Consider the following 72,089-nt stretch of genomic DNA (forward strand, 5'->3'; position numbering starts at 1 on the left):
ACTACTCACTGCAGCAGCTGTCCACGCGGTTTGCGATGACAATGTATGACACAAGAACCAACTTCCTCAGGTTCACTTGCCACCAGTGGACCTTCTCGTAGTTTCCGTCCATGGTGTGGCTGCACGACAACCCCGCCCTAGTTCCGTTCCTGTTGCCATCCACTGCCTTGCCTGCTGACCAGTCGTTGTGCCATGTCGAGCTCTGGTTGCACGGCGCGTTCAGCGCAAAATTAACTGATGCTAAGTGAAAATAGTCACATTAGAGTCGGCTGGAACATTCCCCCAATCTCTATTCAAAGCGTTCACGAACACATGCACACACTTAGGTTAAAGTTATTAATATTAAAGGGATCCTAAAGGCAAAATAAAACTGCTTAGAATCACGTAAAGAGTAAGATACATGTGAATCTCGTCTATTTATATGTGTGTTCATGTGGAAAACGTTGAAGGTTTTTAGTAGAATGTTGTGTTTAATAAGAGAAATGACACGGGACTCTTTTTTTGCTTCCACGAAGTCTCGTTCTCCGTCACGTGACCCTATGACGTGTGGTTTCCATAGTGACAACCATGCCTCGAGAATGTGCTGCACCCGATTGCCACGAAAAGATGGAAAAGATTCAAAATTGTCTTTTCATCAGTTTCCGACAGACAGAGCCTTACAAGCCTTACACACAGAGTGCGTCACACGAATAAAATGACGTCAAATCTTCGCAATGACCTCAGACACTTCCTGTCAGAGACTGACGTCACAAGAAGACTCTGACGTCACAAGAAGATATCTTTCTTTCATAATTTCCACCTGTTGTGTGAATGTGTGACTATTGTTAAAGGCGCATGTGTACGTGTCTGCATGTGTGTGTGTATGAAATAAGCTGAAGAAATGTTTTTTTTTTTATTATTATTCAAAGTCATGTCCATGTCTAAATTCCAATTAACTGGACACTCATTAAATATCTATCATGTTTCAAATCAGAAACAAAATTCAACTTAACAAAGTCACGCTCATTACACTAACATACATTGAGAAAAAAAATTAATACAAACTCTTATTACGGTCCGTCCAGCCCATGATATTTACGTCACACAGCACCAGACCAGTGGCGTTGTTCTGACGTAGTCGCACGTACCGCCCCATCACGTTGTCGAGGTCGCACGTGACGTTCATGGTCACCAAGCAGTCACTCGTTTGTTCAACGTGACGGTGGGAGCATGTGACATAACAGGCTTCGTCGTCGAAGGAGCCGCAGGACGTAGTCCCGACGTCTACGTCAATGGAATCTGTGACAAACATTTTACTTTGTGCTCGCTTCTACGTTTCGAACACTCGCTGTATTTTCTGAGAGAACCCATGTAGTTGTCACACTTTACTGTACTTGTAATGCGTGACTGTGTGTGTGTATTCGCGGTTAGCGCCTGTCATAAATACAGTGAAGGTTGGCTGTCCTAGGTTCAGTTCTCGTCTCGGGCATGCTTTTTTTGTTTGGTTTTTTTTTTTTGTGTTTTTGTTTTTGTTTTTTTGTTTTTTTTTGCATGTAATATCTATTTGCAGATGTTTCTGTCTTGTCTTTGTAGCTCTTGATGTGTCTCCGTGTAATGATTCGCGATTCAGGCGAATCTAGTTAGATTCCTATTTTTGTTAATTCTCTTTGTTGTCAGGGAAGAACAGTCGCGCGAGCGCTGACGCGGCTCCGCGCGACTCATTCTTTTACGTCATGTATGAAGTTGACGTAAGTGAGCTTGGCACAGCGTAACTAGGACGACGGTAGTCAATGGAGGCAGAAGCCATGTCGACCCTGCAACTTATGATTGGTCGGCACAGTCTCCAAGAAAGACTATTAGGAGGTCGTCCTAGTTACCTGGTCGCAAAGGGCCTGATTGGTCAGGAGTAGGAAAAGAGGAGTTAAGTTAGTGGATCTAACGTTTCTCGAGACAGACGAGAACGAGTAAGCAGTGAGACAAGAGCTCTGAAGAGGGTTATCATTGTGTTAACGGCCTTCAACGTTATCTACAACGTTCATCTGTGAGAGGTCACCGCTTGTATTCTGAGGTGTATGGGTTCGATAGGGGTGTCTCGACCTCACCCATACAAGTGATGGGGCATTGGCCACCGTGGATTACATCTGAAGGATTATAAATTCGTTAACGATCATCGGCGTTGATCTACAACGTTTAACCGTATAAAGTGTATCCCAGACATCACCTTGTATTCTATGGAGTAGGTATTGATTCCATAGGAATATATCAGCTTCACAAGTGACGTGGCATTAACCACCTTAGATTCACGAACTTTGTGATGTAACTTGTTTGGATTTAATCTGCTGGTCCAGTCGGTCATCTCGCCAGCCCGTCAGACAACCATAGGAGAGGGTAGAGAGGTGAGGGAGTAGTGATATTTTTCTTGTTTCATTCACATTTCGTCACTATTTAATTTCCTAAACATTAAATGTGTTAATTGTTGGCCGGATTTTTTGCTGAAAAAGGTGGAAGAGTGCGGCGAGCGTGGTTTACATGTAGATGTTTACACACGCTCGCATACACATTTAACACACTCTTCATAAAAACGTTACACGTTTGTTGGTTGACATGTTTTAATCCGTGTCAGTGTATTTATACTGTTCTCTATATGTTCGTTTGTTTTTGTACATATTCTGCTTTTATAAAGCGTGCCAAGTTTACCGTTAGGTAGAAAAATGCACTAAAATTATTATTGTAGTTGTGACCATTATGTGTGCTTGTTATGATTGAGTATGTGTCTGCTTGTTAGTAGTCTTCTTACCATAGCTTTTTCTCGCTGTCGTTATCGTAATGTTGTTGATGAAGAACGTTCCATTCAGATCCATCTTCTTGGATGTCGGCAGATTATCGGTTGATAGTAGGTCACATAAAGTATTGGATATACTCTCGGTGTCCGTAGGTTTTAACCGACCTTCAAAGAGAAGATAGCTTGAATCTTTCGAACGTTCAGAATAAATATTCATTCTGTCTCTAATAATTAGCATTGCTAGCGGTCGGCTTCTAAGGCAGTTTGTCAAGCTCTGTTAGTCAGACATTTTACTTACATTTAGCTTTTTTAATGGGTGTATTCCCATAATAAAATGTTTATAATTGTTTTAGCCAATAAAGTTTATCGATGTAAGTGTTTGGAAAGAATTCCTAGAAAATTCAGTCATCTTTCGGTATTAGATATAAATGTTCACCGGAAACGAGCAACCGGTTACGAATGGAGTTCAGAGTTTGCAGATGATGGATGTTTACATTCTGTAAGCAGTTTCCGAGACATTTGTTTACTTAGGGACCTAGCCTTATTAGGAGGAGCCTATTTATTGCCATAACCTTTCATCCTTCGGGGTTTGATCACGACCTCAGCAGCCATCTTTATTTTACAGAAACTAACATTTTTAATTAAATACAAATAAAGTCAACACGGAATCGGTCAGTTCAACTGTGATAAGATAATAATAAACATTTAAAACAATTTAACTAAAAATACGAACAGTCGTTCTGAGAATTTATGTCGGAAGACAGGACAAATTGTTTACCTTACCAAGACATATGGAAATATATCACTGTTGTCATAACAACCAATAGTCATAACAATCAAAACACAACAAAATAGTTTCACAGTTTTGTAACTTTAGCATGAACTATTTTTTCCATCTAACAAGGGTTAATTTTCTTTCTGCAAGCTGGACAAACATACGCTGGTTCAAAGCCCGATGGACTTACCGTACAAGACAAGGACAGAGAACCACAGAACCCTCGCCATTGCTTCTCGCTGGGTTATCACCTGAAACTGAGCGTTGAGTCGGCGTCACCCGGATATTTCAGGTAGTCCTCAACTACAGAATACTGTCGGTGTACCTGTAGTCCAAACCTCAGTCATCCGTGTGAAAAATAGCTTCCTAAGACACAAATTTCAACATCTGATTTAAAAAACACTGATGTCCGCCCAACAACGAATGCAAAGACTGCGTGGAGGTATCACTGCATCTCAGCGTTCAACAAACCTTACATCCGTAATTAGAAAAGGTCACACACACACACACTTAAATATTTAAACAACACTCACCTGCTATTGTCTTCTTATTCAACTGCTCAACAATATTTCTCTTGAGTCGTTTCTCGTGATGAGAGGAGCTGCATTGTCTTCCTTCAGCGGCGCAGCTATTTTCCAGTAGGGAACACTCAACCAACATCACCGATCAAGAGAGTACCCGGATCCATGCATGAGAAAACTTTAAAAGTCAAATAATACTCTTTTGTGGATCTCATAATGTGCCTTATAGCCCGCGGTTGAGCATAATGAAAACATTTCATTTATTTATGAGTAAATGCCGAGACTGGTTTTGCTGTTCGGAAATAATGCTTTCTCTGTAATTCAAAGGAATGGTAAGCATTTGAGCGCCATATTGATCAAAACATCGATTACATATACTGGTCTTTCTTTTTTTATAGAGCAAATAGAAAAACATTCTTCATCTGCTGTCAGTGAAGGCTTATATGGCAACCAGACATCTATTGTCAGGTGTAACTAGGCGAAACTAACTGGCGATAGGAAGCCACAACATCGAGGAGCCTGACTTGTCCTATGATCTTCCAGGCGTGACAAGTTTTGTTTTCTCTCTTTTCTTGACTGTATTCTTTCTCTGCGCTGGTTGTTCTCTTTCTGGAAGAAATAGTGAGACACAGCAGACCTTACACGGGACGATCACAAGACCCCGGGCTGCTGGAACAATTTGTTTTCTTTTAGATGAGTTTCTTGTAGAGAAATAAATTCTATAACTCTGGTCTCTAAGAAAGTCAAAAACATCTCTTCTTTTATAAATGTAACTTATATATATATATATAAACATTCATTGTAGATATATTCAATCCGTTTGCTCTTATAATCATTTTCATCAGCTGAAAGAATTACTCAGACTGAGAGCAATGACTCATTCCCCACCCCAGCCTACCTGCTCTCCACCTGTCATTCATGTACAATGTCCTTAATATCATCAATTCTATAAAAGTAACGGTAAACAAATTGAAAAAAACAAACAAATAAAACTTCCTTGCATTGTAATTTTCAGGAACAAACAAGTGGCGGTTCATCTCCCTGAGTGGCATAGGTGTGTCCTATCTTTAATCTTGCAAGAACTACCTCCTCCCGTCTCGTAGGATGGCACGAAGGTAGGCGATCGGAAAGAAAGGGAAGAGTGGTGAATAATTTGTTGTGGCCCACGTGGCAACAAATGTGATTTTAGAGTGTTTAACGGTTGTGATGGTGAGTAGATGGCGGATATTGGAAAGGAGGACTGAGCTCGCGTGAAAGCATGAGAGAGCGTGAATGACGAAAGTTTTCAGATTGCGTGTATGAATGACGTAAAAAAAGAGGTATGACGAAGAAAAGAAGAGCGGGAGAAAGGACGGGGAAAGAAGGGAGGTAAGACTGGTACTTCTGGGAAGAATCCGTGAGTGAAAGCACATTTCACTGCGGCGTAAGTGGAAAGTGAGAACGAACCCCTACTACATAAAGACTAAAGTGCAACAAATGTGATTTTAGTGCGTGTTTAAAGGTTACGATGGTGGGTAGATGGCGGATATGGAAGGGAAGAGATTTTTGACTGTTTTGTAGCACGGTAACTAAACAAATTAATAAAATTGTTTCATAAATCAAAGTACTATAGTTATTACAATTAAAAAAAATTAGTACTTTTCCCCACAAACTTCCATTTGTAAGTTATTTCTGGCTGTCGGTCATGTCTCCACAGCGATGTACACAGCCCGGCAATTCTAGAAGTTTTTACTTCTCCCATGTTACGTCAAAATCTAGATTACGTACTTCAGTCGACGTCATAACAACTTCGTTACATCATTTTCACGAAATTGCTGTCAACGATTTCTTTCTCTTCTACAACCGACTTCAGCGTCTGCTGCCATTCAAGCGAACACAGGTACCTCGTAGTCTCCTATGATCCAGGTAAAGTTTGTTTGTTTTTAAAAAAAAAACCAACAGAACATCAAGAAATATCCGTGAAAAAAAAAAATCTGGCTTATGTGCATGTATGCTGCAGTTTGTTTTCAGAACCGGTATGAGGCGCAAATCACTCTGATGATCATCGACTAATGGTTGAGGAGCTTGAAATAATCTTTCGTCATGCGTTGGATAAACTTCTTGGGCATGTTCAACTTGATGGCCCTTGTAAGATTGTTTTGCATCTTGTCCTCTTCTTTGTCTACCTGTAGAATGAACAGGTCCATATTCTCCTGGTTGTGTGCAGACGACATTGTAAAGATCTAAATCATGAATCAATTAAAAAGTAAATAAAACGAACACGTTAAAGAGAAGAGTAATCCAAGGGAATTAAATCTATAATGTAAATATTTCGCAAAAAAAGTCTATTTTCATATCGAGAAACGACTAGGGACAGGATTAATTTCAAAGTTAAAATACTTTTATTTTTGCATTTAACATTTTACTGAGCATGGGATGCTTGGCATTATAATCATGTTATTAGCAATAATACGGACATCTTTGTAGGCGTATACAGCTATGAAGAGGTAGTTGATATGTTCTAATAAAGGAAAACCAATTCTAAATGTGGACCGTTTGATTGATTGATTGATTGATTGATTGATGATGATGATGATGATTGATGATTGATGATTGATGATTGATTGATGATGATGATGATTGATGATTGATTGATGATTGATTGATGATTGATTGATGATTGATTGATTGATTGATTGATGATGATTGATGATTGATTATTGATGATTGATTGATTGATTGATGATGATGATGATGATGATGATGATGATTGTCTTTCAGCTTTTTGTAGGCGTCCCGGTCTTACTCATCGGTGCCATGTTTGGCCCGGTTATACATTCTGCACTTCTGGGCACAGCTTTCGATGTTTCGCAGGACTACAACGACAAGGCTGGCACCAAAGTCGAAGTCACAGAAGCTGACTTCGGCCCCGTTGGAGAATCACTGAAAATCCCCATTATGGGCGTGGGCGGCGCCATAATCCTTCATTTGTCTTTTAGGATTCATCGCAGTCCTCACCGAATTGAAACCTATCTTCATACTGGTTTGTTCTATTTCTCTCTGAACCCGCTATGTAAATGTAGTCGTCGTGACTTTAGCTTGTTTTGCATGCTACGTTGAAAGGCAAGCAACAAACTAATATGAAGCCCAGATTAAGGTCTCAAGATACAGATTTAAATATTCGAATACACCTTATAAGCAAGGCTCACAATATTTTTAACCCTTTTTTTGCTCCCAGCCTCTTACCTCCCTTTAAATTTGTTGATGTCGATAGTTCTTTTAACTTCATTCAGAGACTCGGTATAATATTTTCAGAAAATACTTTCATAGGTCTGACAATGTCTCTAGGATGTAGGTCTTCTATGATGACTTTTGTATGTAGAGACAAAGCTAGCTATGAGAACTTTAAAGTGGGTGTACATCCACTGGGTAGTTGTCGAACACAATGACAGGGAATCCAAGGAGATTGAATGGGGCGGTCTCATCTCTTTTGAATGCTGTAAAACATTTATATGGGGACTCTCCTTTTCTGACTGTCGTTGCAGTACTTGCTGGTTTTGCTATATTATATCTTCTTTCAACTGCTACTCATCGGAAAGTTCGCGGAGGACACGAACGCGGTAAGTCACATGCGACCAAGGTAGGTCCCACAATTTGCTCAAGATTCATCAAGAAACATGCTTATATTTGTTCGCATGGGCAACTTGCATTAGCATGAACTGCAAGCACATGCTCACATTTAAGTTTTATATTAATCTAATAAATGTCATGCATTCTCAGTTCCTGACCGAGCACAACGGAAATAATCAGCTCAAAAGCGGTGCGTGTTCTTGCTACCTTTCTGAATCTGTATAAAATAGTTGTAATATGTTATAATACGCTCTGATTTTTCCTAATAAGTGCTAATGAGGCAACAGACAGCCCAATTTTGAATATTATCACATGTGTATAGATATATTAAAACCTGGACCACTATATTTACTAATTTCTATAAGAAAAATCGCAACACGTATGAAAATGTTTCATATTTGTTATAAAATGCTGACCCACGCTATTTGTTTGTTTGTTTGTCAGTTCTTTGGCTGCATAAAGGCACACATACTTTCCACCATCACAGACCACTACGAGGGTCTGAACAGCAGTGAGCCCTTCACCGTCACCTGGAACGTCCATATGATTCAAGTTAGTCAGGGGCACTTCATTTGTCTGTACACATTCAATACAAGGGAGCGGTAAACAATGCAGCACACACTCGCAATCAAGGAATATGGTTTTAAAAATTAAAAAAAAAAAACAAAACTCATTCACAACAACCATTTGCAGCGGCGGTCATCTGAAGCCGCTTTTCAAAGAAATCAGTGAATCAATTAGAAACCATATCACATCAGCTTTAAGAGTTACTCTAATAATCCTTATGCTTGAATTCCTCTGTTCCTCCGTTAATGGGAACGATTGACGAACGTTTGTTTTTTTTAATTTTTGATTACAGAATCAGTGCTGTGGTGTCGACAACTACTTGGACTTTGAAAATGCTACAAAATGGACTCGAGAACTGAATCGTACTAAGCTAGTGATTCCTATGGCATGCTGCCGTATACCATCAACTGACTTGGAATGTTCTCGTATGCCGAGGGACTACAACAGCCACTTCTTGACGGTTTGGATTCATCTATCACAGATCCATTTTAATTTTTTCTTAGCGCTACTGAATGTCAGTGTTTTGATTGTAGTTTGAAATATGGTCTTGCTCGATTGTTTGCTTCGGCGATTTCCTTAAACGACATCTAAGAATAAATCTGTTGTATTACTTGCGTCATGTTTCTTACAAAACTATTTTTCCCAGGGCTGTTTCCCCAAATTTAAGGATAAAATCGAACGGTGGAAGGACACTATACTAGCCATAGGAGGGACTATTGTTGGAGTTCAGGTAAGTTTTATAGTTTTGGTGTATTTCTTTTCAAAATAAAAGAGTTACAGCAATGACCTAACTATGACATTCATTTCACACTATAAGCAGAGTATAGTTTATTGTCTTTTCGTCGTCGTCGTCGTCGTCCTCCTCCTCCTCCTGCTCCTCATCATCATCATCATCATCATCATCATTTTGCAGATCAGTATGGTGTTCCTGGTCCTTTACGTCATGAATCAGCTAGGCATAGACGTATGGTTTCGTGAGTTAATCTTGAAACCTCTGGGTCTGAGCGAGCTCCCACCGGTGAGTGTGTGCAACGTGTACTGTCAACGTAGCAGCTTCCATACGAGAGTAGATATGACTGCGGAAACATGGCATACTGGCCACTTTAATGTTGAAATCTGGTGGTCGTGAATGTGCGACAAAAATACGATCTTTCATTTCAACTGACGTTTTGAAATCAGAATCCTCTACAGGGCTTCTGCTTACGCAAAAAATTGCGTACAGTACGCATTAAAAGTTCGGAGGACCCTTTCAATTTCGTCAATGGGGTCCCCTTCAAATTTGGGCGAAGAACAGGGACCCCTTAAAAATCTGAAGAAGGGTTCCCTGGGACCCCAAAGAATTTAGCCTTAGCAGAAGCCCTGCTCTATATTCCGTTTGTTGTACACATACTAGGATATGAATCGTAAAAGGCCGTATTCAGGCCATATTAGACTTTCATTAATTTAATAAATGTTTCTCAGACCTCCTACTTAAAGTAGAAAATGACAGGTATGTTACCTCTACAAGTGCTGATTTTGTGTTAACGACGAATACCAGCGGAAGTTTTGAGACATTTTTATCTTTGTACTACTTTCTTTATTTTTTATTATAATCTTTCTGTCTTTCCATATTTTGAGAGGGAATCTGGTTTTTATCGGTATTAAAAGACATTTAACTTATGACCTCATTCTTTCGTAAATATTTTTTTCTTTTCAACCCTAGGAGCCGACGCCAGAGCCGATAACTCCCGCCTGAAAAACACAAGAATTTCTGACAGTCCAGCTGTCTTTTTCGTTTCTTCTCGTTTCCCGGGTTTTGATCAGTTTTGGCTTACCGGAGTTTTGCGGTTATTTGGCTGTTGGATTTGTTTTGCCTTTAAAACATTTTGCTGTACAGGACATTATACTGTTACTACTGTGACTGAAGTCTTACTCACAGGCAGTGTTGAGGGTTGTGTACAGAGGTGGTAAGGATCCTCTAGTCGTGGAATCTCCAATGATGTGCAGAAATGTGTGGCAAGTGCATGCGTGACTGCATGTTACGCTTGAGCGCATCGACACGTACAACTGTTTATGCATGCAGGAGAAAGATGGATAAAAGGGGAATTTGGATTTTTTTTTGTGCGAAAAAATATATGTAAAAAATAGTTATTCCTTTAAATTTGAAATATCGGTTTGCAATTGCTTAAGTAAAATTTTTTTGAACATTTGATTTTGTTTATAAGTGCAAAAACTCTATCATCCAATTGTTAATGCATGCAGTTTATGGTCACCTATCTGTGTTACTTATTCGCCAAATTAATTTATATCAATTGTCTTTGAGTGTTTTGGGTGTTTTAGTTAAACCTCAAATTTATAAGCAGGTAATAATCAGTAAAGCTATTAAGCAGAATGTCTATATTGCCAACATTTTTCTCCAGCAATAAAGTATATAAAAATGTTGCTATAAAACACTAAAATAAGAAAACAGTTAAAAATACACTACAAACACTATATGTCTTGCAGTGTTTCATAGCCGTAAAGTAAATTTATTTTTCGAAGCAATAACATGCTTTGTACATTTTTAAGTCTTGGTTGCTACAAGAACATGTTAAGTTCAAGCTCCCAAACCTTGGTCACTCCAACGTCTATTATAACTGCAAAAAATGACTGTACATCAATTGTTTTACTTCTGACTAACAATAAACCAGTAGGAAGTTGAACAGACGCTCTGTCGGATTGTGAAGATGCGAAGAAAGAAAGTGTGACGTGTCACGGTGCAGATGATGGGAAGTCACGTAACGTTTTGATACAAAGCCGACAATTTCCCTCTCTTGAAAACGAGCATGCATCCATCCTGTCAAAATATTTAGTTTCGAAAAGTGATTACGTGTCCTTTGATGTCTCTCTTTCATTCAGTCTTTTGAGTACGATCTCTGTGTATATGTGTGTGTGCGTGAGGGAGAGAGAGAGAGAGACAGAACACAATATTCTTTCTTTATTGATGTCACTCTTTTTCTGACGCTACTCAGAAAAAGTAAATAGATACAACTTTACCAGTCCAGGTAGACTGCTCCAGAAGGTTCTGTTGGGGATCACCTGCAGACCTGATGCTTTGTGAATAAAGATTTGATACATTGTTCCAGCCGCAACATAAACCAGAAGAAGACAGCCTAGACTGGGATTGACACACGATGACAATAAGTCTCTCAAACTAATCAAACTGTGTCTTCTAAGACAGAAAGAGAAATGTAGCAATCAATCAAGCTCCTTACGATGGCAAAATAAAATAAATGTAAGCAAGTCTTCATTAGCTGAAACTTTGCTAAAAGCAAGGAAATAAATAAACGATTGTTGTGGAATTAAAATAAAAAATATTTGCTCTTGACCGAACATGTAAAACAAATAAAAAATAAACATTTTTTTCTTCAAAAGTAACATCCCTTTGAAACGGATAGTTGACGAATTGTCTGTCAAATATTTTAAGTACTGTCAAAGACACCTTCAAAAACCTTGCACTGTAAAAGTTTATCTGAGCACATCTTAGGTTCGTCTCATAAGCAGACAGTAAATGAAAGTAATAAAAAGCTTCTTGTAGGCTTTTCGGTACTCGATATTTTTCCAGGTGTACACGACAAAGTTCAGCAAAGAATTCATGAAAACAGGCATAAGTGCAGCTATAGCCCCTTCATCGTTATCCAATCCTTTGTCAAAGAAATTCGAATAAACAACAAACGGAATCCAGCTGATAGAAAACAGGATGTTTAAAGCAACAAACATACCAACACTTTCGGCTTTTCTTCAAGTCTTTCTGATGGACCCAAGGCTTACAGACGGATTGGACCTGAAAACCATGATGTACAGGGCCAGTCTTTGGACTGTGGAGGTGTAAACATCTCATAGTGTCCGAGGGAGATCCTGTTCCTTTTTCTGTCTTACACGTAGCCAACGAAGCTACAGTTGACTGGCCAACACCGTTATGGTCAACATGCCATTGACCTGTGTCACTACTGGTCAGGCAGCTTGGACCTGTGTCACTACTGGTCTGACAGCTTGGACCTGTGTCACTACTACTCTGGCAGCTTGGACCTGTGTAACTACTGGTCTGACATTTTGGACCTGTGTCACTACTACTCTGGCAGCTTGGACCTGCTTGAAGTGTGATGCCATAGCTGCCTTCGGTCTTGAACACTTAGGACGGTTTGAGGCTCAAGGTGACCATTCTCCTGAACTTCCTTCACAGACACGTGGTCACCTCCACTTGCCTTTGGTGTCACACCTTTTTGTTTAGAAGTAGTATGGTTATCTCGGTACAATAAATCATTCTCCTTTGAACTAATATTCGCCGTTACCTGTAAGATGGTGCGTATTCGGCGCTGCTCATTTCGGACAACACAGGCGATCCTCAGGTAGCACGCACCCGACAAGAGAAACTCTAACAAAAGAAACACATTCGCAAAAGTAGTTTCGTATTCACTTCGGCCTGAAAAAGGCTTACAGTTCCCTGTCACATTTTGTTTGAAGAAACTCTGATGGTAGAAATAATAGCTGTGGATAGACACCAGATTGCGAATATCAATGCCTTGGTCAACCTGTTACTTACGAAGCGCCCGTAGAAAAATGGATACACGATGTAACACAGGCGGTCCAGTGCGATGACCAGTAGGGTGGCGTGGGATACAGAGACAAATACACTGCAAACAATCACTCCTGATGTGCACAAAGCATAGCTACTGTCGATGAACGCTCTGGTCTCTGGAATAAACAAACAGGCCATCCACACCAACGCCGCTCCAACTAGAGTGTCGGCCACTGCCAGACTAAGAACATACATGTTGGCCTGCCACTGGTCACTGTGACGTAGTTGCGGCGTCCGCAGGACAACCATGATGGTCAACAGGTTGACTGCAGTGACCAGAAGACCTATCAAGAACAACGCCCCGGATAGCAACGTCTTGTCCAGTCTGGTTTCCATGGAGATGGTAAAAGAATCGACTCTTGGTTAGTAACGATGCTTAGTCAACACAGGGATGGGAATAAAGTGCGAAACAATCTCAGTAACCTTCACAGAACACGTCCTAAGTGGTCTTCAATGTCTGCACGTGACCTGACAGTGCAACGGCGATGAAAGTCAGCCAGAAACTGTTTTCAGTCATCCAGAAGATGGTCCTGGTGAAGAACCTTAAAATGACTTTCCCCGTGTGAAGCAGCAGCTTAAATAGACATTACATCAGATCGATTTCTGACAACAGGTCTACAAACATCGAACCTTTCCGCTCATTAGCATGCGCGAGGGTTTTCTGAAACCAGTTGGATGAGACAGGCGTGCAGCTAATGAGAGGTTAAAGGAGAAAATTAAAATAGAATAATTGGCATATTTGACAGAAATACTTTTAGATACATTAACATCATCATTTCTCCCTCATAGGATATGAGAAACCCCTGATGGATTGAAAAAGAAATTAAAAACTTTTTAAACAGATGGATTGAAAGAGCGAACTCAAAAGTTATTTAGTAATGAAGCTGAAATCATTTTTTTCACCTGTCTGGAACGCAATGCCTCCTGATCTTAGACAGTCTAATCTTTTGAAGTAAGTTAGAACTTAAAACTTATATTTACCTGCTCTGACACATCTGATTACGAAATTATTAGTCTCACATTTAACATTTAATCCAGAAATTTGCATTTTTCTACAGAGAATCGCTTATTGCTCCTAACACCCGATGAATTAAGCCGATCAGGGTTAGGTGAGTCAAGGTGTTTTTATTATTGTTATCAGAAACTATTTTTCTTTTATCAGTTGTGAACTCGAGGCGTTATCTGTGGCTGCGACTGGAGTCTTGATGACACGTGATGTCTGTGCGGTTATTGCCATCACAGTAGGAGGACCAAGAGTGGTGGGTCATCAGACAATGACTGATGAGAGAGTGTGTAAATGACAGTAATGCCACAGTATTTGCCAGCTTGTTGTGTCCACTAATCTATAGACGAAATTAGCAAATATTATTCACTAAGCATGGCTTGATAAAGCTTTTACTCCGAATATTTGTTGTCAGGCCGAGTGTCCAGCCCCAGATGTTTAGCTGTTACATGTGACACTAGGCGCTTACTTTATAGACAGGACACAAAGTGAACACATCACCTGACCTGTGTTTTTCTTCTTTCCATGGAAGCTAGACACCAGCCAATCAAACTGCAGCATCAGCTAACGAAACGAACTGTGCATCAGTGGTTGAAGCTCAACTAGGTAACTAAGACGACTGCTTGGCGATTCTTCGTGGAGTCCATGCCGACCAATCGTAATCTCTGTACCGTGTAGTCGGTCCATGCCGACCAATCGTAATCTCTGTACCGTGTAGTCGGCATGGCTCCCACCTCAATTGGCCGCAGTCGACGTAGTTACGCCTATGACAACTTTCCCTACGTCAAAACACATCGAATGACGTGAAATAATCCGCGTGGGGATTGCGTCAGCATTCACGTGACTGCTCTCCCCTGGTACTACAGACAACAAACATTAGAACAGAAAAAATTAACATTCGCTTTGAATCCCGAATAGTCACAGTCATTAAGGCAATTTAAAAGCACTTACTAATCAGTCGGTTCCTTTTTGTTGTTCCATGGAAGAGGACTGAACTTCGCAAGATGAATTTTCCTATACCTTGAGTTGCCATCTTTTTTTCCAATCGCGCAACCGCGCTTAGCAACTTTCTGTATGCCTCCATTTCTCTCATCCAAATAATTTGATAAACAATCACGCCTGTAAAGCAACATAATGATTCAGCATTTGCAGGCTTCTTGGATTCGAATACAGTTTATATTAAAACTGTTTCATATTGAAAGATAACCCTCCTGAAAGATCTTAAGCTGGACACAAACAGACTTTTTTCATTCTACTGTATAGTCACACACGAAAAATTGCCGAAAAAATACTTGACAAGGATAAGCTGGCGATTTCTTTGCATGCAATGTGATAATAGTTGGTCTGTGTATGTTTGTCACATTAAAAATACTGCTGACACTGATTATTGTTATCTTAGTATTCTGTAAATCATCGTGTTTATGTCATTAATTGGGGAATACCTGATTATTAGTATCGAAAATTTAATGCTGAATGATTGTAAGGATTATATTTTGTATTTGTGCTTCTTTGTATACTGGTGCGCTGAATTTTGCTAGATTCCAGAAGACTTGCAACCGAGAGAAACCGTATTGTAAAACAACAGGCAACTGGGCTTCCCCCTCTGATACATGATCCGTGACATAATGCTGCAGTTTGATTGGCTGATTTACCAAACCGTGCATTCAATGGCAAGATTGTTTTTCACGCGCATGCTGTTGTATTGAAATCTTTTGCTCGGATTCTCCGAACGACACATGCGATCATAAAATAGTCGAGCAACAGTAATGGTTAGTAAGTTGACAGCCATGACCACCAGACCTATCAGAAGTATTGCAGGACAAACTTGTCTACTCTTGCTTCCACGAAGCCGGAAAAAAACTCAGATATTGTCGAATTTTGCGTTGGTTGTGGCTCCGATTATAAAGCGAGCTCATAAAATCACAAGCACCAGCTAAATATCCATATCAGCAGCCACGTCCTTATGAACATTAAATTGATGTGATACAATCTGACTGGACGGAAGTGTAGGGATGAAAGCTACCCTTATCAAGTCCTACTAAGTGGCTTATATTAGTTAATTTTCTTCAGAGATCAATGCTCACCAGAAGCTGGCAAATACTGTGCCATTACTATAATTTGCATATTATCTCGCCTACACTCTTCTGATGACACAGCACTCTCGAGGTCTTCCTGCGGTGATAAGCAGGACGTTCAGCAATTAATGAAAATTAATTTAAAAATCGTCACCCTGGCTCAGTGTCTTTCTGACAAAACTGTAGAAATGTAAAAATCTATTGTTGTGAATGATTAGTTTCTTCCAGAAGGCGGCAGCACTATTTTCTTTTCCGACCACAAGAAGACTTGAAGTATTAAAACGGAGGAAACAATACTCTTTACAGCGAAGATTTATCATTTAAAATTTTAATAATTTTTTAACTGTATAGACAAATATGATGAACAATCGACACTGGGAAAATGAATGTATTACAAATTATTAAATGAAGATGATTTTTTTAAAACTATGATATCAGCACTATACAAATTCAGAAGCCATCACTGAAGAGGAAGCAAACTATTTTATTGGCGACATTTCACAGGAATCTCAATGCACTTTTGGAAACAAATATGGACATACACGTCCTATAAACTAAAATATTACATCCAAATACTAGTCCACTAAGATTAAATCCCTCTATATATATAAACATGTGAACAACCTACCTTGTTTTTGGAGTGTCTATGGAGGATGAGGAGAGGGAGTACATTAAGTCGTCCAAAATTTGATGTTGGTGGCGGAAATGCAGTTCAAGAAAACATTAATTTCTATTCTTGCAGCTAGCGTTAAGTTTCAGTAAAAAAAAACTTCCATTATAATTTTGCGTAAAAAAATTTTTCCAGTCTGATTCAATTTTCATCAATGACATCAAAGGTTACAGTAATTGCTATTGGATTTAAGTTTGGCCTTAAATAAGGATTATTTCCTGCTCATGAACTTGTAGAAATCTGTCAAGACCTTCCGATACGCTTTGCGATACTCCATATTTTTCCAGACGTAGACAACAAAGTTGACAATAGAGTTTATATAAATGGGAAAGAACGCCAGGGAAGATATTTTATCATCGTTGTCATTTCCTCTATCGAAAAAACGAAGAAATAAGGACGAAGGGGATCCAAGAAGCTGAAAACAGGATATTAATGGCGACAAACATGCAAACAGAAGCAGTTTTGTTTGTCCGATTCTGTAAAGCAACAGGTGAGACATCGGTCGAAGAGACATGGCGTCGTGCTTGGACTCTGATGCCAGGACTTGCAGTGTCACTGGCAGTACTGAGATGTAATGTGCCATCAGTTCTCGATCCTGAAGCTGGTTGACCATGGGTAGTTCGCGACATTCCACCTCTCAGACCCGTGTCCCGCAATACTGCTTCTGGCTGAGAGGATGTACAGTGCATGTCAACAGTAACCTCTTGTGCTGCTTCAGTAAACGCTTTGTCTTTATGAGTTGTTTGATAACAAAAGTTTGAAGACTCCTTTGTATTTACAACGCCGACGACCGGCACGTGCACTCGTATTGCCTGTATCTTCAGCTGTTGACTACGGACAACAGAAGCTATACACAGGTAGCACGCGCCGGTCAACAGCAGCTGTAACAGCAACAAGACGTTGAGGATGACTTTTATGTTGTACGTCAGGAACATCGTCAACGGTTTACATCCACTTGTTTCAAAGTTATTGTTAGTGAACAGTAAAGTGCAAGTTCCAATCAAGGATGAGCACCAGAAAATGGAAATAAATGTTTTTGTTAGCCGCTCACTTATAAACCGTTGGTAGAAATAGGGGTAAGCGATGTAAGCTAGGCGGTCCAGAGAAATACTAATTAAGGTAAGAGTTGCCACGGACATGTTACCTGCTGTCAAAAGAGCACCCGAAAAGCAAAGAGCGTAGTTGCTGTCCATCATTGCCCTGGTTTCTGATATATACATAGATGCCCACCATACAGAGGAAAATCCGATGAGAGTGTCTGCTACAGCCAGATTGAGGACGTACAGGTTGGCCTGAGACTGGACATTGTGAAGTAGCTGGGGCGTGCGTAGAACAGTCGTGATGGTCATCAGGTTGACACTATGCCCATGAGACCTAACAGAAGGAAGGTCCCTGCTATGAATACGTTGATTCCACTGGTTTCCATGGAACTAGAGAATCTCACTTTCTTGTTCTTAAAAGCTTTCAGTAGAGAATTTCTAGGTATTGATTACAGAGAACACAATTACACAGAACCTTGCTTCCAAAAATATTTCAATGAACAAGACTTCATGATTGAACAAGAACTAGTTCGAGTATGAAGACACATGAAGACATGAAGCCACAACTGTCCCACAAAATGTACCTTCATCGTTTTGAATTTATATTTGAGTTCGTCCCACGAAAAATCAATGCTTTCATCAAACATGGCACCATCACTTCCATTTGCAAACCACTTTTTATCTGCTGGCTTCTAATGACTCATCGCTGTTGAACCTTTCGCTTCCTAATGGCTATAAGCGGAATCCCTCATGAAAATTATCTCCCATCACAGGTACATTTCGGCGAATTTAAGGAAATTAAAAAAAAATAAATCTAGATCTTTCTTAGTCTTTTAAGACTGACCCTTGCAGGGACGGAGACAGTGAGGCACTAAAGGCAGCGCAGAAAGAACTCGAGAGGGCGAAGGGAAAGTGTCTATTTGCTTAACTTTAATTTTGAATATTAGAAGCACATCTTGATCTGACGGATCTTAAATGTTTAAAACTCTTTATAATTAAATACTTTAATGGGCACAAATATACCAATCATGCCTAGATAACACTAGTATTTAGTTAGCATTAGCTATGTCTTAGTTTTTGTTAAACATGTTTTCCAAGTGTGGCAAGTGTGTTGTCCTGGATACCTTAAATTAACTGTAAATAATTCTGATTGGACAAAACATGTGGTGTCATGTGGGACATTTCATTTTTTTTTTTTTACACTGTCAGTTATTGTGAAGACAGCGACAGTAAACTTCTCGTTGTAACAATATTATTGTGGCTTCATTTAATAATATATTTTACTAATCTAGTTGTCTGGAGGTAAAATTCCAATGTTGTTATGCGGGCAAGATTTTATTTTAGTAACAGAGCAAACACTTTTGGTGTACATTTGATTAACATTTCGTTTTCATCAGAATTTAGATATTTATAAAGACTTTGCAATGTGCATTACTATACTAAAAGTGTTCTTTTCAGGCGTAGACTAAATTTACCGAAAGAGTTTATGAACATTTTTCATACTGCTAAGCCGCTAAGGAAACATCCTCAGTGTCCAATCTTCTCTAGTCAAAAACATTTGGAGATGACAATAGAGAGCAAAGGAGAGGGGAACCCTAGCTTATTAATGACCACGAAGATGTAAGCAAATACCTGTTTCTCTATCCGATTCTATGATGACAAATTCATACATTTGCTTCTGATGGCCTCTCATGAACATAAAGCCATGAATTGCAGTGCCAATGATGGCACCAGAGGTCTAATTTGCTAGCAGACCTTGATATCTTAGCTGTAGATGTTAGCCATCACGAAGATGTTCTAACAAAACAAACGAAAATTTAAAATCTGATTGCATTTGAGATGTTCTCAATTTGTGTCGAGATACAATCATTATGTCATTCTAACAATATAATCATAGTTCACAAAGAACATCCTTGTTTTAAAAGTCAAAGGATCTTCTAAAAGTAAACCTTTCGCTAAAATGTCTTTTGTATTTTTTAAAAGTGTAAACAAATAACACATGACTGTAATACACATTGTATTATCCTTTTTTATCACTCTTATTTCCGAGACTAAATTTAAACTACAGCTCTGAATATGTATCTACATTACTGGGAGCTTGAAGTATACACGGCTAAAATATAGATACCAAACATTTCGCGCGCATGAAAGTGCCGAAGTCTATAAACACTTTCCGATACGCATTACGATACTCGATGTTTTTCCAGGCATAAACAACAAAGTTAACAACAGAGTTTAAACAGATAGGGAGCAAAATCAGAGAAGAAATTTTGTCATCATTGTACAATCCTCTGTCGAAGAAAATAGAAAAGATGACGAAAGGCATCCAAGAAAAAACAAAGAGCATGTTAATGGCCACGAAGGTGAAGACAGACACACTGTTTCCTGTTTGATTTTGTGATGGTGTATCTGACACATTGGTTGCTCCTTCGTCTGACCGTCCATTGTCTCCGATCCCCGGAATGGCAATATCGACGATGGAGTTGGACTGTGAACAGTTCTCAGGACACATCATCACTTCTGCAACTGGCTGACCCCGGGGAATGTCCAACGAGGTGCCAGCTTCCAATGCCCTGACCGTTGATGATACCTCTGGTTGAAGAACTACATCCTCTGTCTTCTCTGGCGGGGCAAGTCGAGTGAACCATACATCTTTGTTCGATGTTCGGCAAGAAGAATTTGGTAAATTCTTGACATCAAAGACAACCTTGTTTAGAGGCTGCACCTTTGACATCTGTATTCTTCTTTGCTGACTTCGAGCGACGAAAGCTATCCGCACGTAGCAGGCGCCAGTCGTCAATAACTGGATAACCAAAAAGACGATGAAAAAGATTTTCAGGTCATGTGAGAGAAATATTGTCAAGGGCTTACATCGATATACTTCAAAGTTGTTGAAATGTGGTGCGACAAAGCAACCAGTAGCTATAGATACAACCCAGATTACCAAGATCACTGTCTTAACCAGCCGTTCGCTGATAAACCGTTGGTAGAAATACGGGTACACGATGTACATAAGTCGGTCCACAGCAATGGCCACGAGACTTATGTTAGTACACGCAACAACACAGATCGCGACAATAGCCCCAGACAAGCACAATGTGTAGCTGTCATCCATCATTGCCCTGGTTTCTGATACATACAGACCGGCAAACCACGCAGAGGGAAATCCAGTCAGAATGTCTGCTACAGCCAGACTGAACACGTACAGGGTGGCCTGCCACTGACCACTGTGACGTAGTTGGGGGGTGCGCACAATGGCCGTGATGGTCAACAGGTTGACCGCCATCGTCGCCACACTCAACAGCAAAAATGTTCCTGTTATAAACACGTTGTCTAAACTGGTTGCCATGGAGCTCGAATGTGATGAAGAATGTAACAATCCTCACTTTTTGAAGTTAAAGAAGTATCATCACACTGAAGTGAGGAAAGAAATGGCGGGCACAACCTGACAGAACAAGGTGAGACAAAAATAATTACCATGTGTGAAATACTGACGGTGTCCCATGCTCTTATAGCTAGAAATACTCACAGAATAAAGACAACTGCACCAACATATATTTTGTGAACTCTTCACACACAAAATTATTGTCAACACTGCGCCATTACTGTCGTTTGCCAAGCCCTCTCGTGTGTAGGTGACTGTTGGCACGACACTCTCCATGGTCGTGCCATCACGAGGGACAACTAAAGTACCACATTATTCATCCTGGACTTGTCTTGATATACAGACAGGGATTATTTTCTAGTCTGCTGTTGCACTTTGACTCATTGATTTATCTTTATCTCCTTCTGTACCAAGACACACTGTGAATTCCTTCGATTTGCATCCCCAATGGCTGGTTGGTGCACACTTCTCCCTGTACTTACAGCTGCTGACCACGGATAACAATAGCAATTCACAGGTAGCACACACCTGTCATCAAGAGCTGAAATCATATCGAGACGGCCAGGATGATTGTTACATTGTCAGTGAGCATCGCCATCTGCTACAGCCAGACTCAGGTCATACAGGTCAGCCTGCCACTGGTTGCTATGATGGAGATGATGTAGTTGATGTAGTCAGTACATTGACCGCTACGTCCATAAAACCATCAGGAAGATTGAAGCAATAAATGATTTTTCCTGACTGGTTTCCATCCGGAGCTAGGGGCTGATCGTGTTATTTGTAGATTGTAACAACGTTCGGTAGAGAAATGGAAGACCTTTTGACCTGAGAGACGCCAGACGACACACAACAGAAGGGAAAAGATATTTAGACGGTTAGAATTTCTGTGTGCGGAATGTTGCAATGAAAGGAAATTACTACGAGTCTAAAAAAAACACCGCATTTTTCTATAATAGAACGTTGGTACGCCATTCACAACATTGCCAGCAGTGAACACCAATCAGAGAGAGAGAGAAGGAGCGACAGATCGGATTATCCGGACGCTGACAGTCTTCATTTCTCGTGGTTCTGAACAACTGCTACTGTAGTACGAGAAAAACAGACTTTCAACGTCCAAATAACCTGACCTGTCGTTGTGGTTGGTGTTGACCGCTGGCAATGTTGCGAATGGTGTACCAACGTGACGTAGTACACTGTTGGCGTGACGTAGTACACCGTTGGCGGCGCTCGTTGATCGCAGGTACGAATCGCGTACTCTGTTAGCGGATAATGAATTAACAACTGGGTTTGGGAAGCTGAAATTTACATATTAGGCTTATATCGCCCATATCTACCGATATCTACAAAAAACGCAAACCATTCAATGGTCTTTATATCTACCCTTCATTCCTCAATTGATAAAGATTGCGAGACAACGAAAACGAAAGACAAGACACAAAGTGTCACAAAATGGTTGTCTTTGTTATGTGCCGCCATGTTATCTATCATTCTTAGTCCATGGAAGTGTCTTGTTGCTCACGGTACTCTGATCGTCTTAGGAAGGGGTCCACCGCCCTTGTTGATGTTACCCTATATAACACACGACCTACTTACAATCCTTGATTGCAGGGTAACGCGATTGTAGGTCCCGCTACAGCTTCAGAGTGCAAGTGTATTTAGCTAGCTTCCATTTGCTGTCTGTTTGTTTTATTGATTCAAATGCACCATTCAAAAGACTTTGTTTATTATAAGATGACAGAGAAAAGTAAGGTAAATCACCGATATAGGAGCTACATGCACAATCATGTCTAGACCCTTACATCATGACCTTTCACGAACACTGAGCTGATCTCTGGTGGCTACTATCTCGACCTTAACCCCAACTCAGGTAAGTATACACGTAGGTAGTATCGCTTGCCGGCCGGTTCACCTCCAGTCTGCTACCTTCGTGTTACTTGCTACCCTCATGTTTTTTTTTTGCTGAACAGCTCTGTGCTATTATATTTTCCTTTTTTTGTTTTCGGGGTGGGGTTATATAAAAACGTTCTGTGTTCGCTCGGTTAAACTCAATAAATAAACTCCGAAGTTATCGGAGGGAGAGACCTCAGATAGCATTCTAAAATAGCTTGGTTGTGGGTTAGTTCACGAATATAGGATTTTATTCACTATATTCCTGACTTACCCACCTCGGGTAGAGTAAACGGGTGGATAAAAGCGCTTCATGAATACGAGCCCTGGACGTCACGTGTAGTCCCCTGTTTGTCTTCCTCTCTAGCTTTGACAAGGTCTGCCGCACAGAGCCTACCCGCAAACCAGATCATTACCCGACGTGGCTTTATCGATAATTTAGAACCAGTACTACGGGTGGACGGGTGGGTGTGGAGGGCAAGTCCACAGCTTTGCCGGTCGCCAGACAAGCACCGGGTAGACAGATCCATAGTCAGCTCTACCTACTAAGCTCTGGCTAGGTTCTTACAAAACCTCACTCGAGCGTCGGGGTCAGGCCTCAGTTCAATAAATTCACACTCTCCGTGTAAACACCCCGTCCACCCGTAAGTAGTTCGATCATATAATCGTTTTTCAAGTCAGACTCGTGGACGCAAGCGAGCGACATGCTGTGTGGTGGTGGAGAGCAGACCTGAATGATTGGAGTACGATCACGAAAACACGGTCACTGTCGGGTGGAAGGAAGCTTCTCGTTCTCACCCCGGGATAGCTGTCTGTGAAAACATGGCTTGAGCTGGCGTCTGTCACAACTTTCATTGTGTTTAACCATGGCAGCATGGCCAGCCGTGTGTCTATTCCTCTCTGGAAGTTTTTCGAGACAGTCTCCTTGGTTTTCTTCTTCAGACTGATTACGGTGAGTACTTTTTACTTGTTGTCATTGTGCACAAACTTACTAATACCTACCAACTTTTGAGAATCAAACACTCAACATAGCTTCAAAACAATGTCTAATAAGGGAGAGATTTTTTATTGCACTAATCGGGTACATGCTGCCATGTAAATGTTGGTCGTTAGAATACACTGAAAACTGATATACTGTACAAAAAATGTCTGAATTTGGGATTTTTGATGAGTCACACTGACTACCTTTAAGGTAAATGCCGATTTGTATTGCTGATATACGCGTTCTGTAGCTTGCAGGTGAAATGAAAGAAATAATATCTTTACTTTTTTTATCTTTACTTTTTTCCCAAACTTCCAGAGGGTGGTTCTCCTTGATCACTAATCTTCACCTAAACGATAACATTCTGTTTTTTTTTTTCGTTCTTGATCTTCCCTTTGGTTCGTTCATTGCCTCGTGAAGGACGGTCAAAGGCATTCAGTCATCTGTCTTCCACATGACACGCGAACGACGGCTTATTTCTTTTCTTTTTTTTTTTTTTCTTTTTTTTTTTGGCCCTCGTCAGCGGGCAAGGGGAAACACTGACGTCAAACTTATTCAATAGGTGTCAATGGTTTCTTCTCTCCCTTCTATTCGTGGCCTTAAAAGCCCGGCGTGAACATGCGATGTATCGCCGAGAATTATTGTCGACGTGTTGATCGATATCCTCGTCTGAAGAAAGCCTTCAGATGTCCGTGGCTTGTAAAACCTGTTTCACGCCTGCTCTGGGATAAAGACACGGACTCCCTCAGAAGAAAGGAAAGGTTCTGCTGAAGAAATTTAAATCAGGAATTATTTTTTTGTCACGAATAATCCTCACGTTTGTCGTTTTTCTGTGGTCATTGGGTTCATCAGTCAATTGAAGTCTGCCATGGACAAGACTCCTTCACATTTTCCACTCATTTTGAAATACATACTTTACAATCATAACCAATTATAAATCCTAGCTTAAGTACGATGGTTTGCTCTATGGACAATAACTAATTCCAGTTTTATATTTATCTGCTTTTATTTCAGGACCATTTAACAGCGCCAATCTTACAAACATTAGAAAAACAAATCAGTGTTGACATTCACTCGTAAACTATTTATATTATATCGATTCCAACATTATGGGTATTCTGTTTGACAAAACCCCTTTCTTGTAATGAAATACAATATTATATTTTTCTAAGTTGTTGTCGAGGTCAAGGCACTTACGATGGCGTTGACTGCATCTGTTCTTTCTCTTTTACAAGTTCAGTTATAAATAAAGCTATAAAAATTGTCAAAGGGTATAATAATATAATCACAGTAAAAATAGCAGTTTAAATACGCCAAATTTGAGTTAATTACTCAAATAAACCACTCGAGACTTGCGTTCAGATTTCTAGCACCTCTCCATGCATGCAAATAATAAATTAGGCAATTTTCGATAGTAGAGAAAACCTCCGCTCCGCCAGTTACCGATTTCATAAATTTCCCCCCGCGTGTGTGTGTGTGTGTGAAGGATAAAGTCACATATAGTTTCAAATATGTCGATAAACCAACGGCTATCAAAACTTTGAAACTACATTTTGAGTATCACTGGAGATAATTAGATGGTGGTAACGATGAGTAACTCGATAACTTAATTTCTCACAGGTGGTTGACTCCGCTTGTTCCTCCGATGATGGGGACGATGACAGAAAGACTAACCGGCAACAAAGTATGACCTGCTGGTACGAGTTGTGGTACTTTTGGTATGTATACATGTATATATATGCAGATGACTTTAGAAATAGTTCGTACTTTGTACAGACGCTAGAAACCCTTTAAAGGGAAAGCTGAGTCATCGGTCATTTAACCTACCCGGTCTGAACCTGGTTCAGTCGGAAAGTTCGTTCTCAATTATAAAGACAGATTGGTTTGTGGGTGATCGATAATCAAGGTTCAATTTCTTAATTTGCCTCAACATAGCTAACCCATCGAGGATGGTTGGTTGCTTCAACACGCTTGACTGATGTTACAAACGACTTTGTCGTCTATAGACACAGCCTTGCACTACAGTGTGTTTGCTAGCGTGCATTTACAAAGTAGTCGACACGTAGTGTTTCTGCTACTTCAGGTTGACATTTTAACATGATTAATTATTTTGTGACATAAAACTCAAGTATCGGTTCACTTTTTTTTTGAGCTCTCGCGAAGTACCTACCACTTTACCCGACAAGTGTTGCTAATACTTTCTTCGTCTCTTTACACGAGAACTCAGCTACTCAGAGGCAAGAATCGAGTAATTGGCAAAAGTTTCCCTTAGCAAGCACTTTGTTGGAATTTTTTAAAGACTATGGCTTGGAATAAAAAATCCACAAAACCACCCAAGATCTGTGAACAATCTTTCATATCCATGCACAATCACCTTCTTCCCTTGTCCTTTCTTCACGGGTAGTGTCACAAAGACATTTTGAACAAGACCTATATTACAAGTCTTTCAGGCCGAAATTTTACTAATCTTTCCAATGTAAACGTTTTATTTGCTTTAAAGAAAGTTTGGGGAGGTATTATAAGTCTCTTTCAATTTGTATATGTAACTCGCGCGTACACACTTACAAAACCTAAAGAGCTTCAGACATGGACTGATAATAAAAGCGCAGAGACATGTAGGACACATGAATATTCGTGGTGATTACTGCTGAATCCTGATACAGCATGCACCCAGATTTACGACACGTGACAGGTCATTAAGTGCATTCCCCATTCCCCTACACTGCTCCTGCGAAATCTTGACAGTTTAATATTTATTGTTATCTACAAGCACTCTAAGCACTACCTGTGAGTGCTGCCGAGTGTTGAATGGCTGAAACATGTCGTGATGTCGTGTGATAGCTGTATGTTTATCGCCGAGAGTGCCAGAGTAAATAAACTTCCTCATGCAAAATATTAGACTTATTTCACTATTTTCTGTCACTTTTATTAACGAGTTGGGATTGTATGTGTGCGCCTAAAATGAATGCAGTTTGTTGCCACATTAAAAAAAGAAAACATGATAAATTATAAAAAAAAAAGCGAAACTAGAATCAAATTATTTACCAGAATTATACTACCAGACAATGTGTGTACCTCACAATTTTGGACAGTTATTCGGTATATATATATATGCGTGTGTAGACAAAGGATAACCGGTATTTGACCTAGAGTCTTTATTAACAAGTATAATGAGAGTAATTTTACAAGATATAAAACTGCTAAAAATATTGAATTTTCGAGTTTAAATGTTCAGGGGTGACTTTTTCTCTTTTTTTTTTTTTTTGTTATTAAGTCCTGAGCGATAAGAGGTGAACTGCGAACTGCGGACTCCTAAATCACCGTGAAAGTTGTGTAATGTGAAGTGAAGTGTAGTTGATATGATCGCAGTAAACACTGCGTCAGTCATCTGCTAAGAGCCTCCATTGACAGCCAAGTTTGGTGGCCTGCAATGGTGGCAAGGAATCGTTGAAGAGAAGGGGTCCGTCCTCCACTGCAATACAATCAGCACTGCAGCACACTCAGCAAACATTTCTTCGAAAAGTAAACACTGTGGGAATGGAGAGGCCGCTACAAACAGACATCTAAACTGTTTACAGCATAAATAGGATATTTCGCTTTTGCTAAACTGCTGCTTCAGGTGTATTTCGCAATTTAGCGACCTCAGTCCTTTTTTCCCCCCATGAAAGAAAAGCGGTGGTTGAATAACTACATTATACTATCAGTGTTCATATTATACTAACTAATTATTAAGACTTCATATTGGTAGCTACATCACACTGGCATAAACTCGAACCCTTCATTCATTCGTCCCATGACTACGCAGCCAAAATGAACGACAACTATACAAGGGTCCTTCAGACAAATGGTGACACGATACACTCGGTCACATGTATCGTTCAATATTACTATTTGCCATTAATTGCAGACAGAGAAAATGACCGTTTAACATCAATCGTTTGCTATTAGATTCAGATAAACATTGTATTCATTGACTTCGGACACCCGCATATGCTGTGCCCTCGGCAATTCCTGTTCTTTTGTGCATCTGTACAGCTCTCTCTCTCTCTACCCCAATCCCAACTGTCGTTTTCGATGTTGTTGACATAAAACATTCATGGTTTACAACATGTTCATGTTCTAACTTTCACAATGTACTCGCTGTTTACAAATACTGTATTCTGCGCCTGACACCTGACACTTTGGTGAAAAAACTGTTCATATTTCCTTTTTTAAACTGTTTTTTTTTTTAACAAAGCTGTTTGATATGTCTACAGGCTAATCGTTCTGTTTGCTGCCATTTCACTCTTCATTGTTATTTTGTTCTACTGCAAGCACCACGTGAAGCGAGCCACAGGTGACAGCGGTGAGTATTAATATCAAAAATGAAGCATGCTCTTTGCAAGCTCTGAACCTTGCTTTCTTATTCCCCATCGTGAAAGCCAGCACTGTCCTCAGATCCTTTCTCGTTTTTAAACAACTGCCACATCAACGCTCAAACTTGACGAGATTATCCAGTCTCTAGTCAACATCGGGTCTCCCATCTTTACATCTTATTTCACGCCTAAGGATTAAGTCTAACACTTCAGAGGTTTGTTCCAGTGTCCAACATTTACCTCTGACGATCAAGGCTGGTGATCGACCAAGTATAAACAGAAAATGAATATAGATGTTCTAATAGTTCGGAAGAAGAAAGAAATTCGGTTGCCACGAAAACACAAAACAACACTCATGAACACCACGTGCACAGCCTCCAAAAGAAGTCATTGCAAAAGGACTTCAGTGATTGGTGTCCCCTGTCGTGAACAGTGTGCAGCACAATTAATTTATCCTCCATCATTTTCAGATCGTCAGAGAACTCTCGTATTGACGATGCCGGCTGGGCCGCCTCGCTACGAGGAGCCTGGACACCATCCCCCACCCTACCACATTGCCACCTCCATGGGGAATCCCCAGTCCCCTCTACAACAGGCTCATCTACCCGGTTACGTCGACGAGTTGCTGTATTACGGTACGAAAACCTTATAATGGTATATAAATATATTTCTTCAATGGGTGGAAGGGCTTGAAGGTAACGAGACAAGCTGGGTTGTCTGCAAAGTGGCTGGATATTTCATCATCTCCCTAATCTGTACTCACATCATTGACTAAGCAGTTTGACCAAGCAGTTATCGGCTTATTTCTTCCTTTTTTCTCGCAGATGGCGTGGACTCCTTTTCGTCTACCGTCTCCATAGGTGCTTTGTCTCAACCTCCACCATATTCTCCCCCTCCCACCGCCAGTCTGCGGCCACTAAACAGTTGACATCTGCTCCTAACTGCAGCTGCCTACTGGAATTGTTGACCACAACGACAAAAGGAAGTGAATGAAAGGGTTACAACCCTCCCCCGATATCTTCTGTGACTTAAATGACAATAAAAAATATTAAAGGCGGCTAAAAATTTGGTAAAGGTACTGTTTGGGAACACATCTGGATAACTTTTCATTACCGATAAGAAGAGGAGGTACTCTTACTGCAGAACAGTTTTTTTTTAAATGCCTGACAGTATTTTGTTTTACACAAAGTCTTCAAGTACTTGGTGTTCTGCATTTTGCTATATGAATGACTACTAACACTAATAAGAACTAAATATCCCCATGTGAATATGATTACATAATCAAAATTCTGTGTGTGTGGGCATCTGTGTATATTTTCACATTCATGTGTATATGCACAGAAATTCAGCAGTCAACTAGAAAGACAACTTGATGTGAATGTAAAACATCCACTGCTCCAGTGAGTTTTCATGCTTCTAAGCAGGAATGGTCAAAACGACAGCAAACATTTGAGGAATGCCAAATAAAGATCTCATCAGCCATGGGTTTTAACCACCTTTTTGACAAGTAATAGTTTTTGCTTTCTGATGATGTGTTTATATGCCTTACAAATAAGGCATGGATATATATCTATGCAGCAAGAAACTTTAAAAAGTTGTTTTCAATACTGCGTAAAACTTCTTTCTCTGCTGACACACTTGTTAAATGGGTACCTGACCACTTGAGGGTTGGGTAAGGAAAGTGAGAGTGAGGAGATAAGCATCCATCACAAAAGAGCGAGACTGAACATGAACCTCTAGCACATTTCCCAGTGACTGAAAGGGAAGACAGAAACCATATTTTTAAGTAAAAGGTTGTATAATGCTTAAAGTATATTATTTAAACTAATTTGAGGTGGATTATTTTGTTTGGATGACATTTTTTATATAAAAACGATTCCTTGCTTTTGAGGAATGCAACTCAGAATAAAGGTGATTCTTTGTTGCCAGTTGGGATGCTTTGGCAATGATACATCAAATTATTTACACTGAGGCACAGTATTTTGTAAATATTGCGTCCTGTTGTGTCTAACTGGTGGTTAGGCCAACTTTTATTCTGTGATAATGTGTGCTTCCATTACAGAAGCTTCTAATTTTAAAAAGTATCATTAACTACTCATGATTAACAGATTGTTGCTTGATGATATGACACATTTTAATAAAGATATCAAGCAAGCATTTTTGCCTTTCTGCACATTTTTAAATTCTTTCCTTTGTGATTTCAAGTGGTTCATTGTATCACTTGGTTTCATGAAATCTTCAGTGAGACTAAAATGCCATTGTATTCTTAAATGCTTTTGCATCCTTGCTGAATTCACATGAATTTTTTTGCAGATGAAAAAAGTAGTGGTTATCACAGCTTTTGCACATTCTTAATTGCTGAACATCCTATGCAATGACCAACCTTTTCATTATGCTTCACGTGTATCACTCCCCTGGAATGCATCAAATATCTACATATTCATAATTCATGCCCTCTTCTGGAAACTCCACATCTAATTGATGTAAAAAGCCAGAAATAAGCTACCGTTATCAAGAACACCATGTAATGGTGGGTGAAGATAAGCGCACAACTCACAATAAAAGATATTTCATTACACTAAATTAAACATGACAAATCAGCACCACTTTCATTTTCAGCCTCTGTGATACTTTGTTTTCTATTTGTTTGCAGAACTGCAGGCAATTATATGCAAGATGTATGCCTCAGTAACATATCATGTTCATAGAACAGTTAGTTTGAAAATGGTTTGTCCAAGCTATGACTGGGATTTTTTTTCTTTATATTACTCTTATTAAACTCTGAAAGCTAGTCAACCTTGTATTTGCCTGTGTGACAGTAACCAGGAGAATATGAAGTGTATATATATATATAAATTGTTGTAAAGAGTAATTTTAATTTTTGCCAGCAACCATGAAGTATTACTGTAAATATTGCCAAATTCTGCATGCTTTTTTCTCAAATCTGTTGATTATCAACAAACTGCAGTACTGTACTGCTTAAAATGTGATTATAAAATATTCTTCAATTATTTTACCAACCAGCTTCAGTGATTTTATGAAACCTTCAAGCAAACGAAGTCTATTTTTTGGGCACTGTACATAATTTGCTTGCACAATGGGCACAAAGAACAAACTGATGTATTGCAATGACTGATAATAACATAAAAGATAAAATTCTTTGTGTCCAGAAAAACATCAAAAAACAAGTGTAAGGTAGAGGTCACATGGCCAACTAGTTAAAGCAGTGGGTTATCTTTTATAGACACTTTTTCAATCTCCATCTTTAGATAAAAATTTATTTGCCAAGTGACACTGCATGAGGAACACCTTAATGATGGTCACTTTCTCAACAATGGCTAGCCATACCCTTGTAGTCACCACTACTGTATACAGACCCAAGTATAAAGAAATTCCTCTCCCTGCATGCATGCACACACACACATACAAACACCATCCATACATTTCAGTTCCACCACTAATTGTATGCACAGACATAATGAAACACACATGCAAAGATGTACACTCACCCACTTTGACTACACACAACTGAATACAGTCATGTAAAACATTCAACATTTACTTTGTGCCATAGTGGAGTTTAGAGAGGCTACTTTTTTACCATAAAAACTGTTTCTAAGATGGGATATTCTGGCTGAATATGCATGAACCTGAACACGGAGGGCAAACAATGAAAGAAACCACTAGCTGGTTGTGACTTGTTAATCAGTCTTACATGCCTTGCACGAACTGGACATAAATTATGCTTGCAGACAGCAGGTGCAGAAAAAAGTTCTTTTGGCTACAAGCATCATCCGGCCAATCCATTCCCCCCTCCTCCAAAACCAACCAGCAGTACAAGGTAATCTGAACTTGTCTTCAATGTCACATACAGTTTTTGATAGTTGTTACTGCATGAGCCCTCACGTAGATGTACACTCCTACTAGTACATAATGCCTTTCAGTGGACAGTTACAGCTTTGATGTCACATGAGCAGTGTGTGAACAGAACAACATAGTCCCTAGAGCATCCATTATTTATGAAGAAACAGTATCAGCATGATACAGAAAGAAGCCAGGTGGTCCAAAAGCTAAGTCAGTTGACAATGTTTCAGAGATCGATCAGGTACCCATCAATGATGGGTGGACAGGACATATCTAGGGACTATATATACCATTGCGCACACACAATTTCCCTTCATTTCAATAAGCTTTATTTAGATAACAATATTTTCATTCTTCATGCAAAATGAAATATATATATATATGACCCATGCCACATAAAACTGAGACAATGAAAATTTTAAAATGCTGCACAAGTTTTATTTAAAAGTGCAATCAGTTCATTCAAACTGCAAGTATCCAACCTGAAATAAAGACCAAATAAGGAAGATCAAGTCATCTTGTGCTAAGATTTAGCTGTCACAAATCAAAGTAAAAAGTTTTCATTTAAGAGTAATAATGAGAAGGATTTCCTTTCTTTATTATTCAACAAAATGCTGTTATGGCTTTAAACTGTACACATACTTTGGAGAAAATGTTTCTTAATTTTTCATTAATGTTGATGTCAGTGTTACTTATATTTCTCGAAAGTCAAACTCAAAGTTTAAGTAAATAACCTGCAATGTAGTATTTAAAATCAATGACTATATCCAGATCTTTGATTTAAAAAAAAAAAAAAATGAAGCATGTGTTCAAATAAAGATGAAAATTGAAATTTAAAATATAAGTAGAATGCAAAATAAATAAAAATGGACCAGAGTATATCTATAAAGAAAGACTAAAATCAAAGACAATAAATCTAGGTCAACTTGTGAAAGAGTTATTGTTTGCTGATTTTTTGATTGTCTATAATTTTTTAATAATCTAAAATGCTGGCCTATTTCAGTTTCCACATATTAGATCCTAATTAAAAAACTTACATGAAATCCATTAAGGCTTCGTTGTGATAGTGGAAGACTTTTTGTGGAGTTGATCAATGTTGACAAAAGTTCCTCACACAGTGGATGAGGCAAATCCAGTCCATGTACAGAATTGTCTCTCACCCATGCCCTGAATATCTTGTTTGGTTCCTCATTGCTGTTCAAATGAAAAATAAATGCAGAACAAATTTTGAAGAATTATTTATAAGGTACCCTATAAATAAGTCAGAGAGTAAGAGAGACAAATGCATGGGTGAGAGTGTGAAAAGGTGAGAAAAAAATAAGGGAAAACAAAAAGCCAGCAGTAGTACCACATTCTAAGAAGACATGTTTTGCTACTTTGCTACACTTAAAGCATAAATGCTAATTGCTGAAGTGCATAAATCCGAATCAAATGAAGTGGTATGACAATAAATTCCCATTTGGGAGAGTTTGTGGTAGCATTCAATCTTAGGACACCGGGTATCACCACTGGTTTTTAGACTTGGGTTTATTTTTATTAAGGCTGTCATTAATACTTTTTATGCAGAAGGGATTTCTCTAAGATTTTTGATAAATTAATAATAATAGTAGTAGGATTGTTGTATCGCACATTTCCCCACACAGAGGTGAGCTCAATGTGCTTCTCCAAAGACCAGGGACAGTGAAGAAATAATTATGCAGTGTCAGATAAGTGTCAAAGCAAGAGCCCATCACCACTTCCTTAGCCAACCAAATGGTTCCACTTACAGCTTTGGATCAGTAATTTTCAGGAAGCATCCTTTATAAAGTATCTTCATAACTTTCAGAGGATGAACTTCTGCACTGCTCGTCTTCAGACCTGCCACTCGGCTGCATGAAAATACTTCCAGATTTTGATCCAGTAGCCACACCTTTTTAACAGTCAGAAGTTTGACACCGAAACTAATAGAAAATTCGGGCATTTATATTTTGTGAATGCTGATGAGGTATTAAACAAATTCCTATGAAAACAGACTCCGATTTTCATAGTAAATACCAAAGGTACATAATCTAAGACTATTTGCTGGAGAAACATTTTTTTCTACTTTTTTTTGGCTGTAAGTGACCCTTGATATAATTGTTTACACACAAACTACATGTGTATATTGACAACATATAATTAAGTATTCATCAACTCACAGATTTTTTAACAAGTAACAGAATACTTCCTTAAATATCTCAATCTTCCAATCCTTCAAAGGCATTTCTTTGCACAATACTGAACATAAGGTGATTGGTGCAGATGGTGGAGAATGGTAATTAGAGAAAGAAATGAGCTGTGAGAGAGCGAGAAAAGAGAGTACTAGGGCAATTTTTACCAGAATGTTACACTAATAGCAAATCTCACCATAAGCAGAATGGGAAGTTGATCTCTCTGTTCTTCGTGAGACGACTGAATTAGAAAACGGAAACTAGTAAACTGATGGCTCTGATGTCGCAAAAATTTGCATAGAAAATCTTCAACTTTTCTGTGGCAGCCACTGCAATGCAGACAGATGATTGTTATTTTCAATCAAATGTTTAGGAACTTACCTTAACCCTCTGAGATTTAATTACATTTGACATTATATAGCATTTATAAATGAATCCTTAATCTCAATGAGTTGATAAAACAACATCAGTAATGGAAAATGGCAACTAACCTTTACCCAAGGTATAAGATCTGCTACCTAAACTAAGGGGATAAATTTCACAATTTTTGTCAAAATGTCAAATAATTAGTGGTTATGAGGAGCTCTTGCCCTTTAAGCTACAGAAGAGGCACACACACACACACTTCAGTTTCATGCTGATGCAGTTAATACTGGCTGTCCAAAGCCAATTAAATAACAAAATCTAGGAAACAATGGAGTCTACGTCAAGGTCTGTCACAAACAAAAGTGAAAAGTGTGCCTGCGTAAAAACTGGCTTCGATTAATTTTTTTTACTCACCTAAAAGTACATTGTAAACTGATAAGAAATAAAAGAATGCATGTCACTGCACAAAGTTCAATTAGGCTAAATTAGGCTAACCTGAGACTTTCTTTTACTGCTACATTCTTTGACTGCTTCTTCACATCAAAACCACCATTTATTTTTCTTGAAAATGTGACTGCATGAAGATAAATTTTGTGAACACTTCCTTCCATGAAATTATTATCAATAATAATATGATGATCATGGGATGAACTATCATCTGTGCCGTCGACTTTGTGCTCTTCTGTAAATAAAAAACATGAATAGCGTTTTAAGAAAAACTTTCAGAATATCACATATTTCCTATCACATAGACTGTATCTTTGTTTATATTCGAACTGTATTTGGTCCCAAGAAGAAAAATTCGATAAAGAATGGACTGCAAACATTTCCATTATACAACATTTGTAGACTTAGTTTACCTGCTATACCTTTTTTAAAAGATTACAGAGTAAGAAAAAGCAATGCTGATAAAAAAAAAACAGTCCAGGCTATGTTGTGATCCAATTTTACTTGGGTCACATTTGTTCTAGCTCTAAGACACTTTTAAAATTGGAATTACAATTAAACAAGGAAGTACAAATATACCTGATTCTGACAGCAATGAAATATTAAACTTTAGTGTTTTGCTAATGCACTGGGAGATATATAAATGAACACGTTCGGCGTATTTCCCTTATCATACTGTTATAGTGATAATGTGGAATCCTACTTTCATTACTCTTCACTTAACATTCTAAACATCAACATAAAGAGCAAACATTTAATGTTACTCACTGCTCAGAACAAACCCCAAAAAGTTGCCACATCCTCGACACAAGAGCCTATGAGCTGGTGAACATGAGACAGTATCTTGACAAAGTTGGCTACCATCAACTAAAAGATAAAGATTGCCAACAAGACAGTCTCCAGGCCTAGGGACCAGCATCTTCGGAAGATGATTCAATTGCTTGTCCAAACACTCTGTTTGTGCACTACTGGTGTTGTGGGGGTGCTTATGGCAAAACCAATTGTCAGCAAAATCAGACCAGTTCTCAGAAGGCAGTGGGAGAACTCTTTTGAAGACACTGCATGAGTGAAAAAGGGTGACACTAAATACTTTTTTGATAATTCACAGCTAGTAAGTTAACAAGAACGGTTCAACTTCTATCACTGCACTAATGTTTTAGCACCAAATTTGTTAATGAAATTATTTCAAGGTGTTGGCATACATCACGACTGTAGTACTGAATGTGATATAAAAATCCATGTCAAATGTACCATTTTTAGTCTAATACTAACAACATTTTAAAACACCGCATAAATTTCCAGCATAGCAAGCATTTTATAATTCTAAAAAAATGAAGTTAAATCACAGATCTACAGAATTTGCATTACAGGATATGAAGATTTCTTTCTTTTTTTAGTGTGATGCGAAAGGAAGTCATACCTGTTCTGACTAAATACAGGCTGTCCACAACCTGAGCAGCAGCAAGAGGATGGACACTGCTCAATGACTGTGATGATATCACCTTCAGAGCTTTTTTCCAGTTCCATCAAGTGACTGAAAATTCCACTCATATCATTTTCAGCATGGAATTCACTTTTGGCTTGTAACGTAAAATGCAGTTCCGATGATGGATCCCATCGCATTCCTCGACAACTGGCTGGATACATTTCTATTTGCTTGAGTATGAAGTTAAGTTTTGATTTGCCAATGCGGTAAGTAATAGAATTGGCTTCTACATCAATAAAAAAAGGAACAGCTGCCTCACTTTCTTGACTATTTTTGTCTGCACTGAAAACAAAATAAAAATTTTTTTTAAAAACAAAACAAAACAAACTAAACTATCATACAGTTGACGTTTATCGCTGGTAGTTTTAGAGATAGAAGACAATGTACAAGAGATGAAATATTTATGACTGGCTGTCTCCCCCCCCCTCACACACACACTCCACCTTATGCTTCGTTTATAGCCTATACAGATATGAAGCAAGAACATGAAAGTCATGATTAGCTGAGTCTATGTAAGTGTAAAGATATCTATTTCCATGTTCTGAAAATTGTTACTTTCTCAAGCGTGTATTTCGTCTTCAATAATGACTTTCTCACTGGAAGCAATGAAGAATCGTACAGAACAATCTTAAAATTTTAAACATAATATGCTTATTATATATAACATATATTATATGAGTTACCTTGGAAAAGCAAGTACAACATTCAATATCGAAAGTAATGGTTTGTACTCAGCATAGAGGTAGACTTCGATGTTCTTATTACGAGCCATGTTTTCTCTTGTTCAGGGGAGTTCACTCTCGTTATTATCAAGTTTTTATCTCCCCTACAACGATACGCGCTGCTACGACCGCTGAGCTGACTGTACCTCGTGGGTCTGTTCTGCAACCATGTATATTTAATAAATTAACAGAGACAATGCGGTGTAAACTGGATTAAAAATATAATCACTTTGGTGTGCGAAGGAGAGAAAGTCGCACTCAGAAGTAAAGGAGGAAGTATTGAAACTGAAGTTTTACTTTTCCTGGTGTTTTCTATATTTGTTCACTTTCTTTGTTCTTCATTTGTTCTTTTTTCTGCGCAATGAGCATTCTTCGGAATGGATACCTGCGCATTACAAATCGACATCATCATCATCATCATCATCAAGTTCAAAAAGACAAACGCTGCTGTGAAACAGTTCTAAATTAAACACACAAACTAACCACGAATTAATATCCTTATGCATGCGTTTAAGGAGATAGATTTTGAGGCCGGATTTAAAAGCTTTTAATTTAGACATAGTATAGGGAAAGAACATTTTAAAAAAGTCGGACTAAAGAAGAAAAAGGAATGTCTGCTCAATTTCTCCTATCCGATGCATGGCACAGAGAGGACTAGCAAACTAAGGAGGTTCAGGTGGTAAGGTGTAAACAGCTCAGATAAGTATGCTGAAGCAAGGCAGTGAAGACAATAGTAGTACAGTGTCACATTCCTGTAATTAATACAAGCTTGAAGTGGCAGCTAGTGAAACTAGTGGACAAGTGGTGTAGTATGGTCTGTATTTTTGCCTGCAGAAGACAATATTAATGGCATAATTCTGAGCCCTTCAATGTTTTTGCAGCAGATAATATTCCAAAACCAGTTTTGTTTTTAAAATGGTAACAAGAAGTCCATAAAAAGTAAGTGCTTGGTCAGTTTTATCCTCCCTCATTTAGGCAAGCTGGTTACCTATAGGTGATTATATTGATGTTTACTTAAGTATAAGTCTGAAGCCAAGGAATGACATCAGTAACAGAAAATAGTCTCTTAGTTGTTTAATGACATATAAAAATGTTATCACATGCTAATAACAGCATTTTTTTGGAGGAGAAAGCACAAGCTTTGCTGGAGCAAGTTCAGGAGCTAGTGCCTTTGCCACCTCTCAACCTAGAGATCACTCCAATCATAGTGCTTATCCTGTCATGGTGCTAGAGAATGAAGACATATTAGTGACCAAGAACACTAATCCAGAAATGTTAGGAAACTGTTAGCCAGCAATCTGACTGGATTATCCCTCTTGTACTTTAATTCAATCTTTCTGTATAACATTTGATGGATCTCATAAGGTGGAAGTCATAACATTTCTATGGCTGTGATAGTGATAAAACTGGTAATATTTAGTAGTAGGATTTTATAATTTTTTTTTAAACTGGTAGGTGGTATGGTGGGTGTGGAGACTGCTGTTGAGCAAATTACTAAATACAAATAACATAGCCTGAATGAATTTGTTATCATTGTTCAGGTTTATTCAAGTGCTTGAGATTATTGAAAGGATTTTTTTCGGTCTAATTTCATCATTGTAATGCAGCCTTTGTTTGTTTTCAATGTGGCATGGGCGCAAACAGACTTTCTGACTAAGCTTCTGTAGCACATAGCTGTATCAATGCTCTGTAGGCAAAGTAGCAGTTTTTGCCTGTTTACATTGTTCTAATTAAGGAACTGTGTGAAAAGAAAAGTATTGGTTACTATACAGCTTTACTGATATAAAAATTTCATATTATCTTACCAATTTTGCAATTAAAATATATTGCATGTTAGTGGTGTTAGAAGACCTTGTTCAAGTTATCAAAGCTCTGTACAATTGGTCAACGAGTACAGGTGAACAGTCAAATAGGAGCGTACTTTCTCACCACAGTAGCCGCACATTAAGGATGACTGCTATCACCGGGGCTATTTAATATCTTGGAGAACATCATGCTTGAAGATCTCCACGACTATATAATACTTCCATCTCGATTGGTGGAAGACCGGTCAGCAAACTACTAACAAAGAGCTGCAAGACCTCACCTACAAACTGACACAGTTTCATTTTTTTCTGCCTACATTCGTAATTGTATCTCAGCTTTGTAAGGCAGAAAAGAGCACTGGCGGATTAACTTGTGATTATGGATACTGATAGACATGACACTATTGAATACTTAAAGAAGAACTATAGGTTACTGTTAAAATCGGAGAGCGAATGTTTTCAGCTTAAGTCTCCAGTTCATCCGTTTTTAGAATGGAAAAGTGTTCGTGAACACATATGATTACAGAATGAATAAATAAATGCTGCATATTATTTCTCAAGTCAAGAGACACGATTTGTGTAATATAGATGGTTATTAAGCTGTCATATTCCCTTAAAGGGCCCCTTAATTACTATTTTTCTATATAAAATGTTTTTTTCAACATTGATTCTATAGAATCATCACCTTTTTTACTTCTGTTAATCTTCGGTAGTTGCAAGAATGCAAGTCAAAGTTTTCTCTTGATTAACAAGTTAAAGATGTGTCCTCTAAAACTGAGCATCGAACGCTCCCTAATTTTTCTGCGTAAGAGGATTCTTTAACACTGAATCCATAGTATTTAATTGCATAATAGCATCATTTATTGCACTTGCAAAAAGTCGTGAACAACGCCACAGCTAGTGAGCTGCCAGCACGAACACCACCGTGCAGGCCATGGATTTACCACAAACATGGAGCTCTGGTTCTTTACTACACCTCTTACAAGTCAAATGTTGTGAAAAGAGGAGTCTGCTCTTAGTGTCAGGTTGTGACATAAACATTTACATTTGTACTCGCTCTCTCGAGCACTACAGTAGCCTTCTAGCAAGAGCCGATGGTTGGCCGGCACGAAAACATGCTCGTGATGGGGAGGAAACCGTTTCCGGTGTGAGGAGGAGAGTCGCTGACCTTTCTAAAAGCAACGGTCTCTGTTTTCCTGTCGATGCTTTTTTTGTGGGGTGGGAGGTGGAGGGTGGGAGGGGAAGAGACACCCTTGCAGAGATCCCTCTCTTTCAACTCACGCAACTCTTCTCAACTTCTATATCCACATAAACATGTTTTATGCAATCGACGAGTCCTCGATCCCCTGGAATGAACAGTTATACGCTTGTGTTCTCGCGCACCCACATCTAGTTAAAAGTTGTTGTACTGAATTTGGTGGAAGGTAATATAGACACCCTCGATGGAAACATAAACGAGGTGCTTCTGTCAACATCTCAGGAAGCGCTAGGGAGTCAAAGGAAGAGCCGTGGTCACCAAACACATTTTATATCTCTTTGACCCAAGGGTGGTATTGAAGAGAAAAGTAAACCTGGAGCAGCTTCCAAATACAAATAAGCGAATTGTGCCATCTGAAAAGGGAATAAGACAGCCAGGGAGAACGGGACAGGGCCAATGCCGGACTTCAGAGAAGGGAATGGCATGGGGTGACAGCAAAAAAGCCCCCCAGCTACTAAAGACCCTTACTAAGGCAGGTCAACACAATACGGTAATTGAAGACAGAAAACACTGCTGTAATCAACCAATAGACTGACCTGTACAATTTCCAGCTGAAGAGGACGCGAACATCATTGAAAACAGACTAACCCCAGCGAAGCTGCACACCTAACAAACAGAGCAGTACGCAGTCTGAAGGGAGGAAAGCCACCTGGTGCCGACAGCATCACGGCTGAGCCACTCAGGCTGACACAAGACTGCTCTAAACCAAAAAGTCTGGAATGATAAGAATGGTAAAAGTTACTAGACATACCCCCGCCACCCCAGAAAAAAACGAAATCAACAAACAGTGTCGGAACTATAGAAAAAAACAGCCTTATCAGAAACTCAAACAAAATCCAGCTAAATGTGATACAGAGTCGCGTCAGCACCATTGCTGAGAAACTGCCACTAAACGTCCGTTTATTTGAATTTAACTAGGATTTAGCTGCTTTTTTCAACTTCACAATGTTGCTAGAAGGATAGGAGCACGGAAACCTGGGTATAATGAAGACTACATGGCTATACTCTAGAAAGGAGCACTTGCGTAAACCGTACTTGAACACCGACGAAAATAGAGGTTGCGTTCAGGGCGGCTCTGAAGTTCCTGTATGTTTGTATGCTACTGGTGAGAACAACTGGCCCACAAAGAGACACATTTTTTTTTTTTTTGCAAGACAGCCACGAGACCTATAGATCATTCTCAGCAGCCACTAGGAGCAAATTTTTATATCCATTTGTTGCTATTTTTGATGCCTAATTATAGTCTCTTGTTTTGGAACGTCAGCTCAATATGACTTTTTCCTTGCTAGTGAGGGGAGTAGGTAATGTGGAGTAAATAATTATAGACATTAATTGTTAAGATGCTCACATTCTCCATCGGCTTCAGTGGCCGGCACTTACCGGTGAGAATAAGCCATTCCTCTTTAACATCATCTTCATACGTAGTCATCGTGGCATTTTTCTATCATATTTTCTGCATGTCCTAAGTTACACATGAAAATAGTTTGTTTTTTGTTTAAAAATAGAAAAATGCCGAACGTCATTGGTGGAATGGCAAAGAAACATGACTGGCATATATTTAAGACCTCTGATTACTCCTCGTCATCAATGAAGTTGCTGACCTTTTTTGAAATTCAGAATCTCTCATCTGATTACAGGAAAATTTCAGTTTTTTGAAGAATGTGACGAACTCTCTTCGCCTCCTTCTGTCATCACTTCCTCTTCCTACTGACCTTTTGCTGAGACATCGTCCTGTGATGCCAGCCCCCTACTCCCACCTCTATGTATGTGTAGCTGGGAAGGCAATAGGGGGGGGGGGTCGATCCATGCTGTTTCACCCGTGAAATCAGTTGTTTAAAGTCTTGAGACACAACGTAGGCGAATAATTTCCTTCACTCTGTTTCTTTTTACTTGAATAACTATTTTGTCTTAGCAAGTAGTTGTTCGGTAATAAGGGAAAATAAGTTCAGTTTTCTAAGTAACCTGGGAAAAAAATAAAGAAATCTGAGCATAAAATACACGAAATTGTTTCGTTACACCAAAAAAATCAAAACAAAACAAAAATCCAATAATCTGCTGACGGTTATAAATTTTAGTGGAAAATAATGTGGCGTTTATTATTTTTGTAACCACTCACATCAAAGAAGATTCCCCCCTATGCAGAATGTGTTGCAGGAAGCCAGGGCAGAAATTGCTGCGGTAAACGCCATGCCAACTTTTTAAGCGAGTGAAAAATTGTTCCGGCATGCTAGGCCAACCACAGCAAGTCTGACATCACAACCTGAGGGTAGAGGTGGTGGGTGGTGTAGTTGTTTACTGCTTGTGGACCTCAACACTGAAGTTGTTGACTGTTCATTACTTTGAGCAGTAGAAGCTAAAAAAAGAATCGTCGTATGTTTGATGTCTTTTATATGTATCTAACCTTATTGTGATGTCAGAGTCTTCTTATGACGTCAGTCTCCTTATGTCGTCACAAGCACAGGAAGTGTCTGAGGTCATTGCGAAGATTTGACGTCATTTTATCGTATGACGCACTCTGTGTGTCAGGCTTGTAAGGCTCTGTCTGTCGGAAACTGATGAAAAGACAATTTTGAATCTTTTCCATCTTTTCGTGGCAATCGGGTGCAGCACATTCTCGAGGCATGGTTGTCACTATGGAAACCACACGTCATAGGGTCACGTGACGGAGAACGAGACTTCGTGGAAGCAAAGAAAGAGTCCAGTGTATTTTCTCTTATTAAACACAACATTCTACACATTCTACGGGGTACACAAGAGTGTTGTGGCCTCGACATTCATAACTCGTGGGTAAATGACCTGCAATCGATGACTATTATCGTCAGGGGCGGTTCAACCGTTTGTGGTGATGATGCAGCTCAGAAAAAAATTTCACCCCCTTGGTACTTGGACTTTATTTAGGTTTCGAATGAAACATGATTTTGATGGAAGGTGCCGCGGGTAGGTCGATCCGAGCGAGAATGTTTTGACGGATCTTTCGAGGGTTTTCATAATGACTTGTGGTGTCCCGGCTAGGTCGATATGTCGACCTGGTTTTCCCGAGGTGTTTTTTTTTTTTTAAATAACAAACGAGTGTCAGTCGTTACGGGTGCACAAAGGTGTGTGAGACATTAGTCCGCACTCACCTGTCAGCGTTAGGCTTTGATTATCGGCTATGTTCGGAAGTTTCTCCTCAGGTATAGTTAACAAGAAAAAGTCGTGTTGCACGTTTAGTGAATGTTAGCTCTCTCCTGAAACAGTCTGGCAACTTGCACTCCACGAACTCCACTCCACTACAGCGCAACACTTTTTGTCTTACTGACCCGGCAGAACTCAGAACAAGATATTTTCCAAAGCTAGGTGAATGTCCCTCTTCTGTACTTAAAATTTCAGGCTTACAAACATCAGCGTGCACAGAGGTTAGCAATACATGAATCAGGAATGTACACGAAAACGTTTACTCTGTCAAAGTTTCAGCCAATGGGAGAGCTAGACATATATTAAGTAGGCGCACTTGTGTACAATTGTGACGTCACAGTATTTTCTTCTTTTGAGGCGTAATTATATTTTTATGCCGGTGTCTCGGGAAAGGAGTGGAGTTACTCATCTATTTTTTTGGAAAAAAATACCTTGAACTGAGCTCAATCGAATGCTTTGAAAACAAAGCTTCAGACCTTTAACATATTATACTTTTAATTTTCACTCATTTACCATTTCTTGACACATTCTTTTCCTTGTCATTGAGCATGTCTATTGCTAATGAGCCGAAAAACATTCTAAAAAAAAATAATAAAAGCCTTTGTTGATATACACTGTACGGACCGAGGCGTCAGAACACATTACGAGAGGAGGTGTGCATTGATAAATGTACAATTTATGACAAGACCACCGAACCTTCCTGATTTCTTGAAGCAGGTTTAAGACAGCAGGTCAAGTAAGATGAATGACAAAGCTAAGACGGGAAACATCAAGATGCAGTTGATCAGCATGGAAAAAAAACCAGCTTCCTGGATGACGATGACTTGTGTGCATGATAGAAGGTTAAAGAAATAAAGATCCTACAACATCGTGGGGTACAGCGTATGTGGTTAACTATTAGGCCAAAACACAAGGAACTATGGAACCTAGACATGAAAGTGAAGGGAAAACACTCAAAAAAATAGGCTTGAAATGCCACATTTGTCTTCACAATGATAGTTTCAGTGCGTTTCATAGCATTCAGTAAAGTACGACAGAGACAAACCAAATTCTGGAAATCGATTAAAATAATTTAGTAAACTATATTCTGTTTATTATAATTCAATAAGAAACAGACCTTGTGAATGTCAATATTGTGAAATGAATAGCCTTTGATATTTTTGGACTAGGAGATGGTTAGGAAAGCGTTTTTGATGCCACTTCCGATTGTCCCTCCAGCAAAAATGTTGATCGACTTCTAGGATACAGCAAGACAGAGATCGATCTAGCACTTCACAAGAAAGACCCGAGACTTGGGTTCATATTCTTTTGTAGTCTCGCCTCGGGGTGTCTCTTGCAATTTAAGGACAGAACCTACTTCTTCAAAGAAGAAAAAAGACCTTCTTGCGTTTTAAACTGGAAGACGATATAACTGCGTGATGGCGCGCGAGTGAGTGGGCGAACATTCTCTCTCTCCCCCGACCATCCCCTGCGTGGTTCAGAGATGTGAAGCTTGTGTCTTTAGAAAGATAAAACAATTTACTGGTTGTCGTTTAAGTTTCACTAGTATCACCTTACTTGCTGGCACGGCCTAAAACATACAATGTCGTACTAGTTTAACATTTTTTATACCTGACAATTACCTGTCGTCGTGATCTTTACCTTCTAAGGTAATAATTTTGTATTGACGTCTGTATTCGGATTTAGCAAAAATGTAAGGTAACTAAGTAATTTCAGATCACCTGCCTGTACCAGTTTCCTTTTCTGATTTAAAAAAAGAAGCACACATCCTGCTTCCTGGTCAATGCAGGGGGCACTTGGTTCCTTGCTAATCTAGACCTGCTGCTTGCATATCCCTGCATCCAGAATGTCTCTTTTCTGATTTACGTTATCGACTGCATCGCCAAGAAGAAACCTTGTTTTATTTTTAAATTGGTTTGTGGCAGAACTGGAATCTCTGCAGCCTCGCAAATAAAAACCTGACTATCCCGTCAATTTTCAAAGCGCGTGAAGCTCCAAAAATACTCGTGTTTACATAATTAAACTGACTTATTGTGTCCATATTTTTTGTTTCGCCTGCTTGTAATGAATTTCAACAAAAAGCTCTTTCTGAATGTCTTTTAGGTGACATGCCATCTTTGTCTAATGGAGCTGGTGACATCCCTCAAACGTAGGAGCTTATCGTGCAGGAGTAATGAATTTTCCAAATTAAAAACCACGCAAATTAATTCACATTCTGTCTTGAGTGTTCTTTTATTCTTCACTAAAAATTGTAGAGCAAATTGGTCATTCTGGATGTCGGAAAATCAGAAACGTTTAGCAATATTTTGTAATGCTCTTAGAGTAGATTTTATGAACTTTAAGCAAGCGTGTTCAAAGGTGTGTTTTTTAAAACAGAAAATCTTGACTGGTGTAGTTTGCTTGAAGGACGAAGGACACCTGCATGGTCCATAGTATCTGCTTTGGTGCTCAAGCTGGTCCATGTTCCATAGTTTGTAAACGGGAACTCACATCGTGCATTGGTTTTTATACAGAACAGCTGGCATCCATAGTCAGAGACTCTCTCATATCAGTTCTTCTTGGTCTTTGAAAAATTCTGATTCACATCTTCGTTATTTTCTAGACTGCGATCCGTGTTCTTCTGAAAGTGATTCCTCGATGTCAAGGTTTCCTTTTTCAGGAACGCGTGGTTCTCAACCCTGACTATTGGCTTTGATTAGTCTTGTCTACTAAATCGACGCATCGACCATTTCTTGCCTTTTTTTCTTTTCTGTCTTTTTTCTTTTCAGTCCAGTAGCTACATTACCTATCGTCTAACACGCAAGCCCAACATAAACCTCTGTTTTCTTTGCTAATCTTACAGTCGGAAGGTTTGCAGTTGACAGTTGATGTCTTGCAAATACGGATTAAGTTTTTTTGTGTGTTCTAAGGTCAGTGATGTTGTTATTGATGTTGGTGGTATTAATGTGGATGAGACAGGCTACTGAGTAGAACAGGACTACGATGGTGTCGGCAGCGATGTCAGCGACAAAATAAATAAATAAAAAAAATACAATGATAGATCTTTGCTATCAAACAGTTTATCATGATATGGTCACCAGATTTTCGTCATTGTGCTGTAAAACATTGGAATTGTCTTTCCTTCCACATCCGCCACCTGACCATCGTTGAATCCTTGAAACGTTCAATGAAGCACATCTGCTCCATTAGCATTACTCCTTAGACCAATCAACATAGTTGTCAATAGTTGTGGCTATAATCTGTTAGCTAGTCCGCCTCTGCAAATCTGTGTCACTCTCCATCCTTGCTGTTTGTTTCCCGATCCCTCTTTTAGTTCTCTATGTTTGTCTTTTATTACTTGTCTGCACGGTTGTTTCTCCTTCCGTCTTTCTGTATGTTACCTATGTCTCTAACTGGTCTCAAGCGCTGAGAAAATTCTGCTTCGTGAGCTTGACTATTTGCCATCATCATCGTCGTCGTCGTCGTTGTCGTCGTCGTACAGCAGCAGCAGCAGCAGCATCAACAACAAACAAAAAATAAGAGAACAGTGAGGAATTAAATAAGTAAGAGCTAAGCTCAGTTTTATCTGTCAGACAGTTCATCAGGGGGAACATCCGGGTCATACAGAGTATGGTTGGACTGCATGAACCGTCTGGCAGCCTGGACGAGAAGACCTCCTGATGAGCAAAGAGATCGCAGAGTGCGAGAACCTCAAGAACAGTCTGTAAGAAATCATAAAAAAATTGTGAAAATTGAGATGTACGATATAAGCAGATTGATGTCATCACAATGATACTTGAAATGTAAAAACACAGTTTCTTGTCTTTGTAACAGATACTTAAGATGACATTAGTCCTTCTGCAGAAAAGTTTTTAAAAAGTTTCTAGCGAGGCACACAAATTGCCGAGATACTCAGAAGATTATGGAGGACTTTTCCGTGTCATATAACACAGACGGGAAAATATTTTTGTAAGCTGAAGATAATCCCGAAAAAAGCTCTAAATGGTTTTTTTATGACCCTTGAAAAAACAACGATGAACTTCTATGTTGATTATAACAATGACCATTAAAAAAATTTCTGATTTTCAACCAGAGAAATTCTCAGGAATTTATGATTCTCGTCACTTAACATACAAGATAAATCTTTTTTTTTTTTGAGGAAAAAAGACCTTTTTTAACTCTGAAATTTTACTGAATTCTACAAAAACAAGGAAGTTAATGCAGAAGGTCTTAGTGTATACATCATTGTTGAACCTGAAGCTCACCTGTGAACTTTCACATTCTCTATATTTTGGTGTTGTGATAGAAGTACTGGTATAATTGGTTCCTGTGTTTATCCAGTAGAGAACTTGACTTCATGTGGAAGTCTTTATTCCTTTATTATAACAGCTTGTGTGACTTGTCTGCCAATCCGTCTCTTGCCATATAATGTACGTATGCATGTGTAGTGCGTTTGTGAGTACGTGTGTAGGTGTGAGTGTGTGAGAAGCAGGTACCATAAGGAAATGTGAAAAACATATTTATCTAAATTCTGAATAACAAACTAAAAAAAAAAAAAAAAAAAGATCCGAACCTTTCATTGATTTTCGTGTACATCTTGTTGTTGTTTGTACAGTCTCTGTGTCTACGGAGAGAGAGCTCTCACATCGGTGACCTCCAGCCTAGAAGAAAACACTGTATTTGCTGCGCTCAGGTCTCCTTGGAAACAGAGGAATGCAGACAAAATGAAAAGGGAAACATGGAACTTTCCCAAAAAATAAGACGAGAAAAACATGAGCGAAGGAGCGAGAGAAAAAGAATTGATAGAACCAATCGATTCTTTGTCTGGGCTGAAAATAAGGCAAACTTCGCACTTAGTCCCTGGTCCTGTCATTTGCGATGATAGTTTTGATAAAACTCACGCGGAGTCAACTGCATTTGCCACTTTGCACCAACCTTCTCAGCGTTTAATGGTTTCTAGTATTTTTACCCCGCTGATTGGCAGGAGGTTGTTTCCACACGGCCATTTTGCTGTTAACAGCGGCCAAAGTGGAAGGCGGGGGCGCTAACTCTGTGTTTCCAAGCTTAAGAGAAACAACTTCCAGCATGATTTTTTTCTGAAACCATCAGAAAAAAACATTATTAGTTTTTACGAGAAAGTCTGAAAATAAAGGTGGAATAAATTGCAAGTGCGTTTCATGGTTTTGATGGGTAATTATTGCATTATTTCACAAAAAGTCATCGTTTGAGGTCCATCTCTTCAAGCTAGTGGTTCTGAGGACGGCTGCTTCGGAAACAAAAACTTTCTTTACTCTGTCTGTGTCTGCTTGTGTGTCTGTCTGTGTGTCCATCCGTCCGTCCGTCCGTCTCTCTGTCTGCCTGTCTCTGTCTGTCTGTTAGAAAATCATAAAGTCAAGGAAATCACGAAACTGGACTAATCTTTAAAGCTCAGTTTTATCCTCAGCCAGAGGGGTTACTTAAAAAAATAAAATTGTACCCAGAGCGAAAAGCCCGAAAGAATTCGAAGACTGCTTTTATCCTGCTATCTTGTCACACACTGGTCAAGCCATTTCTTGTGGTTCCTTTTTTGGCATTGGAAATCTCTTCTAGCACAAAGATATAATTTTCTTGTCCCAGGACTGTTGTAATGTGTCCCCATGCTTCAGATAAAAAAGATTCTTAGTTTTATTGCACTTTTAGGAAACGTGTTTGAAAATCTGCAAGATTGGTGCGAACACGAGTGACCTCAAGCCAACATTTATCAAACGGAATTAAGGCTGTAAACAGATACAAATATTACCGCGAGAGTAAACGTCAGATTTTCTGTAGATGGTTGCTAAAAATATTTTTACTTTATGAACATGATAATTTTATTATTTCTATAGGAAAATGTGCATTCATATTTCTGAGAGAGTGGTTTGGAGAAGAGATCAAAGAGATGTTGTGGCTACACTTAAAAGCTATTTCGCTTGATGTAGTCTTTGATATTTTCCATAAAGTTAAGCCGTTGAGCACATCAACTTCAGATGGACACCATTGACTGCGTATGTCAAGCACAGGAATTGATAATATTTTATTTCTACAACTGAAAAATGTTTTAGAGCATTTGCTTACTTTTCGTCTTGTATGACCAATGGCTTTATTCAACGCTCAGCTTCCCGTCATAACAAGTCTTCATAAGTTGTCGTAAATAAAATATCTAAACGACCAGACACGAGATAAAACTTAACGAAAAACATTATATTTGTTTCGTTTACTCCTTTCGTTTCTTAAAAGAATGTGATCACACCTTTCGAACATTCAATTAAAAGTTCTAGTCAGTGAAAATTGCTTTTGTTATTTTCCAATCGCATTTAATTGATATCATTGTTGACTCTTGCACGTCGAGTAACCTACTAAGTCGCACTGTGGGAAGCGAGCCGTAAATGTTAAGCCGAGTGCTTAGCGAAAATCGCTGAAAATAGAGAATAAAGTATAAACGAAAACATTCCGGTGACATTTTATGACAATGAGGCACGAGAAATATTGTTTTCTCTGTTAATCACACTTGTGTGTGTCAAGAAACCAGGAATAGACGAAAGGACGGTATATCTAAAAATAGCGTTGGTTTAAATATTGGTTTACGTCTTCATTAGAATCTTGAGCCAGCTCATAATGTTTGCTCGAAGCTGTATGGCTGAACTTCTAAAAAAGCCATATCATCTTTTGAGATGTTTGCATTAAAAGAACTTTAGTGAGGTTTCTGACTCGACTGTCGCATCATCGCTGAGCTCAGCCACACTCGTTGCTATAAATACCGCAGTCTGTAACAGCTCTCCTGTCCTAGAGAGTAGTTTTCTCTGTCTCGAGCACCAGATGAGAATGCCGATGCTTATATCTTGCGATATAAGCCTTATTATGTGCTTGTATTTGGGGAATTATTGTCTTTGAAATAAACTAAGCCGGATCATTGAGAAAAAATGTTGCACTCGTGTTGACCTTTAATGCTGCACTGTGTATGGCAGGCATGGAAGTCTTCTTGTGATGTCATTCTCTTTGTGACGTCAGTCTCTGACAGGAAGTGTCTGAGGTCATTGCGAAGATTTGACGTCATTTTATTCTATGACGCACTCTGTGTGTAAGGCTTGTAAGGCTCTGTCTGTCGGAAACTGATGAAAAGACAATTTTGAATCTTTTCCATCTTTTCGTGGCAATCGGGTGCAGCACATTCTCGAGGCATGGTTGTCACTATGGAACCACACGTCATAGGGTCACGTGACGGAGAACGAGACTTCGTGGAAGCAAAAAAGAGTCCCGTGTATTTCTCTTATTAAACACAACATTCTACTAAAAACCTTCACCGTTTTCCACATGAACACACATATAAATAGACGAGATTCAAATTATCCTACTCTTTACGCCATTCTAAGCAGTTTTATTTTGCCTTTACAATCCCTTTAAGAAAGTGTTTTGAGTAATGATCGGAAAGGGTACTGGACAAGGAGTTCAACTTAAAACTTTCTACCTGCAGGAAGCCATTCCGAGGCAGCAGCAACGACACATTTAGGGCCTCTTCAATGAAAGCATAAGAAGTACTACAACCAAAATTTTAAAAAGGAGAATTATCTTTAAGAAACGAAATATTCATGACAATATTATTTATATAGTTTATATTGAAGGTAGAGGTGCTTGAAGATAAATCTGTCTCAGTATCATAACAAAAACCTAAAAAGCCAAATAAAATAAAAATAAAGAAGAAAACAATAAAAGAATTTTATAGACTGCGCTGTTCTCTAAATGTCTAGTGAGATGCTTAGTGGACGAAAAGCTAAATTTAGAAATACATCAAAAGAACCGCTTTGGTCATAATTATAATAGCGCGTGCCGAAATGTCGAAATCTTTTATTTGGTCACAAGCTCGAGAAGATGGAATGAGTCGCTTTATGCATAACAGTCTTGATGGCACCACAAGATTATTTCCTTGATGAATAGCTTTTCCGTCTCGTCTACTCGAGTTTAGAAGCTCGGCCTTCCGGAAGTTGCCCGATGGTGGACACATAAAGTGGAGGTGGAGAACTCGTGACGTCAGGTGACCTGCGGACCGCGAGACCACCGGCTGTGCGCGTCTGGAGTGCGCATGACACTAAAAGACTTCCAGAGACGGACAGGGCACCGGATTCTTACAATAAAAATTAGTGACGTGTGCAAAAGGGCAGCCTGCTTGGCTGTTAAGCCAGTGGCGCGTGCAAAAACCGTGTAATATTTTCTTTTTCAGGATGCGATGCTTTCCGCTGCTCAATTAATGCAATGGCTGTGACTTCAGACACATTTACGATGTCGCTAAGTGGCCTGGCAAGAAAATTCCGAACGCTAATGTCAAAGGTCATTAAAAGTCGTGTAACAGCCCTGTCTCGTGTTAGTTGTTAGCAGTGATTGGTCTAACCACGGTATCAATATATTTGTGTTTTGAAGAACACCTGCATTTCAAAAAAGGATGTTAAATATTTTTCCAAACAGAGTTTGGAGTGAATCAAGGCAGAATCAGTGGTGGTCTACAGAAAAGAAAACTGAAAAAGACGAACACGAGATAAGCAGTGATGTTTGAAGTGTATAGTAATCTAATCTCACCTTGGCAGGTAATGCACAGAAAACTGTGACCATCAACGGTAATTAAAAGTAAGTGGATTACAAGTAAAAGTGGATACTTGAAGAGATACGTATGCAGAAGGGAGAAAACAAAAATACCTAGAACCTAATGTTGTTTGTCAAACGACACAAGGACGGAAAAAAATATCGTGGTTCAATCTTGTAATCTTAGAAGGGAGAGCAAAACAACAAAAATGTTTTAGCACACAGGCAAGACATCGCACATAAATAAATAATATTCCTCTCGTTCGCCATTTGAAATTCTTTTACTGTGTTTCGCTGGCAGCAAATGACTGAGCTCAAGGTGCCTGGCCTTAATTCATAACATCGAAGTGCAAACATTATTGAAAGGCCTTAGCAAGAGCAGAAGATCAATGGAACGAAACACTTTGCTAGAGACCATTAGAGAGTGAGGAAGAAACCGTTCAAATAAGAAAAAAAGAGCTAAAGCACTGGACGAGTTCGAAATTCGGGGACAGCCTCTGTGGTTTGAAAATTTTTTTTTTTCTTCACGATCCTCCTTTCAATAATGTATTTACCCATGTTATGATTCTCGCAGAACATGCATTAAGGAATGACACCACACTAACACAATAACCAACTTTTGGTCTTGCATCCTTCACATAAGCCAAGCCCTCTCCAAGAGATAAAGATGTCCACAAAGGTCAGGGTTAGGTTTAGGGAGGAGTTTGGATGCTGGTAAAGTGTTCATTGCCCTTAAAAGTTTCGCTCTTCATCACAGCTTTAAAGGACTGGCAATCATAACAGTAAAAATAATGTATATTGAAACAAGGGGACTCAACTCAGCGCCCCAGCTGAAGGGGCCTCAGTCGAAATAATAAACGGGAGGCAATATCAAGCTTCATCGCCGACACGACTATCATCTTTCCTGTCTAGCCAATCCGCTGCCGATAAGCCAGTCCAGAGATCTTCTCGACACACGGACGCGAGATGCTGGCGCCTGGAGACCCCTAGCGGCTCTCCGAGGACCGACGTCCACGTCACAACTTATTGTGTACAAATGGCTCGACTTCCGGTCTCGGCGTCAGAAGTTCTTGAGTCCAAAAGGCTCGTTGGTGTTAACTGATTGGAGCACTACCGTCTTTTGTCAGGAGGTTCTTCATCTGTCTGTATTCTTTGTCATGATGCATGCGGCACATTGACTTCTGGCTCTCTGGGACTCGACAGTCAACAAAATGCCGGCACGTGGGTCGAATGAAATAACCCATGGATGCCTCGTGTGTCTAACGGAAGTATCCATAAACTTGTGCCTGCATTACCAAATGTCTTGTGTACCACTCTGCAAGTCCATCCATATCCGCCATAAAAGTTTTCACGGTCTTTCTCTCTCGTCGTCTTCGTATGTCTCGATCTTCATGTAAAGCTTGAAGCAGGATACGAAAATGAAAATTCAGACTGTGCATGGACCTAATTATGAATAAATCAGGAGAACTTCATGACACAGCATAATGATGGCTGAACAACAGGAGCTCTATTAGAACCATCGCAAATAATTATGAATCGCTTAAACTTGCTTTCCAGAAAATGTTTGCAAAGATATTAAGAAAATGTCCTCGTTAGACAAGAAAAGGGCAATCCTCCTCCCTACTGTGCTTATGATACTCAATTCACTTATGTTTTCTAGAAAACTTAGTATTTAGCTGTTTATCAAAAGTCAGCTGCCAGTACACGATTCAAAGACAAAACTACACTCTGTAAATTTATTTCCATACTGACATACTAAATGATCATGCATTGCCTATTGATGCGAAGAAAGATTAGCCGCTAGAAAGTGTTCGCATGAAGGTAATGACAAACTCGAATCCAATGGGCAGGGACGCGTGAGAAATGCTTGTCCATCTCTGAAGATCGAAGGAGGTGTAATAAGCCAACGATTTTTTTTTTCTCCTGCTCGATGAGAGAATGGTGCCCAGGATAACCCCAGGCAGAGCCACCCTCTCCACGGGTAGCCGCCATATCAAACCCCACACATGGCTAACGACTGCTTGCTACGGATGGAGAGTCAGCAAGGGATAATTATTACATTTCCGGTTCACCTTCTGTCCAGGTCAGGCTAGCAGATGCCCAGGACATTCTCTTCCTGTGACTCTTGAAGACTTCAAGATCGAACTAAAGCAAAGGACTTGTTCTTTATTTTCAGTTTTGGCCGCAGGTACCATTTTCTGTTTTCTGAATGTATCGCGCACAGTTGATGAAATACTTGCAACATCATTAACATAAATCTTTAGTCTTTAATCTTTAATCTGATAACACACATATATATATACATACACACTGTCAATATATCTCTATCTGGTGGATGATGATGATGATGATGATGATGATGATGATGATGATGATGATGATGATGATGATGATGATGATGATGATGATGATGATGATGATGATGATTTTATGACAACTTGTAAATTTTTTTTAAAGAACTCTTGTTTACGAGAGTCGACTAAGGCATAAATCGGAAGTCGGGCGATTTCATGAAGCTGCGTGAAAAAATCGATGTCGTATTTGACTGCGTGCCACGTGCAGCCATTGCTGAGTGTAGGGGGAGCAAATCCCTCAACAGTCATACATTCTGTTTACTGCCACCACTTCATAACGGTACCACACCCAAGCCCGATCAAAAGCATGGTCTCCGGCTGCTAGGGAACCCATCAAGAGATGTGCTGCGCTGAATTTTTCTGATTTATTACAGTCTTTCCATGGACTTTCCATAGGTGGACTGCTGTATGTCTGCCAAGACCAAAGCTTAGCTTCTTGCGAAGTGTTCCCGTTAGTCTCGGCGAGCCTAAACAAAGAATGTGACTAAACCGGAAGCTTTATAGTCTCATGTCTCGTTTTGGTAGTTAACTTGAAAAAAACGTCTGTCAGCAGTCCAGTAATACAAGTTTGTGGTCTATCATGTGACCTCAAGGAGTGCCTTCAGAGGATACAGTGAGTGTGGACTTCGAGGACTTCAAACTGTGTGGCTTCCGTTCTCGAAATGCCTCGAGTATATTATTACTCACTGCTTCGTTGTCACCTTTTTACAGGAAGTGCTAGTAAAGAGGGATATAGGAATTAAAGAATTGTGGACAATTGTATCCAGTAGGATAAAGAACGGTACACGTATCATCAGCCGAAATTTAAGAGGAAGTGGTCTATTCTAGGTTTGGGGTAAAGGTCGCGTGCATGCATAATTCTCCAAAATCGTCCATATAGACCATGAGTAATCTGTCCCGAAGAGTACTTGTATGTATCCTTTCTCGTAATGGACGTTCCTCGCTTGTCCCAAGTATTATTGACATATATATAAAACGTCAAGAATGAAAATAGCCATGAAAAAAAAAGCTTTGAGATTTACTGTAATGTCTTGGTACTTTAGATGGCCACATCGAATTATTTCGCAAACCGTGTACGGCCCACGCGCAGGATGTTTTCCACCCCTGCTACCGGATATCAACGTCTTCGTCCGCCAGCGGTTACATCCTTTTCTTCGTTGGCCACCTTGTCTAAAGTTTTTCACTTTACGGGATTAATTGCTACCACTTAACTGCAAATTAAAACTTTTTCTAAACTAGGAACCATAAATTTTTTTAAATGTACGATCATTTACTTCCGCGCGACATGTTCTTGCTAATTACATTCTGATGTGGGTGTGTACAGGATGCCAGCTGTACTGATGTTCATGTTTTGTGCCTTTCACTTCTCGAGCTTTCGAAACTACCATGGATATTCATCAATACTTCATCACTGCCACGAGAGGACAACCGTATACCCACAGACATTTTACCCAAAACACAACTTGACACCAAACTGGAAGCTCCAGGCGAAAAGATAAAAGATCCAGGGGGGATGAGGGAGAATGCGAATAAGTATACAAAACAGACGCAAAACCAAATCCAATCCCTTACAAGGGCAATAGAGTTATAAACAAGCCTGAATCAACCTAAACAAATTTTAATACATAAATTAACATTTCTACCCAAGCAAAGACCCTATTTTCACTCACTTGATGTACGATCACTACAGTATGATGAGAATAGAAGTCAGGACCCTGGCCTCAGATGCTTTCATCCAATCGATGATTGTGAGTAATATGCAAGTGTGCGAAGCAGGAGGTCAGGGCTGGGGTCTTCTACATGGAGATTCTAGAAACAAGTTAATTAGTGAACGTGCTCGGACTTCCCAAGGACCTATTGTATCCTGAGACTTCAGAGGAGTAGGAAGTAGGTTCTTGAGGCGCCGATCAAATCAGAGCGAAGACGAACACGTCCACTTGACCTCTGGGACACCCACGTGCACATCACCGTGACATGTCTCATCCACGTGAGTCCGATGCAGCCCTACCCGGGGTAGCAATCTGTTAATCTGGCATTTCAAGTTAGTTTATCCTTATTTATTTTATAAATGCTTTATAAAGAAAATAAGAAAATGTGGGTTACTGTCTGATATTAGGATAGAGCCTAAAGAAGGATGATGTCGAAGTAGTATTCATGTATATCTGCATATCTGGGACGAAAAAAGTTGGGATTCAACGGACATTGCCAGTATTATAACAGTGAAAGAGAATGTTGATAACATTTGTGTACATAATTCAAATATACGGGACTTCATAAAAAGTCTCCGACAGAATGACAGAATGACAGAAAAATTTAAAAATATTTACATAAATCTGGGAACCGTCTTTTACCTTAGATACTGATAACACGTGTTCTTACTAAAATACTGTTAAATTATGTCATTGGGAACCAAACATATACAAGAAAAAATGAAATGGATGGACGGAGAAAGGGATGGGATAGTTGGTTGATAGAGAGTTGAGGACAGGGGTGCACCATGAAATTGGAGGGGGTCGAGAGAGACATCTACCTGATTATCCGCATTCTCGATCCCAAGAATTGGTCGGGCCCCAGACAGATGTGTTACCTCAGTAATTTTCACTTCATGGAGCGGAAGAAATCGTGGCAGGCAGGCAATCACAGTCCAGCCGCCTGATAGCGAGTGAGATCTCTACCCAAGGAGTGTTCGTGCAATCAGCGCCCTCTAGCTGCCGTCACCTTACAACGGACGTTTCCTGTAGGCTGTAGTGCCAAGACCACCAGACCATCCCCTCTTCGGATTCTTGTAACGATCAAAACACAAAACCCAGCTTTAAAAGATACAGCAAGATGTAAAGAGTCCATGGGTTTCTTTTGAGAGTCTGAGGAGGGCAATACAATGGTGTCGTCATCACAGACATCAATCACACCGCTCGGACAGCTTTAATAAATTAATTGCATCCACAAAAAAAAGCAACACCATAGTGAACTTATTATATAGATTATCACAAACCAGTTTCCAATAACCTGAAGTTGAGTTGTGTGGATGAAGCTTCCGGAATGCTCTTCTTTCTTGACACCAGCATCCAAAAGATTAAGGCGACATTACCAGGGGATGCCATACTCGTAATCCGACCTACATTCGCAGGTGATCATCATTATCTGCAGGGTTTAAAAGCTGGAGGTCAGAGGTGACAAAGCTGACCTACTAGCTTTTCAGATTTGTATGTAAAACCGGAGAAAATTACGAGTGGCAGGGATTCAGCCTCCTGTAATAAGCGGTGTAGACTTTATTGTCACATTGATCCTCAATGTGAGAAGGAGGAGACTAATGTGGGCGCCCGACCAGTTTTTAAGGTGATTTACTGGAGCTTCTATAACCTTTATACATGCCAAATAACCATGGTGGTCTGTGCTGGGGTCCAGGCATTCGATCCCTGCTCCGCATTTGAAGTTCGACATGCTCCTTAAATTTCTTGTCCTCTGTGTCATCACTGATTCCCGGAACCGGTTGGTCGAGGACAAGACTGTGGCGAATGCTGACTTCATTCTCATTTGGTTGAGTTAAGCTTTTGGGTGAGCAAGGCAGTAATTATGAATGTGAGTTAAACCCTGGGCTTGCTACCCTTCAATCCTAGCAAGCCCTCACTAGTCACTATTGGGGTCTGTAGTTTATGAGCAGTCTTTCTAAGTCTTCCTGTCTCCCTTTCTGGAGTCTGTACTGGTTTCCGCTCAAGCAACGAATAACGGAGCAAGTGATAGACAAAGGGGCAGACAGACAAAGAACAATTACAAAATGAGAAACAAGTTCGCACACACAGACACACATCCAGAGTGAGGCTTACACTCACACAGATCCACGCATACACGCACATATTCATTACACACCAGACTGGGGAAAAAAATCCCCCAGAAAGCTGTCAGGATACAAATTAAGGAACTAAAGACTGTTTCATTAGTGGTACCTCTCTTGTTTTCCCGGAACCCTTAAAACCTTAATTCCTGAAAATGAACCCAGAGAAAATTGTGTACTAAATTCTGGTCGGAATTGTCTGTCTCTTCCGCTGTCTCATCGAAGGATGGGGGAAAATCAATTTAGTGAAGGTTGAAAATGCTCCTACAACGACAGCAACGTCGACAACGAAGACTGCATTCATGGAGAGAGGGCTGCAAAGTCCTCAGTCCATCCACTGCAAGGAGTCAACCCTGACCCTCACATCATACTTTGGCGAAGATTTGGGAGACTGATTACTGCTCGGTGTCTAAGAATGTTTTTTCAACAAAAAGACACAAACAGAAGGACCAACGAACACACAGACGAACATCTGTCATTATTACACATTATTAATACTTACATGGATATCTACACACATAGCTGGACACATTAATGTAGAGACACCATCATTTACAGGTAGCCAGCTACCTACCTACCTTCACACCTACCTCCTTAATTAAAAAAGACAAAAATATTTATCAACTCATATATTTTTTCATTAAGTCCTCGTTTTTATTTAAAAAAAGATAAAACCAATGCATAGTTTTTCTCCATTTAAGATAACGATATTTCATCTTGGCAGTCCCATCCTTGACATGAATGTTATCCCAGCTTCATTCTTTCTTCACAGGACAGACTGTGATCGATCCAGGCCGATCCCATTTTATTATTTTATTACCCCGGCCGTGTATCCAGTGTTTCTACACACAGAGATCGCGTTTCATCAGCCGAGTGTTAAGACGAGGCTATCGTCGATAGTCGGACTACCCGGGGTGCGTTACTGAGCGACAGTCACCGAGGACCAGGCAGGACTGAACGGGCCCGGGGGCGCGTTACCTGAACGCGACTGAAGGCGAGCACATGGCAGATATTTCTTCCTTCGTTGCTTTCGACCTCTTTTTTTTTTTTTTTTTTAATTGGAATCTGCTGATTTCTGTGCGAATAATTTAGACCGGCCTTATTATACAAAGATGAAATATAAAAATACTAACTTTCATCCGTTTTGTTCGACGTGACATTTAAATCTTTTTCTTCTCCTTTACCTCATACTTCGGAAGTAAAATTTTCATAAAGAAATATGGAGTGTAATTATTTTTTTTTCATACCACGATTGGCATTTTTGTAAGCAACTGTAATAAGAAGAACTGCCATTGACGGAAGCAGGCCGTTGTAAGAATTTCTGGGGTGCATCTGTTTGTTAAGAGCTCATTAAGGAAAGCCAATGTGCACAACATTTCACTGAGAGAGCACATGCACGGGAAACTTCTAGACGGATGTGAGATGACAGCAAGAACTAGGAAACTCTTTGAGTAAGAGTCTTCCCCACCGACCACCTTTCTTCTTTCAAGTCTTCATTTGTACTTCAGCCGTGGTTAGCAGTGAGTGAGTGAGAGAGTGAGTGAGTGAGTGGGTGGTAAGTGGGTGGGTGAGTGAGTGAGTGAGTGAGTGAGTGAGTGAGTGAGTGAGTGAGTGAGGGAGGAGTGAGTGAGTGAGTGAGTGAGTGAGTGAGTGAGTGAGGTGAGTGAGTGAGTGAGTGAGTGAGTGAGTGAGTGAGTGAGTGAGTGAGTGAGTGAGTGAGTGAGTGAGTGAGTGAGTGAGTGAGTGAGTGAGTGAGTGAGTGAGTGAGTGAGTGAGTGAGTGAGTGAGTGAGTGAGTGAGTGAGCTCAATAACAGAGCAGACGATGTCTAGGAAAATTACTCTCCGCCTACTCAGCAACTTCTCTGCAGGAATGGGGAACTGATTTTTTTTTCTTATATACAGTGGTAAAAACTTGCATTCCATTCGGTCTCTGTGACCTTTGACCTTATATTTTATACATGACGCACTTCCAGTATCAGCAGACGAAACTCAATGAAAAATAAAAAACAAAACTAATTATTCTTATTCAGTTTCTTTTATACATCAGATGCTGGTTTGCCCTTCTCTCAAAAATATTTTCATGTATATTTACTTATCTTTCCCATATAGCCATATCATTTTTATACTTTCTTCACACATCATTTGCTTTGCTTTGAAAGGGGAATTTCCACTGTAGCATCTATGTGTTTTAATGGACAATAAAATCTATATTATCATTATTTTGTATTATTTTTCTTTAATTTTATTTTCTAATCACGTTTCTGTGCTTTTTTCCACCTAATCGGAAAGTGCATTATTTTGGCACAAGGGAAAAATTTTAGTAAAACGAACGCAGAGTAAAACTGAACTATCTGACTGAGAACAGAACGAAGGGTATGGGTGGCGTTCAGAGGGTTAAACCAATCAGAACAGAGGATGCAGCTCACCGTGACCCCAATACGTCATAAAAAGGTCAAGCTGTGTCAAAGAACGTCAACCCCGATTGGGCCTTAACCAACGACGAATTACCGGAACTTAAGTCAGACAAGATCAAGATAGTTTTTTCTATATTATTTTCCAGGGTTTTAAATTATTTTTTTTATTGTTGTCCTCGTTTCAGAAGACCGATGGAAGAGTACATCAAACCTCAGGATGGAATTATATCGCTGAACAGTTTGGAACTTTTGTTCACTTGTGCTTTACCAAGGCTGTGCTCTTTCTGTCTGGCTGTCTGTCTGTCCGTGATTGTGTGTTGCGGGGGTTTCTGTGTGTAAATGAGGGAGTCGTGAAAGCTGTCAAAGAAAATATACTCAAAATTTAAACAAGAAATAAGCATCTATAAATTCGTGAATTTATTAATGTACGTGGACGGATAAAACGATAAAAACTGAATGCATAAATGAACAAAGGAACGAACGAACTTTCAAGGAAACAAACAAAAAGACACAAATCAATCTTTGAGAATACAAAAGTGGAAATAGGGAGGGATATGGTTTTCTTCAAATCTTTTCATAAACTGATATGAAAGGACTACATTTCACAAACATAATTTAGTAACGATTTCAACTCACCCTCTCAGCGATTTAAGCAAACCTTTTTAAACTTCCTGGACAGTACAATCTGTCCTCCGCAAAGTTATAAATGACCTCCCCCTTCTCTCTGTCTTTTTCTGTCTAGATGTATCCTCGCCCAACGGTAATTGCTTTGCTCTTATCTGCTTCCTCGCAATGACATAATTACTAGACAAGGAAATTATGATAATTAATTCAATGATGAAAAGGACTGAAAGTGCACATAGTTGAAATTCAGTTAGGGTCCAGAGACAGGGTCAAGACAACAAGGTGCCAACAGAGACAAGGTCCAAGCTCTCAATTCTGCTCACATTTCTGGCCGTGGTGCAAGAAGTGGAAAGGTTAATTTTTAAACTGGGGACATTAAGATGTCGTTATACGGGTCTCTTTCGACAAGCATAAAAATATTTGACAGATTCACTATTCAAGCAGAAAAAAATTGAAATCACCAATGGGAAAAATGCTTTTCGGAAAAATGACGCGAGAGAACGGATACTGACTTCAAATGAAGCAAGAAATGAGGAAATGAGTTACAAGAAAAGCAGGGAAATTAGACTTTACTTCCAGAGATTTTTTAAATTTTTTTTCTCTTTAGTTTTTCGTCTATGATGAACAGAAAAATAAAGACCTGAAAATTCATATTTTAGAATACCTTCATGACAGTAAAACGTGGGATATAAAAGACCCGAAGAAGCATGCATTTACTCATTGGCACAAGTTTCCCTATTCTACTTATTAATTATCTGTCTATTAATAACTCAGTATATTTTAAAAAAATTCACTAAATTAACTGATTCTAGTTTTGTTTTAAAAAAATAAAGATCATGCCTCTGACAACACTTTTCCCTTTATGAGAGAAGAATCTTTAACGCTGACTTCATCTGAGAAACTTCTTGGACAACAAAACTTTAAATAAGACTGAAAATAGGATCGTGAAACGGGAAGGTATTACAGGAAAGACCCGGACACAAGTAACCAAAACTCTTTCTTGAGAAGACTTCTTTTCAATCAAAGATAAAAATACTTGGAAACTTTAAACGAATGAAATAAGCACCTTAAAAGGTAGTTTTTCTTTATCCTTCACAAAAGAGGAGAAAAACGTTTATTACATTTTCGAGGCTTCGTCGTTAACACACGTGCTTGTTTTCTCTCGTAGAAAAGACCTAACCATGTGAGAATTTAAAAAAAAAATAATTGAATTTCTATATATCTTTCTCCATGTGGAGGCTAATTCCCAGCGTTGCGAAAACGAAAAGACAGCAAACCATACAACAAAGAAAAACAATTCGTAAAGAATGACACAGCGGAAAACATAATTACAAACAGACTGTATGGAAGGATGAAGTTAAACTGAGGGGTTACTGAAGGGTTAACTTAATTGTCAAACGTATGTTTCCAAAAAGATAACGGTTTTGAAACCAGACTTAAAATTTTAGAAGGTAGGGTTTGAAGAGGAGATAATTCCAGACAGTGAAGATGCATCTGCGTCTCTGGAGGTACAAAGGGGAAGTCAGCATTAGCGACCGACTCAGGTGATTATTCATTATTAGCTCAGGTATGCTGGGGTAGGCAGTGAGACCATCCGTGGCATGAAGCAGCGATCTTGTAGTCATTGCCAGCAAGAATTAGAAACTAGAAGCAAGAGATGGGTCATTGTCGGCTTTTCGCTCATGGAAAGCAATTTTTTCATCCCTCTCTTTACTTTTATCTCTCTGTTTCTAACATTTACCACTCAGCATATTTCTATTCAAATGTTGTACACGTTGTCGTTAATAACTCTAAAATTCACAGCAGTATCTTCCCTGTTGTAAAATGTGGATTCATTACGATATTTATACAGAAAGTAATAGAACAACACGAAGTGAAGAATAATGTTCACATTTTACTAACGGTGAATAACTTGACTTTTTTAAGAAGATTTATTGCTCTGTTGATCCATATTAGTTTTTAAAACAAAGGAAAAAAACAAGCAACTAGTTAAGGTACAATTTTTACAGCCACTTGACATTCATAAAATAGCACAGTGTCGTCTGGAGGACAACCACGTCTAAACAATAATTCCAAGTACCAATGAATGTCAGGAAGTCGCACAGAAGAAAAACCAGAACGCCTAGACAGTAAAAAATAAAATAAAAAGAATCCCCTACATCAACCGAATTTTATCTGTGACATAACTTTATCAATGTAAAAAGAAAAACATTTTGTACTTTGTATCAGTTTTTTATTCGTCGATGCCTTATTGTCCACATGCCCGGGTCCAGCCTCTTCATGCGAGATGCCTGCTGTGACCTCCCGTTCCTTTTTTCTCGCCGGGTCCGAGAGCTGCCGAGGCAGGCGCCAACGCCATTGATCTCCGTGGCGCCCTCTTCTTTCACCTTGTCCGGCGTCAACATCATGATCAGGGCCAATGGCTGCTCAGTCGCCTGAAGACCCATGACGTCAGCCTTAAAAACGAAAGAAAAAAAGGGAGAGAGAAAAAAAAAAGGAAGACACATTATTAAAAAAAAAAACAAAAAACCAGAAAAGAGAAATTGGGACGTTGACTTATTCTCTCTATTCGGTTCTGCACGGTACGGATTTAATTTACGTCCACACTTTTCAAACCCATTCCTTGTTGCCTCCCTTGCTGCCAGCCAACATCGTCTCTGATTTTCCGGTTACTTCTGAACCAGAAAAAGTCCAGGCAGCAACTAGACGAACTAGAGACGAAGTAGGGATGGAAGTAGGAGAAGCAACAAATTCTGAAAGTTGGAAACATTAACGAGGTCAATGGGAGAGGTGGAGGAGGTCCTTCTTTCCTGATCAACTCGTTGGTCAACATGTCACTTTGTTTCCCTCCGCTTGAAGCCAGCAGAGTCTGGCTATTTTCCCTGGCTTGCCAACATTCCCCCGAGCATCAAGTGACGCAGAACGAGCATCACAACTAGTTAGTCGAAAACAACAACAATTTTTAAAAGAGAGAAGACGAGAGAAGTCGAAGAGTGGTACAGGAAACAAAAATAAGACCTTCCCGATGATGTGTTTTCGCTCCACCCTGTTCAGGTATAGGGTATCAAGCGGAAACCGGAAATGTGCACTTACTTGAAACTTTTTCTTCCTTTTCTTTTGGAAAATTAAGGAGTCAGCAGCCTGAACACTAGAGTTACAATTTTTGCAGGAAAATCGCTCAGGAAACGATGAAAGTACTGCATTAGTTCCCTCAGACGATTGAGCAGTTTAGTACAGCTGTGTCTTTACATTTAAACACCTAGTTAATATTTTGCTATCTAAAAGAAATATGATTAAATTACAATAATACCAAATTACATTTGTTCTGTCTTCGCACCATCCTTCACTTTATTTAATCGTGAACAGTGTTACCGTGCTTAGGTTGTTTCTGATCATGACAACCACATTGTTCATGAACCATCCCTAAACCATTTTTTTCAATCATCATGAAAGTTGTCTTAGATAATTATACTTCAAATTTTTTTATAAGATTTCACTAACAGTCATTATTATTACATTGTGCCTAATATTCTCTTTGTTATGTTTTAGTGAGATCAGGAGCAGATATATTCATTATGTGAGATGTGATTCTCTTTCCCTTCTTTACTTCAAAGTAGAAGAAAGCTTTAATGTAGATGGTATGCACTCTCTAACCTCTTTAAATACAGAATTTTAATAATCGCGGTGTGGAAAAATAGAGAATGAAAAACAAGTTTGACATAATGCTCAATCTGTAAACAAATAAATAAACAGTCATTCCTTTTAAATTACAAAATGTTTACACAAGCAAAACGAAACGAAGCAGTCGCTTTCCCACAAAACAAAACATATCAAAAGAATTACTAAGGTTATAAAAGAAAAACACTTCTGAAAGCCAGACAAATTAATATCTTCAAAATGTTAGCTCACGAATGGCTTCTGAAAATCAGATAAAGTTTTTAACAGTTAAATACAAGGGGGAGAAATCCTCGGGTAAGGTTGATCATGAGCCAAGTAACTGGATGAGATGCTTTTTTAACGAATTGCCGCCAGCCCTTGGAATGGGTGAAGGTCCTGTCAGCCCGAGTATTTATGGCTTGCTGTTTACTTTCTGTGCATTCGCAACATTTGCAGGAAGGCAAAACAGGTTGTGGTGATGTGCCAAAAACTGAGAGAAGCTGTTAATACAACGATGATCTCTCTCGCCACCACCAGAAAAGTTGCCAGAAAAAGACATTGACGATGCAACAAGCGGCAGCGGCAGACAAGCCCGGTTAAACAGTAAAATTAAAATTTATTTAGAATTTTCTTTCTGTATAAAATATTTGTCTTTAAGATTCTTTCGCTAGGTTATTGGCTTCATTGACCATCGAGCATATTGGCTTGAATAGGTCTGAAAGAACTGAATGCCCATCAGTTCCCTTCCTCTCCCTCCATTTACAAATGAAAAATTGTCACAAAACTTAATCAGTTTGTTATCTCTTCTTCTAGAGAGATGCTATAAAAACATGAAGCTGGTGAAATGAAGGATAACATACAAATTGGAAAAAGGACGAGAAACTTAAAACAATGCTAATCACGAATTTCTGTTTCTTCTAAAATTTCGATTTAATTTATCTTTTCGTTCATCAATTAATCAATTCCGTTAAAATATCTTAAACAAGAAAAGACAAGAAGATAAGCAACTGAATTAATTTTTATTTCAAGTGAAACAAAATAAATTTTCGACCTGTTTGCTCATTCGACAGTATCAACCACTTTATGCTCCTTCACAAGTTCTCATCCTGAACGGAATTTCTGGACCTACACTGGCATCGCTCATTTCCTATTCGACTAATAAGACCCAGCATGTGTTTGTTGATGGATCAAACATCTTGCCATGCTACATTTTCTTGAAGGTTCCCCGAGTGCTCAGTACTTATCCCCAGTCTGTTTTTTTTTTGTACACGCTACGATTTAAATATGTGTGTAGTCTCACTATGTTTCTCATCATTATATACTGATGACATGCAGCTGTACTGCCCCCCACCGAGTCTCCATCTGCCATCTTTTAATGATGGCAAGGATCAGATGGTAAAAGTCAAACTGAAACTTAACGATAATAAAACAGAAACCCTCTTGTGCTCCAGAAGAGCTCGATCAGCGCTCGTCCGTCCGAGTACATTAAGGCGGGTGAAGCCAACCATAACCTTTACATCATCTGTCAGAAAGATGGGACTCATCGTCACTGTCGACATGACCCTTGACAGACATGTTACAGCTATCTGTTTGTCTGTGATGAGATACATAAAGTCATCGCCATCCAGCCACTTGCTCTCCGCACGCGCTGCCAACACTCTTGTCTTTATGTCTGTTTTATCTGGACCTGATTATTGTAGCTCTCTGCTTATTTATAAACCTTCTTCACACACTCCAGAAAGTACAGAACTCTGCAGGTCTGGTGCTTAGAGCCAGGAAACGGGACCAGTCCATCCTCTCCTTCGTTTTCTACACTGGCTTCCTACCTCTACAACAACAACACATGGCCACAGGATCTTTGGTTCATGTGCAGCAAAACAAAAAAAAACGCTCTTCCCTCCATTCCAAGTCCACATTTAAACGAACATTACTATCTACAAACATGGAAGGTTTCAATATTCATAGATGGTAGCTTTCAAGATTCGCAGATGCTAAATGCGTGTAAAACTCCGAATTTCCTACCTGTAGACAAGATAAATGCGTGAGAAGAAAGTTCGCCTTTCTGGCGGGTCCCGGAGAAGACCTTCTGGTGACATTAAGGGGCGCAAATCTCTGTGGTTTGGCCATGCTACCAGCCCAAGTCGATATAAGAACTGGTTGGCAAACACAAAGAAACAGAATGAATTATCCATGCCTGACCTGCTTGCCGCAACTTAGCAAAGGTCTCTTTCTAGAACCAAGTTACATTCGTCAAGCAACTTTCTCCAAACTACTTGTACAACTCAGCTGAACTGATGCAACTTAAATGAAAGAGAGAGAGAGTGGGAAAGAAATAAAGAAAGGGAGAGAGAGAAAGAGAGATGCTCTTTTTGGATCCCTGTGGCACTCTGTTTTCCCATAGTGGTTTTAATTTCAAAACAAAAAGATGAATCCATCAACGCAGACGTGTAAGTCTTTTCTTTCATTTCCTTGATTAAGGAACGCAGAGTGGATGAGACGGTCTTACAGGCCACAGAGAGTGGTAAATTGTGAAAAGAAAATACCAACCCGTGTGGTGTGTCGAATGGCCCCACCCCACCCTGTTTAGTGAGTAGTTGTTTATAGTGCTGGGGTACTTACTGTGCAGGTCACAGGCACATGGTTCTCTGGAACCTCTAGAGTAGGAAAATTTAGTCTTGGGGCCTGTCAGCCAAGAAAGCTCTGTCTTTATCTCTGTGCTAGGTTAGTCAACTCTATTAACCAAAAATGAAGCAGATGTGTTTATTCCTGGACGTGCCACCTAGTCATCAGTTTTCTTGTTCGCCCAAACTAAAAAAAATTAAACCTAAATTATTTGGACGAAATCATCCGTCCATTCATTTATTTCACTGGTGTTGATAATGGTGAGTAAAACGCTTGGCTTAGTTCAGACCATTGGATAAAAGAATTTTCAGTTTTTACCACTAGGAAGGACTTTTTAGTATAACTGCTACATCTGTCATTAATAGTTGCATAATACAGGGTTGTGTAACCAATTAAAGCAGGTGTATTGAAGTAATCACCTTTGCTCCTGCACCAGCACACAAAAATCTCAGCAAGTAAGTACACTTCAGTGGGTGATGGTTAGACAGCCTACGAATGAATCTCAAATGGAAGGGTAGGATTCGTAAGAGTAAGAGTATTGGAAAGAAGATGCGACAGGAAGATCTTTGGTAATAACGATTTTATATCATGATAATGATGAGGTGTGGACATAGAAACTGGAGGAGCATGAAACCGAGCGAGACATGCATGGCCGAGTCGTATCACATGTCACGGAGTGGCTGAGCAGCGGCTGAAGACCTCTGAGCCGGTGGACCGCAGTCACGTGATGCGTAAGACTCTGGTTCATCTGACTGAAAATCGTTCCATCTATCGGCGATTGCCCAGTCTGGGGGAAAGAGGCCTGCCGTCAGTTTGACTGTCTCTTTATTGCATCTGCGTGACTGCCTACTGGACAGATTCTTCTGTCTGTCCTTTCTTTCTCTCCCTTGTGTCTCTGACCACCCTCTCTCATTTTTATGTCTCACCAACCCAAGTGAAGTACGATGCACTGAAATCTTTGTAATGAAATCGCAGCTAAGACGACCATGATCTTCTTAATTATGACCAAGCAATATCTGAAGTAGCTGGTCCCACACTAATGTCAATAATATCAAACTAAAACTATTTTAGTTTGGCGACCGCCGAAGAATTCGATATCACCATGCTGACGCCCGTGAAAAATAAATCAGCTTCGAGGTGGCAACATCCTAACCGTTCACAAAAAAATCATTGATCCTATTGCAAAATAGCTTAAACCTTCGATCGTCCCTGTGTGGGTTGGGGAGAAAGGAAACTGGGTGGCTACCAGGAATTCCATAGCAGCTCTAAGAAACACAATGAAGTCGGACATTGACAGACATCACCCGGATCTCGACTTACTGAGTATGCGTAAAACATATTGAAGGGCCATTACTCACAATTGCTTGCAAACTGTTTAGAGTTACTTTACATGTTTGCCAGAGACTGAAGGGAACTTAGCTAGCATTTCTCTTCCATGTTAAGATGGGTGAGCAGAGGTATCGGGTACAATCCCGCTAAACAGAGGGGAGTGGAAGTGAGTTGACTGACCAGGGAGGTAGAGGCCTTGTGTGATGTTAATGGATTTGCCCTTAATGAACAGGTTCAAAGGGGATTTTTCAAAGCTTTTATTGCATTGATTGGGGTCAGGCACCTAAGGTTGATGGCGTCGCCCTAAACAAGGTTTCTAGAAAGTTAATTTTTTTCGTCTGATAAATATATTTTTCTATTATTCACTATGAATACAATGTGTTGATTTTTGTATAAGAAAAAATGTCTACACCTGAAAAATTTATATTGCATGCTGAGAATGGCTTTATAGTGTATACTCAAGATAAGATTGGTGCATTAGAGGCGTATACTGCTTTTCATGAACCATTATGTATGTTTGTTGGTTGAGATCAGCAAGCTGGGTCATTTTGCAGAGTATCTCCCACAACAAGTTCCTTCGTTTTTATCCTTTTTTTAAATCTGTAAGGAGAGTAAAAAACTGAGAAAAAAAAAATAATCAGGCTGTTAAAAGATTGGACGGAAGAGCTTAAGAAGCGGGAATTTCTGAAGAGCAATCAATTACAAAGGAAGGACTGAATCGCATTACTGAAGGCATGAAAAGAAGAGGTGAAAGAGCCAATGGAAGCATTATGAAAACATGTCATCAAATAAGAATGGGAGTCTGTACTAACATAACACACGAAATGCTGGGATTCAACGAAACAACTCACAGCTCTGCTATACGACATAAAAGTTGATGGTAATTCAAGTATAACAAAAAATTTATAGTATTTGAGTGGTATGATTAAACATATACCCACGAAAAGAACGGGAGGAATCATGCAAAAACTAGTATATATTAGGGTACTTCACACTATACATCTACATACCCTTTGATATATTCAAATTTTAAGTTCACCATAGAACTCATATAAAAATGTCTCTAACACTCACTCTCTTACACTTTTTCTCTCTCTTTCTCTCTTTTCTTCTCTTAAACTTCAATGTCTCTTTGAAACTTTCATCTCCGTATCTAAAGTTCCAAACTAAGGACAAAAATAACAGTCTTTTGCAGGTTGCTTCTCCTCTCAAAGCTTTAGTGAGAGCCAGCTCAACAATAAAAGAAGAAAAATAACCTGGAGAGAAAAATTTCGCCATTAATGTTTCAGCATTCAGTCAACTATAAATCTATATTACGCATCTAAGTATTCTTTATTTGCATCACACACAAGATAAATAAAATAAATAAACCAAGGTAAATGTTAAGGCAGACACATTTTTAGGGCTCACGGACGCAAACAAGTTTTCAGGTAAATATAAAAAGCTGTTTTAGCAAGTCTATTCGAACTTCACACAACAACAACAACGAATAAAAACAGTCAGGTCCTCTTGTATTGAAACTACTCTAGAACTAATAAATAAAAAATAAAAAAGTGACTAATAGCATCAGCATTGATCTCCATAATTTATACCCCAAGAGCCCTTCAAAGGTGCAGTTACATCAGAAAAAAAAAATGGTCATCAAGAGATGCGAACATCCTTGTTTTCCGCCCACCTTTTCCTGTTCCTTGAGAGTGTCCAGAAATTAGGCACACACACATATACACACATACCCACCCCACACTCACACACACTCACACACACACACACACACACACATGTGGGTACACGTGATAGCAAACTGTCAATACTGTCTCTTTTTTTAGGTTTCAAGGGCTGCATGCAGTACTCGTCCTGGCGAACCCGGTGCCAGACAGTTTAGTGTTCTAGTCGAAAGGGAAGATAATTCAGAGAGGTGCTGTGCAGGCGACAGAAGAGCAAAAGCAAATCGCTGCCCGAGTTGTCTTCCCACGGACGGACCCCGAGCCTGTTTACTCACGCCGGCCACCACCGCGGACGCCCGCCACGGGAAAGTTAGTCCCGTCAACATATCGAACCCTGTTAGCAAACGCCTGGAAAGATCGAGAAAGAAGCTGGACTGTGTGGGTTGGAATAAATTTTCGAAAGCTTCTGAGGCGAGATTGGACCAAAAAATGTGGGTGAAATCACCTGGTTTGTAGTCCTCTCTTCTTGTTGTCCTTACAAATATTTTTCTCCCGTCTGCTACAATCAAAATATTCAACATATCTACCTTAACCTGATTGGAATCTTTAACTCTGTTGTAACGAACTAATTTATTCTTACTTTATATTTCTAATTTTTTCCTTGTAACCAGACCACCTTCACATTTTCAAATTGCCCACTGGACAAATAAAGGTGATTATTGTCATTGTCGTTGTGGTTGTTGTCGTTGTCGTTGTCATTGTCATTGTCCACGCCTGTGCACACCGACTACAAATTAATCCATGATCCCAGCTCCGCCGTTGACTGAAGGCTTCACAGAGTAAATACATCCTGGTACAATCCTCTTGTCTGTCGTTGACCTTTTTCTGTGAGGTTCGTATCTTGAGAGTGTGTAAGAGGTTATTCACCTACATTTTGGGAAATAGTATTTTACATTTAAAAAATAATTAGGAAATAGGTTTGTACTAATGGTGAGCTATTCTATTTAGAGCTTCTATTAACATGTGTTTCTAGGTCCCATCTAGTAAACAAAGATATTGAGAAGGAGTCTTATGCATTTTGTTTAGAAGTCATTATACCTTGCAGATTGTAAAATATGTCAGAACGATTGAGGTTCTTAAAATGATTGTTTTTTTTATGTTATCGTAATCGTAGCAGCTTTCGGCACAAACACTGATCAGGATAAATTGTATGTTTAATTACTTTTGTACGCTGGACTGTCAGCTCACCGAGACTCGCAGACTGTCTCGATGTAATCCAATCAACTCTCTGTGTCTCTGTGTGCGCCCCTCGGCTACAAAGTCTCGAAGTCTGATGTCCCGGAGTCTTGTAGGAGAGCATCCCTTTCACAGAGTTTTTCCTTCGATGCCATGGTTCTGTAGCCAGCAATATGTTCAACTGGGCATGCAACGCACACATACACTGAGAAATGTCGCTTCTGACATGTTACTTTGACTGATGTATTCC

The 72,089-nt window shown here is 39.4% G+C and overlaps 4 protein-coding genes across 4 annotated transcripts in view; 2 read left to right on the forward strand and 2 right to left on the reverse strand.

The window, feature by feature from the left end:
- Nucleotides 1–2,909, reverse strand: part of LOC112564802 — a 3,532-nt gene extending 623 nt beyond the window's left edge. Inside the window, exons 1-3 of the mRNA XM_025239875.1 lie at nucleotides 2,777–2,909; nucleotides 1,045–1,278; nucleotides 10–240 (exon numbers count right to left, since the gene is read on the reverse strand). Coding sequence (XP_025095660.1) covers nucleotides 10–240; nucleotides 1,045–1,278; nucleotides 2,777–2,840 — 529 coding nt within the window. The 5' untranslated portion in view covers nucleotides 2,841–2,909. The remainder of the gene's footprint in view (nucleotides 1–9; nucleotides 241–1,044; nucleotides 1,279–2,776) is intronic.
- A 4,109-nt stretch (nucleotides 2,910–7,018) lies between these two features.
- Nucleotides 7,019–10,880, forward strand: LOC112565375 (tetraspanin-21-like). The gene is made up of 7 exons (XM_025240799.1): nucleotides 7,019–7,079; nucleotides 7,582–7,656; nucleotides 8,111–8,218; nucleotides 8,526–8,693; nucleotides 8,880–8,963; nucleotides 9,147–9,251; nucleotides 9,936–10,880. The coding sequence occupies exons 3-7, from the start codon at nucleotides 8,210–8,212 to the stop codon at nucleotides 9,966–9,968; spliced, it is 399 nt and encodes a 132-aa protein (XP_025096584.1). The 5' UTR covers nucleotides 7,019–7,079; nucleotides 7,582–7,656; nucleotides 8,111–8,209; the 3' UTR covers nucleotides 9,969–10,880.
- A 12,134-nt stretch (nucleotides 10,881–23,014) lies between these two features.
- On the forward strand, nucleotides 23,015–31,168 carry LOC112565275. The gene is made up of 5 exons (XM_025240640.1): nucleotides 23,015–23,842; nucleotides 25,493–25,590; nucleotides 28,129–28,217; nucleotides 28,698–28,862; nucleotides 29,052–31,168. Exons 1-5 carry the CDS (start codon nucleotides 23,765–23,767, stop codon nucleotides 29,153–29,155), a joined length of 534 nt encoding a protein of 177 aa, XP_025096425.1. The 5' UTR covers nucleotides 23,015–23,764; the 3' UTR covers nucleotides 29,156–31,168.
- A 1,339-nt stretch (nucleotides 31,169–32,507) lies between these two features.
- LOC112565197 (E3 ubiquitin-protein ligase E3D-like) lies at nucleotides 32,508–37,461 on the reverse strand. The gene is made up of 8 exons (XM_025240527.1): nucleotides 37,263–37,461; nucleotides 36,514–36,861; nucleotides 35,862–36,151; nucleotides 35,142–35,328; nucleotides 34,477–34,609; nucleotides 33,858–34,000; nucleotides 33,129–33,285; nucleotides 32,508–32,573 (listed from the first exon to the last, which is right to left on the reverse strand). Exons 1-8 carry the CDS (start codon nucleotides 37,349–37,351, stop codon nucleotides 32,550–32,552), a joined length of 1,371 nt encoding a protein of 456 aa, XP_025096312.1. The 5' UTR covers nucleotides 37,352–37,461; the 3' UTR covers nucleotides 32,508–32,549.
- Nucleotides 37,462–72,089: the final 34,628 nt, after the last annotated feature.

This window comes from Pomacea canaliculata, linkage group LG5, assembly GCF_003073045.1.
Source record: "Pomacea canaliculata isolate SZHN2017 linkage group LG5, ASM307304v1, whole genome shotgun sequence".
Classification (NCBI taxonomy): domain Eukaryota; kingdom Metazoa; phylum Mollusca; class Gastropoda; order Architaenioglossa; family Ampullariidae; genus Pomacea; species Pomacea canaliculata.

Bases quoted from the DNA above. Each gene is read 5' to 3' on its own strand.
- LOC112565375 (XM_025240799.1), top strand. The intron at 8,964-9,146 runs GTAAGTTTTATA...ATCATTTTGCAG, and splicing joins GGACTATTGTTGGAGTTCAG to ATCAGTATGGTGTTCCTGGT. The intron at 9,252-9,935 runs GTGAGTGTGTGC...TTTCAACCCTAG, and splicing joins GTCTGAGCGAGCTCCCACCG to GAGCCGACGCCAGAGCCGAT.
- LOC112565275 (XM_025240640.1), top strand. From the start codon at position 23,765: ATGGCCAGCCGTGTGTCTATTCCTCTCTGGAAGTTTTTCGAGACAGTC. The intron at 28,218-28,697 runs GTGAGTATTAAT...CATCATTTTCAG, and splicing joins GCGAGCCACAGGTGACAGCG to ATCGTCAGAGAACTCTCGTA. The intron at 28,863-29,051 runs GTACGAAAACCT...TTTTTCTCGCAG, and splicing joins CGACGAGTTGCTGTATTACG to ATGGCGTGGACTCCTTTTCG.
- LOC112565197 (XM_025240527.1), bottom strand. From the start codon at position 37,351: ATGGCTCGTAATAAGAACATCGAAGTCTACCTCTATGCTGAGTACAAA. The intron at 35,329-35,861 runs GTGAGTAACATT...TTTTATTTACAG, and splicing joins TTTGGGGTTTGTTCTGAGCA to AAGAGCACAAAGTCGACGGC. The intron at 34,001-34,476 runs GTGAGATTTGCT...ACTGTTAAAAAG, and splicing joins AACTTCCCATTCTGCTTATG to GTGTGGCTACTGGATCAAAA.